The sequence below is a fragment of the Numenius arquata genome, chromosome 5 (assembly GCF_964106895.1).
Source record: "Numenius arquata chromosome 5, bNumArq3.hap1.1, whole genome shotgun sequence".
NCBI lineage: Eukaryota > Metazoa > Chordata > Aves > Charadriiformes > Scolopacidae > Numenius > Numenius arquata.
Genome location: NC_133580.1, coordinates 15,889,875 through 15,961,963, shown reverse-complemented (window position 1 = coordinate 15,961,963; position 72,089 = coordinate 15,889,875). Strand labels below are relative to the sequence as shown.

At 35.9% G+C, this 72,089-nt stretch overlaps 1 protein-coding gene across 1 annotated transcript; it reads right to left on the bottom strand.

Moving 5' to 3' along the window:
* Positions 1-17,546: 17,546 nt before the first annotated feature.
* KLHL4 (kelch like family member 4) lies at positions 17,547-62,835 on the bottom strand. Its single transcript, XM_074147317.1, has 11 exons — positions 62,414-62,835; positions 38,179-38,352; positions 37,591-37,727; positions 34,450-34,646; positions 31,119-31,331; positions 29,849-30,035; positions 25,781-26,005; positions 23,768-23,930; positions 20,149-20,361; positions 18,348-18,519; positions 17,547-17,606 (listed from the first exon to the last, which is right to left on the bottom strand). Exons 1-11 carry the CDS (start codon positions 62,833-62,835, stop codon positions 17,547-17,549), a joined length of 2,163 nt encoding a protein of 720 aa, XP_074003418.1.
* Between the last annotated feature and the right edge of the window lie 9,254 nt (positions 62,836-72,089).

The window sequence follows — 72,089 nt, the reverse complement described above, 5'->3', positions numbered from 1 at the left end:
AGCGTTGAATTACCTTTCCATTTGCTTACAATCTTTATTCTTTAAAATGTTTAATTTACCTTTTTTAAAAAAGTAACCTTAGTCTACAATAAAATTTATACATTATATAAATTATACTATTCATAAAAAGTAAATTAAACCTCAATTATATTTCTGTGTAATTGGCATAGAGTAAGAGAAAGAACTGATACTGATCTACCAATAGCACGTGTAACGCTTCAGTAACCTCCCTTTAAGGCTACGTGTGCTAATACCTCTTCTGTTCCATGGGATGTCGAAAAAATATTAGCCCTTCCTTGTGAAGACAAGCTTGAAAACCTAACAGTAGTGGAGAATAAATTATAGTTTATTTAATTATTGTTGTTGTGTACAAAAGGAGCAATCCTTTTGAGTCCACTACTAAACTTGTTCCAATCTTTCTGTCCAGTTATGTATGGCTACTTAGAAGGTTAGTACATCAGAGGTCAGATCCTACTGATTTTACTAAAACTAATGTTACAGTTTATTGATACTTTCTGGCGCTTGTATTAAAACCTGTAGCATCACATCCTGACATCGTGATATGACATCACTGAACTGTGAGAGTTCCTTTCCTTGTAGGCTCTAATGTTTTTAATGCTGACCAAAACCAAAGAAACATACAGTGGAATTTGAAAATTCTTTAAAATAGGTTTACTTTTTTTTTAATGTCTTGATGTAGTTCCATCTGAAACTTAGATCCTCCGCTGCTTTTCAGAAGTAGAGACTCTGAAAGAGTAAGATTAGAGCACTTTGCTTTTACCTTTCAGCCAGGAGCTATAGCTCCTTGCCAGCAGTATAGAATTTCCAGGTCAATATGTTGGTCTTTAAAGTCCAGAACTTCGCTTATGCTTTCCAAGCGTGTGCAGAGACAGCAAGTTTTGTACAAAAAAAACACCCACAAAACAACCCAAACCAAAACCAACCAAACAAAAAAATCCCACCTCAAAACAAACAAAAAAAACCCCCAAAACCCCACTTTCCTGTCCAATGCAAGAGTTGTTCTGCATTGGACAAAACACAATAATGCAATAATGGAACACTTCAGGTCATAGACTCAAATAGACCTAACTTTGAAACTAGATAAGGTTGCTCAGGGACATGGCCACACAACACGGAAGTTTTTTTTTTAATGTATTTCAGAGAATGTGATCAAGCATTGGAAACAGCTTGCCCACAGTGGCTGTGTCATCTCCACCCTTACAGATATTCAAAACCCAGCTGGTCACAGCAACCTGCTCTAGTTGACCCCATTTTGAGCAGGGCAGCAAACTCCAGAGGTCTCTTCCAACCTCATTGGTTCTGTGACTCCCCCCCCCTCTCTATTCCTGGACACATAAAACACAATATCACCTTTCTTAATGTTTGATTCTTGGATTATACAAACCTGTATTTGCCACTAGTTGGTGCTAGCTAACAAAGTAAGGTTTCAGTATGCCTTGGGCCAGCTGTTTCTGATGTCTTTCATAGAGAGCACAGGCTTGGCTCCTTTTCTCCTGCATTCCCACTTATGTCGTTAGATTGCAATCTTAATGTAGTCCCAAGCACCTTTGTTATGGGCCTGTTGGAGCTGCAGACATTGTAAAACAATGTAAATGTAAAGACCGTGTGGCTGTTCTTGAACTTCCTCAATTTTTCCCAAGAGCCTCTAAGAACTGATCATCCACATCCAGCTCTCCATCCTGATCTGCGCTATCGGTAATTAAAGGCTGTGGATTGTAGACTCCCCAAATTATTCAGATAATTTAAAAAGACAAGCAGTTTTTAAGTACTACTTATGCCTGTGTATTGAAGCACAGTTAACTCAGAGCAGCATTACTTGTCTCACACATGTTATGTAGTTTTAGTTCTACAGAGGCTCATTGCACCAGGACTTCAGCAGTTGTGAGCTGATATAGCTACACTCAGCCTAAAATAACCAGCACTGCTGAGAAACTCCTTAATTGTGACTGTAAAGATAATCTTTAGCAGTGTCTGACCTTTTCAAATTCTTACCTCGCAGAAGCATTTTAGAATGAAACCGTTGATTTATTTGCTTTTCCAGATGATTGGTATGTTGAATTATAAAGTCATTTGATGGAAGATTTTTTTCTAGGGATGTTTAAAACACAGGGTTGTGCTAGAAACAGGTTATTGTTTTGAGCTTTAAAAATTACATGCATTTTTAACAGTTTAAAGCGGGTAGCCATCTTATAATAGAGTTTTCAGCTTTCCTTAGTAGTTCTCTATCTTATCATGCAGTCTGTTGAAGATGAATGGTGCAGAACCCTTACCTCAATTGTTGGTAAATAGTGCAGAACACCAACCACCATGGCTCATCTCCCGCTTGATTCATTGTGTTGGTTTCCCCCCCTTATTTAGAAGTCATGAAAACATCTCCTTTTGTCCCTTTCCTCTGTTTAGGACCATAAAGACTGTATGCTTGTACTATACAATGTAAGACCATAGTGGTGGTGAAGACAATTAAAGAATTTCCTCTAAAAATTTGAGGGTTTTGCAGTCCTGAAGTTCCTAGTGTCTTGTGGCACTAATCATTATCCTTTTTCTCTTTTCAAAACAAAAGGCTACTGAAGTCCATTGGCCATTCCAGCTCTTAAAAGGAATAAAAATATATAAATAAGTAGCATGCTTAGAATCATAGCCTGGTGTCATAGTAATACTTTTCCTATTAACAGATAACTAAAAAGTAATTTCATTTAATAAATACGAGAAAGATTTCATGGAAGTTTGAATTTAATCAGTCATATCATCATTATCAAGTTACTGGAAGTCAGTCCCAAAAAATAAATATGCAGTAGAAAGAACCACTTTTTCTTAAAATTGTTTTGTATTTCAGTACCCCACACAGGAAATCAAGGTTTTATGAGTTCTCTTTCCAGCCAAATCCCTTTCCGTGTTAGCATTTTGAGTCAATGGTTACCCCTTCCCTCCCCCAAAGAAATAGAAGTCCACTGCAAAATTACCATACACAGACAGTAGTTCCCTTTTGTAAGAGCTGTATGTGTCTTTTTTTTCCCAGTAACATAATTTCCTAATGTTAAATCTGTTACTATTGAGACACATAACAAGCTTTTAAACTTTTAAAAAACCCAGAAAAGTAATGGATATGCAGCCAGAGATATAGTGTATCTTTGTTTCTTTCATTTAAAATACCGGTTCAGACTTATTTTGAATTTTCTATATAATCCAAACCTCAGTTTCTCTTGTGTTCAAATGCAGGTTTTTCCTCTCTCTTCTTTTATTCTATCAGCCAAACAGTCTGCTGTTTGTGGTGGTTTTTTTCAAGTTGAAATTAAGGTATTGAATTACAATATCAGTAATTTATTTAAAAATTGACTTGCTTTGTAAAAATAGGTTGGAGTGCCATTACAGATATACTGGCTAGACTGCGTGACTTTCTGAGATATCACCTGCGGGAGACTAAAAATAAAATTGTACTGAATTACAAGACTATTATGCATGCCACTAGGCAGAGATGAAATGCCAGGAGTTTCAAGTTGTAGGGAGTTTTAAAGATACAATATTTAATGCAATTCAGACTTTTCCTAAGATTGAAATGGAAGCAAATCCCCAAGGTCATTAATGCAGTGGGGTTAGGGCATATGAGTGTTTTCTTGCTTTTTTTGAATGGCTTCAGTCATAGAGTTCATCATCTCAGGTTGAATGATCGATTATTCTAGTATTGTTTAATAAAAGAACAGAAGTCAAAAGGCATATAATATTTTTGTGTTTGTTGATCTCTTCCAAATAATTTGTTTGCTTGTTTATTCTTGTTTGATCTTTGTTAGTTCTCCACAGTGAGAGACTAAGTTTCACATTTCTGTTCCTTTGGCAGTCAAAGTTTCAGAGGCCTATAATCCTAATTTAGGAGTTTAAACGGTTTTTTAAAACAGGTTTTATTCTTCCCACTGTTTTTTGGCTCTTGATATTGTTTACAAAAGCTGAAGAATGACTGTGAGAAGTAAAAAACTTCTTTTAAAGTCTAGTAATGTCCGCTCACTTCCTATGAAAACTGCAGAAGGGGAAAAATTCCTGAAACAAAAAAAAATAATTCTTAATCAGAATACAAAGAAATTGACTTTAAAAAAATCAGGGAGCTGAGCTATAGCATCTAATTATCGGTTTCTCAAGATTCAAAAATATATTTATATTTCTCTTCCATATCCGTATGGAAACTATGACCCTATATGTTTAGCTCAAAAGAGTGTTTAAAATTCAATAGAGGAGAAGGAAATTGCAGTAGAGAAATGCTGGAGTAGTAAATAGAACAAAGAACAAACATTCATGATAGAGTGTAAAATGTGCCATGTAGTCACTGATATATATACTGTAATATGTATAGGTATCTATATACACACTATACAGGTAATTTATCACCTGGAGTGCATTTATTTCGGTTCATTAATTTTATTGGTTCCTCCCTTTTTCTTCTATTCAGCATCATCTCACATACACATCATTATTGTCAACAATATCATCACTGGTATGGGCTCTAATAAAAATAGTAGGTCTTTAAAGTGTTTTTGTTGACTTAGTTTCTCATGTTTGGCAAGAGAGGCTGGCTAGGGGCAGAAAAGCTCATTGTGTTAACATAAGCTCTATTACTATGAAGCTAACTCTAGGAGGTGCCAGCAAATATATACCATTTGGGTACGTACTTGATACATCACCATTTTAAAGAAAGATGCTTTTCTTTAGTGTTTCGTTTCATTTCAGTTAGAAACTTCCATGTTGATTGAGCTCTGCTTGTTTCAGTTTATGATTCAAACGCACCAATATGAAACTAGTAAGTATCTCAAGTATTCCTAAGTTAATGTGAAATTTCAGTAAGATACTAAAATTGTGTATTTTCATTGTGTAATAACAGCAATTCCAGCTCTTTAACTAAACAATTAACCTGCGTCCCACAGAAGGGCAGCATTAAGTCCCCCTGACCTAGGTTCGCAAGCCCAGAAACCAAGCAACCCTCTGCTATTCTTATCTATTCTTATCTATTCTTATCTATTCTGCAGGTAATCCCTACAGAAATAGGTAGATAACTTTTTTACAGAAATAAAGATGACACATGTTAGCATTGGTTATAATTAACACCTGCAGTCTACCCATATCTCAAACCTGGAAAAACGAGCCACCTCTCTACTTAGATATGGGAGCAGAGTTTCGGTCCATAATCAATTCCAGTTGTAGTAATAAACAAGTTTATCTCCTTAGTGGCTTAGATTTTGAAAAACTAAGAAATAACATAAATAAGTAAACAAATTCCTTATTTTGCTACTGCAATGTCTAGTGATGTGACTGGCAGTAGACTGCAAAAAAATATCACCACATTAGAATACGTCTGTAAGGTACTTTATTTTAAAAGTAAGTTCTTGTTTTATGATGTGCATCTGTACTGTTCATAGGTCATGAAACTTAGAAAATAAAATCTGTGTACCAAAAGGGTAAGGCACAATATGATGCCTATAATAGAGATTTATTCCTCCATGAACCGTAGAGCTTGAATTTATTTTACTTAAGAGCAGTTTATAATAGAAGAGCAAAGAAACTTTTAATAGGGGAAAAAAGAAACTTTCAGTACAGTGCACAGAAAGTATGTTTTAATTTGCAAATCACTTTTAGATTGTTGTAATGTCCCTTTAAGTCCTGATCCTAGCGGTACTGAAGGTATAAAAAAGTGCTTTTAACTGTTGCTTTTAAGAAGTTACCTTCTTTTTTCCCTTTGGAGGCATTACATCTATCACGTTGTACTATTCCTCATTCATTGTGCTCAAGTGCAGGATTTGATGTAGCTGATGTTGCATCTCCAGAATGTGCACCTGGGAAATAGTAGGGAAAGATTTTGAATGCAGTATTTTATTACAGCCTTTAGGGAGTGGGGTGTTGTTGGTGTTTGGTTGTTTGGGTTTTTTTAATTCTGATGTAGTCAACAGTTTCCACTGGAAGCCTACAACTCTAGCATCTGAAAAACAAGAATTTAGTTGCACACTCAAATCAATATATTATTACTTGTAATTATCAATCAATACCCAAGCACATTTCTACAAACTCCAGTGTTTATACCCTTAAATTTGAGAACAAAATGTGTAACTCTGCAGTACATTTAGAAACAAATAGAAAATAGTTTGATTCCTAGTTAACTTTTTATCTTTCTTTAAAACATGCTCCATTGGTCAAGACTGGATGTAAGATATTGTGGGGCTCATAAAAAATATTTCTCTTGTGTGTCTGTTTCCTTTAATGCCATTTTGCCAACCATTTTGAGATTACATGAACATGTACTACATGAAAAAAAGTGGATGCCTCAGTAGTTACTGTGAGGAAAAATAAGTGATCAGACTACATAAAGACATTTCAAGATTTTCCCTGGGAAGATTTTGTTTTAAATGATAATATAAAAAAAAAAATTACATAAATTATGGGACTATAAACCTTTCAAGATAGTGACAATTATTGAATCAGTTTCCAAACAATATTCCTGAAATAACTGCAGCAAAGTTTACTTTCATCTCTAGCTACAGTATGTTTATGACAAGATGCCAGCAAATGTAGTGGAACTTGCATTATATCTGTCTCTTGAGGGCTGAACAAACTTGACAGGCCTGAGAGAATTACAAGGGCTTCATGATGACAAGCTAGAGAAGGGGGCGGGGGGGAAGGGCTTGACTGTGAACAAAAGAGAACAAATAGAAGGAGCTAGCAGACAAATAAAGAATATGTAAAGTGAAATTCACAGAGGCTGAGGTTTAAAATTAAAGAAAATTCTATCACACTTTGGATTTTGTTGGTTTTTAATGAAGAATCAGTTAAGGCGCTTAAATCTTCTGTTGCTATTTGAAATAATAACCTGTTGCCATTTATTTAATCCCTATGTATTTTGACTCCGTTGCTATGTCTGCATGCCAGATAATTGAAATATGTATATATACAGAATTTTCATCTCTAAGACACTAAGTATAGACTGAAGGAGATTCCAAACACCCCATTTCTTCCTGCCAACTAAATAATTTGGTCAGATCAGAAAGCAAACAGGAAAAGTCTATAACGAATACTCTTACAGCTTCATTGCTTCTGCTTTGCTTTATGGTTCTTTTACTTCAGTGTAGTAAATCATCAAATGAAATTTTATATTGTATTTTATTGTTTTTAAAAGATGTAATGGAGTTTGAGAGGTTCCTCAGAGTATCTATTTCCTCTAATTTTCTTTTTGGTTTTGTTTTTTTTTTCCTACTCTTTAGTGTCTGTTTTGGCTCCTGACCTATTCTTTCCAATCTTTCTCATTTTTATAGAATATTGTTAATGAAGTGTGTACAATGTTGCTTGGGATAAACATGCACAGTGATTTTTCTTTATTTTTAAAGTGTGTTTGATTCCATCTAGCAGCTGCATGCCCCTTTTTTTCACAAAAGAATGTGATTACTAAGTGTAATTAAAATGATTTTTTTTCTTTATATGGCGAACTGTTTTTCCCAACTGTGAATCTGGCAAGCACGTGTTTTTCCGAGTATCAGTGTAACACTTCAAGTTGTGAAGACATAATCATCACAAGACTTTTTATTTACTATTGTTCAATACAAACAGTGTAGAGTGAAAGAAACTAATGAGGTATTTGGTAATCAATTCTTATCAGAAATGTCTTGGGCAGAACATGGGTTTTCAATTACCATCAGTTGTTCACTGGCTGTACACATAGGCTGGTTTTTTCATCTGGAAGTGCTGATTTTATCTTTATTTTCAGAAAGCTTAACTTACATTTGAATGCTTGAAATTAAAACTGTTCCTACTTGGACTGCTTTCTTGACTACTGCCATTATTTCATCTTGCCTGATTTTACATGTAGCACTGTCACATAACTATTGAGCTAAATCTTTAGAAGTAGTAAAACTCAAAGGTAGGAAAGGCAGGCAATTGGCCTGTAGAGGTTTGGGGAATTTGAGGGAAGGGTATTTGTTTTTAAGGGGTCCATGAGAACAGAAAAGCAGGTAATGGGTAGAATAGTCTACCCCTTCTCTTGGGAAATGATGCTTCCAAATTTTGGAAGAAAGCTCCTGGTTGGTGATGAGAAGGAGGGAGGGAAAGGCAGTGACAGAGACTGTTAATGTAAACAGTTACATACAGATATTAGCGCTAGTTTTCTGAAGGAACCAGGTGGAGACTGAGCAGTTTGGGAAGCTGACGCATTGAATCCATTTGGATTTTTGGATCTCTTTCCATCTCTAGATGGAAATTGTAGCCCAGAAATAAAGCTGTGGGGTTTCTTTTGCCCCACAGTTGTAATTATTGAAGCATTGTTTTGGTGTGTGGTGGTAGTGTCCTAAAAAAGCAAAGGTAAACTTTGCCATATAACACTGGTGGTTCGTGATGGAAGATAAACACATTTATGGTGTTTTAACTTACTTAGGGTATAGTCCAAAATCTCTGAGCTCAGACTTATCTTGGGTTGACAGGGCAAGTCAATCTGCAAGGAATAGTTATCCCTTTGATTAAAGTATGCCAGAGTAAAGGGTAGTTTTCAAGTGGTGTTATACTTCACTTTCCCCAACGGAATTTTTATATTATTATTTTTGTTTATAACTGTCTTATAAACCATATAAAGCTGATTGTAAACTGATCTCTATTTTCTGAAAGAAATAATTCATAAGCTATATAATTTTTTTAATGTACTTTAGAAACTCTTTCTGAATTCCAGAAGTAATATCTTTTAATTGTGGATTACTTCTAGGTGATAGAAAGAAATAATCTGTATGTATAAAAGCAAGTTGCAGCTCAGTAGTTTTCCAGTGGTGAGATGAGACAAGACCGTTGTAGAATCCTGGAAAAGTTGCATCCAGTATCTGGGAGCAGTCTCTCTGATCGCTGCTACAGAGGAGGGATGATGGCCCTGCTTTATTCTCCATAAAAAGAAATATTAGGATTATGTGAAATATGGAAATACGTCTAATGTGGAAAATGGGGAAACAGAAGAAAAAATATTTTAGATTATGATTATGCTCTTAACGTCTATACACTTGGTTAGAAAACATGTCGCTTTTCTAAAAGGCAGAGATGTATACATTAAACCACATGTCAGGGACTGCATCTTTAATGTATCTGGGTTAAATCGGGAAAGGGTGGTGTGGGCTAGCTGTTAGTTGATGTGGGCTAATGGGCAATTTGGAAGATGCAGACTTGTCTTGGTCAGTCTGTCCATATGTCATTGGCTTTTCATGTTGAGCTTTTGCAACTAAAGGTATGGTTTTCATGATTTGTGTTCAGCAAAATTAAAAACAAGCAACTTTTTCAACGGGCCAAAACCACAGGGTGGGTGCAGTGCCAGCAATACCAACTCTTGCATTGGAAATATTTACAAAAGGTGCTTTGCTGTAACTTTGTAACTTTGCTTCCAAAATTGCCCTTAAGAGGTCAGCAGCGTGGTGTTTGTGCATGTGGTGAAAGTGTAGAAATGGAAGATAGTTTCACTAAAAAAATGTAGTATGGTCTGGAGGTTATGAAATAGGGAAGAGTTTGTTTATATTTAAAGGATAAATATTTGCCACAAGGTAGCTTCGTATGGTCTTAGTAGGAGCCGCAATTCTCTAAAAATTGTCACATACCACCATCTTCTGATCAAACCCTGTATTGCAAACTGCTAAGCCTAAACTGAATTCATGAGATGCGATGGTTTCACTGTACATTTGAGCAATATGAGAAAACCTCAGTTTTCAATACCTGACTTTTCAAGCACTAAATTATGAGCAAAATTGTATCCTATTTGCTGAGGAAGGCAACTCAGATTATTAAGAAGTGGGTCTGTGTTTAATGGGTTCATGTCTTCCCTGCTGAAAAAATCACTGACAAGTATTGAGTAACTCTAAGGAAATTCACAATACAAAATTCCTATTTAGAAAATGAAGTATGTGTGACCCTGCTTATAAAAAGATCTCATGTTGCTGCACAGATTGAAGAAATGCTGACAAAGTTCCTATAAGTTTTTAATGTAGGCTATTGCGTCCTTGGTTTCTGCAATTCTAGGACATCTAGCACTGATCAGTTGAGATTGTGGTTTAGTGAAATTGTTGTATGCAAGAATGAAAAATTATAATCTATTTTTCCCTATGTTATTTTGGCTATTGAGCTATATGTTTGTCAATACGTTACAGGGATATTGCAATGTTTTTGTAATAATCTAGTTTGCAATAGAATGGATAGATGCTTATGATGCTTTGAAGGCTGAAAATGATGTGGCCAAAGGGTAGCAGTATGAATGCACACAGATTGAAGAGCTTATAGAAAACAAAGAGGGAAAAAAAAACAACAGAAAATGCATACAGGGAAATTACTTCAGGTGGCCTCATGTACATAAAAACTGATAACAACATGCATATGAAATTGTAAAGTTCAGAAAAAAGGTTATTTCCAGAAGAAAGGAGAAAACCTAGTTAGAGATGAAAGCCTTACAAGTGTGTTATTTTGGTAATATATGTATATATCAATCATACAACTGTCCTGAAGGATGCTTCACTCTCAAATGAAGGAGGACAAAGGAAATTCCAGTTTTAGATAACTGCAGTAAAGTTAGATAGCGTTCTGTTGATTGTTGAGACTTTTACTAGTTGTTGTAATTTGCTGGAATTTAGTCAATTTCTGTTGTGAAATTTATTCACGGAAAGGGACAGTCTCCTTTTACCAAGTTATCTATGGAACAGAAGATAACGCAATAATCTGTTAACAGACCATCAATCTGCTATCTGACAATTCAAAGGCACTCTGATTTATTATTTCATGTATGTACTGAAGTTATTTGTTTGGGGTTGGTTGGATTTTTTCTTTTCTATGTATTTTTCTGTATACATCTAATGAAGAAAAGAATGAGAGTCTCCTTCTCCAATGGATCAGGAAATGCCACCTAAATTACAGACACAAGAAGGGATAAGAAAGAGTAAATATAAGATGCAGAAATCCTGCTTTGAAAAGACAAAATTCTTACAGTCACCTAGATGGTATTTTGGTTTTATATCCTATCTCACACAGTCTTGCCCAAAATTATCCTAGTCTTCATATCCACTCCCCATTTCTCAATACTTTTTGTAACTTTCAAAATGCAGAAATAATTTGGGCTAAACCTTAGAGTATTTTCTTAACAATTCCTGTAAATTGAGACTTTTTTGGACATTGAGTTTGATTAACAGATTCATTGTCTCACCAACAAAGACAAGTAAACTGAAAGTTTTTTGTATTAAACGTCCTTCTGGAGTAACAGGTAAACATGCTTTCAGATATATTATTTCTATTATTAAGTATTCAACTATACTTACCGTATTTAAAAGATCATTCCTGGACAGTCTTTCCCAAATGAGTTGTCCAAGCAAAAGTGGTGGATATATTTTCTTCTTAGTCATTTATGGTTGGATTGTGACAAACTTGATAATGTGAAGTCAGTGCCATCCTCTTCTGTACGCTCCATAAACATGATTATTCATGTACAAGAGAACAGAGTTTTTAATTCTTTTTGCATATGTAGAATTGTGATGGAGGGAAAAAAAAGTCCTCAGGGTTGGGGGCATGAGGAAGAAAAGGTGTGTAACCTTTAATGACTTTATGTGCAAACGATGTATCAGAACTTTATTGAAAAGTAGGAATGGTTGAATGTAGCAATTTGTTGTCTGGTTTCTTTGGGAAGAGATGAGGCCAGCAGAGATCTTAAACATAAAAAGAATATAGTTTTACTGTGAAAAAAGCAGACCTTCATCTTTCTGCAGGGAAGTGGCTGTAAAAGGATTTCTGTTCTGGTAAGATTCCACACTTTCCTTGAAAAAGGAGATAGAGAGTAAGAGGTGAGGCTTGAATATCAGCTGTAGGTAGCATACAGCCTCTTAGGAATACTACATCAGTGGTGACTGTTAAGAAGTTGAGTTTAATCTCTTCAGGAATTAATTCTAATCAATAAAATTAATTTTCACCATGGGAAGGACCCACACTGAAATGTACAAATAAAGTTATTGGAGTTTATTCAGCATGCAGTATTTGTGATGTCCGGGATCAGAGAAAATGAGCTGATTTCAGTGCAGGAGTTTGCTTTTGAGGAGTCAGGTAGTGAAACACAAGTATTTAGCATGTATTTAGCATCATGCACCCCATCTCTGAATGAGTCTAGGGTCAGGTTGTAAGCAAAAATATTACATCATGTGATAACCATACGCAGAAATATACATGTAGAAAGGGATAGAATTAGCCTCACACAACATTTCAGTGATTCCCTTCGAGGAAATTACCTTGGACGTTCCTTCCAGGCATGCGCAACCCATTGTCTCCTTTCATGTTAACAGATTTATTTTTACTCTTCAACCAATTTATCATGTAGTGCAGAAAAACTGGTTTTGTAAGTTCGTCAACCAAGAAGGCAGAAAAAAGAGAAGGCAGCATGAGCCTTCCTCACCCTGGACTAGGTAGCACAATTAAGCTTCGAAGTTCTGTGAACCTTGTTGGCTTAGTGGAGATACTGTCTGAAACAGCCTAGCCCATTAACTAATCGGGGTGTTGAAATTCTCAGGCCTTAGTCCTTCCCTTAATGTTTTTTTTTCTACTATGGTATCAGGTTAATAATATATTTTTTCTGTGACGGTTGTAAATAGCTACAGTACTGCTTTCCTGCCCTGTAGATGTGTTATGAAGCTGAATGCTCCAGTAATGCAGGTACATTACTGAAAGTAACATTGCGTAAGTAATGGAAGGGATAATTCTGGGCTAGCTCATTCTTTTGCTCTTTGCCTAAATGTCTCCTACTGGTAGATAGAGACATGAGGGTGGATAAGCTGAACTTTCAGTCTTTTGCAGAACTGATTTCATGGGGTAAGTTATATCCCTGCTTCCCATACATTACATTATATAAAATACCTTCGCCGGTCCTGTTCATGTAGACATTATCACCCAGTTCAAAGAGGAAAAAGGTGGTTTATAGGCCAGGGATTAAAAAGAAAGAGAACACAATGATTTTGAAAAAGAAAAAAAGAAATAGCACAAATAATAACCATTCTGCCAATGAGAGTCATGATATAAAGCAGAGAGCAGTACGAGGTCAGAGAGAAGTGAGGATGGCTCCCTCCTGCACTTTGCAAGTAGCCAGCTGTGCATGCAGCTGCCAGGGGACCTAATAAGCAAAGATGCTACATAACTATTACACCTACTGATGTTTGGAGAAACAGAGGAAATGTGAAGGGATGACACCTCATTGGAGAACATCTCTAACATTTCCTCTCACCTAATAATGTCTAAACATCTCCAAATTCTCTCCAGTTTGCTTTTCTTCTATCTTCCTGTTATGTGTCCAGTTTCCTTCTGCAAAATGCTAGTTTCCTTTCACATGATTTTTCACTGCTGTACAAATAATACAGAAGAAAAAAAACCTAAATCAAACTTTAGTACTAAAAACACTGAAGAACTGCTTTCTCTAGAAAACTCAGTTGTGCCATTTTATTTCTTAAATTCAAGTATCTGCTCGAATTTTATTTTGATGTTTCCTAGCACTTAATATTTTAATTTCATGATAATATATTCATAATTTCATTCTAAAATAGATTATTTTGAAATTAATTCAGGATGTGAGTGTATAATATTCCTCTTATTCTTTCAAAGTTGAAATGAACTGCCATATCAATAGCTGCCAACAGGGTTGCCAGCCTGTGCACAACCTGCTTCCCAGCTGTACAGTTGCACATAAAAGTACTCAGTGTAAAGAAAGATACTTGAGTACTTCTGCTTTCCATGGCATCTTAATAGCAGATTTTTCAGTACATCCGTTTCAGACAGAGGTTGAAGTTTGGTTTTTCACTCAAGAAGAGGGACATGAAGAATTAGTTCTCCAAATGTGGTTTTTAAATCTATTCTTCCCCAGGCTGACAGCTTTAATTTATAAGGTTTAATTCAGGTTCTTCTCTGACTTTTCTCTGCTTCATACCCTTCCCATCTTTTCCCATTTCCCCTGATCTGTATTTATCTTTGTTGTTTCTATAACAAGATACAGCCTTTTACTTTAAATTTAGAAAGAGTACTAGTTATCACAGCCTTGCCATAGAAATTAGTAGACCATCTCATTGCATAATACAGGCAGTCACATACGCTGCCTCAGTGCTTGTGGTTCATGGTAGGAAGAGCTACTGAATTTATCACCTGATAAATACAGCTGCAAGCTACAAGCTAAAATAGTGCTACAATTTTTCTTTCTTATGCTATTTTTTATATAAGCAAACCTCATGACACGATTTCTTTAGAGAACGGTAAAGAAATGCAGAAAGTATAATTTTCTTCTAATAGTCTTTTTGAGACTATTGAACTATGGAAATGGTAGTCTATTTAAAGATATGTTTAAGGGGTTGTTTACATTTAGGTGTTTTTCACAATTATGCCTTGTTTACTGATAAAGCATTTAATAAAATTAGCAAGCTGAAGGAGGGTTACAAAGGCAGGGGAATCCTGTGTCATCTCTGCAGTTGTAACATCTGCAAGCCATGCGGCTCTCACGGGCTGGTCCTGTGCATTTCTGTGAAGGTACTCACCCACAGTTTCCTCTTCTGTGCTCAAGTCTTCATTTTCTTTCCCTTCTGTAGACTTGGTTAGGTTTTTAGATATGGCTTTATATTTTGCAAACCGCCCTACTAGCTAAGGACCCATGCCTGCTTCCTCTTGCTTGAGCCTGTGCCTTCTTTTACCCCAAGCAAACTTCAAATTCCATGCAAAGGCTCTATGAGAAAGACCTGTTGGTACAGGCAGTTTATCAGTGTCTGTTTGGATGTGCTGCTTGCACATATCTTGGCATTAGTTGCACATTTTTTGTGTAATTTGTATTTTAGAGTTTTAAAAATGGGCATTCAATATCAGTGCTTTGAAAGCAAGAGTAGAATAAATGAGGTTTTACTGGTTACTGGAAACAGCCAACACGAGAAAAGCATGATTTAGAGCCTGAATGATAAGCAATAGTGACCCTCTCCCTGTGATCCACACAAGTCTTAATTTATGTGAAAGTGTGTGAATGGCTGTTGCATTACCAAAGCAGGGATGAAAATGAATCGTGAAGAGGTGTTAGTATTTTTATTATTAATATTTTAAAGTTAATATTTGCTGCAACAAGATGTCCTAGGTATATGGTCAGACCAAGTTCCCTATAGGACAGGGGGGGGAGAGAGAGAGAGAGAGAAAATGAACATTTACCTCACTTTCACAAATGTCTTACTATGCAGATTGATTGTCAAGCTTGGTGGTTAGCCCCCTTGCATTTGCTTCAGATTATTCATTTGTTGGGAAATAAAAATACCTTTCTTCTCTGACATGAATTCTCTAATCTGTGACCCACTAACTGGTTTAGGGTTTGTTCCCCATTTGCTTGGCTATTTGTGGTGTTTTGGGCTGGTAGGGGCTTTTTGTGGGGTTATTTTTTCCCCCATCAATAGGTACAAAATGAAAATAGTCATGAAATAAAGTTTGTTTCCTGGCCCACCAAGCTAGCAAGAGATTTGTGCGTTGATCTAGAAATGCAGAGCTAAATGAAGGAAGTTCTAAGCTGATGCACTGAGAAGTATCTCTTGTAGGGAAGCTTTATGTAGTGTCCCCAAAAGAAATAATCTTAAAATGTACCGTACTTTCAGCCCTCTGCTGACATTCTACCCAGGTTGCTATTGGCTGGGTTGTGAGAGACCCTTTCATAGAAAGGGCATCCTGACATGACAGTATTGGTAACTATTTCAGACTCAAAGAAACAAAAAAGATTAAGTTTATCTAAAAAGAAGTGCTAGAAGGAAGATAAATTTTAGTTTATGTGGACCAGATGCAGTAAGGACACTATGACAGGATCTTTTGTAATTTAAGAGTACAAAAATGAGATTGATAATTCTGTGTTTTCGATTCTTGAAAAGATGTGAAATAAACCCCACAAAGTTGTTAAAATATAGTCTAAATTTTCTTAGCAGAGCAAGTAAACTTTATTTCATTGTAGCATGCTATATATAAACATAATTGATTTTTAAAGTTAAAAATTTTTTCCTTTTATAAATACGCTTATGAGATTTCATTAGAAGCATTCAATAGTATTGATACTATAAATTTTTTAAAATAGCATATTGCTGAATTCTGAAAACACAGTATTCTGTCAGGAAAGTTAGTCTACATGTTCAGAGAATTTTCATCTCTGTCTTGAATTTTCTGATACTGACAAAACAGTAACATAGCAAACACTAAGGTAGATACTGTCCAAATATTGTGCTTTACAGCATAGAGTATCTTACATACATTCTTTTTCTAAAATAGACTTCCAGCATTTGAAATTATAAAAGAAGATGAAATTAATGTGAAACAACCCAAAACCTTCATTAGAAATTGGCACACAAAAATAATCATGCAAAGGGACTATCATGTGTTGTTTTCAGATGATTCTTTTCCTGTTTATTCTTGATTCTAAGCATTCCCTTAATTTCAAATAAAACATAAACATGCTTATATAAATGGTATATAACACTACACAGTGGATGTGGTTTTTTTCTTACCATATTTCTACTGTACATGAGAGAAAGCTGGTAATCTTCAGCTGAGGTCAAAGATTGTCATATCAATATGATATAAAAAGTTCATTTTGTAAGTTATATGCAAGGAATGTAATTATATGATTGTTTTAAAATTTAATGCATGGTGATTATCCCAAGAATAGTCAAATTAGTTTAACACGTTCTGACAGATGGTTAGTGGGCAAAGACAAATCCATGAATAACCTGACACACTGATCAGCATTAAAATATCACATATCTATGCACTGTGAAAATGATTGCAAATTATATTAGCATTGTGTTTTGACAAAGAGATTTCTTTTTGTTGGCACATACTTAATAACACAAAGATACCTTATCCCTACTATTTCTTAACTTGCATTATTCCATTGAATATACTGCTAAAAATGGATACTCTGTCATGGTACTAGCAATGCTGGAGGATGAATAGCAACCAGATTCTATGCTTCTCTGATTTGATTTTAAAGTTAATTTAGTAATTTATGACTATAGAAATGAAGTTACTTCTTCAGAGAATATTCTGTTGCCAGTGATATTTATGGGCAAATATTTTCTTCTGTGCAGTTATCTCTTGAAGGTGTTTCTCTCTTACTCGTTTTCATTTACTTAAAATATAAAGGCTCTCTTTATAAACAGTAGCATTACTGCCAACATAAAAAAGAAAAAAGTTTATGTAATCTCATACACCCATTTATCACTTTAATACAGCATTTTATAAATAACAGATACACTTTTGTAACAAACCTGAATCATTTAAACATGTTGTAGAACTTTTATGTATTAGGCATAATAAAATAATTCACTTATGCAAAATTCTCCGATTGTTGTAATTCAGGAAGACACTTCTGTGCTCTAATAGCATAATGGCTCAGAGATAAGTATTCTCTATAATGGAGGGCTGCTAAGATGTGTGTAGTCTGTACTGCTTTCTGGAGATGTTTATCTTCCTGATTGAGTCTTCATGAAACTCCACTCAGTTTAGTTTCACAATATTTATAGTCCTCAGGGCAACTTCACAACCACAACACATGCTCCAGCCCTTCCAATATTGACAGGAACTTCCTGAAAAAGGAAAAAAAGAAAAAAAAAAAAAGAAAAAAAAAAAAAGAAAAAAAAAAAAAAGAAAAGAAAAAGGAGGAAACATTTTTTGGTAGACTCCTATGAATAGGACTAGAAGAAATTACTTGCCGATTAAAAGGAAAGCAATTTGTTTATTCAAACTAACGTACTGGAAAAAAATAATTACATTTAACTAGGGCTCTGAAAACACAGTTTTGGCTCTTTGGGAAAAAGGCTTTAGCAGCGGTTGAGAGTTACAGGAGTGTAGACTGCTGTTGTTGATCTTAACTTTTGTAAAAGACCTTCATATCCCATGTCCAAAAAGCTGCAAAATAACATTGACAGTTTTAAATATTTCACATTGTTCTCAATTATGGTGGTCATAAATAAGACAACTTGAAAGTGCCTCCAGTAGAGGGCATTGCTGGCAAAGGCATGCCAGCGCTAACAACGGCAAATTCAAGCACTTCAAGCACAAAATGTTTTGTGCAGCCTGGTTCCCTTGCCCATGCGCTGCTTCAGCCCTTTAGTCTGAAAAATGTTATACAGTTATTTCACAGGAGAGGCAACCAATATTTTATACAAGACCAACTACAGTATTAATGCATCCTAATTTATCATTTTTTCACAAAACCCATGATGATTTTGCAACATAATAATTTTTGTTTTGTCCATTATTCAGATAGAAGTCTTCCTATCTGCAGGAAGAATTCCTATTATTTGTTAGGTAATTTTTCCTGTTACCTCTGTCCACTCATTATTTTGAGCATCGTAGGACTCCACAGTATCCAGGTACGTATGGCCATCATAGCCCCCAACAGCATATAATCTATCCCCCAGAGGACAAATTCCAACAGCATCCCGAGGTACGCTCAAGGGGGCCACTGTTGTCCAAGCATCTGTTTTAGGATCATACCTAGGATGTTTCATGATCAAAATTAGAAAAATACATTGTAGAAACATTTCAAATTTAAATTACTAATATTTGCTTATTTTCTCCTGTATTGTGGTTCAGTTTACACTGTGAACTAGTATAGAGAATTATGAGTGATATGGTTAAATATTTAATTTAGCCACTAGAGGGGTCTTCAAGCACATCAAAAATGCCCCTATTTTTGCTTTTTGATTACAGACTCTCCGTTTCTGTCACATCAAACGATCAATATATTTTGAACATAAATGAGGTCTGAGGGAATGGTAGTATGGCCATTAGTGGGCTCGGTGAAGTTAATGTCAATATATCCTTTTTTCTTTCTCCATAAAGATTTTTGTTTTCTCTTTTGTGTCAGAACTAATGTATTCACAAAATTTTGCTTTAAAAGAAGTTAAATACTTCATACAGTCGATAAAAATTTGTAACACAAAATGCATGGCAGTATCTTACATCAGTGTTGATTTTATTTCTGGTATGTACTCAGTCAATTTCAAAGATAAATTCAAGTGAATTCCAGGGTAGTTCCAGCTTTATACCATCTAACTGAGAACAGAACTTAGCCACTGTTATTCACAACAGGGAGCTGAATACTTGCTCGGTTTTCCTTTCTTGTCCCCAAATGACACAAGACTGCCAAGGGCTACCCATGGCCCATTAAACAGCCAGAGGAGGTGTCCCCACTCATTATGTTCCCTTCTCACCCAGGGCTCAAGCGTTCTCTTGTCCTCCTACATTGTGCCACATGCCACCACAGTGGCAAAGCAACATTTGACACACAATACTTCTGTTTCTGAAAAGAAATGTCCAGTATTTGTATTTTCTTAAGAACTATGCTCATCAGTGGAGAAGGTAACAATGGGATTAAATAAGGATCAGATAAAGAGTATTTTCATTTTGAAAAGTAACTACTTTGAGAAATGTATAGAAAGCCAATATTTCACTTGTTACAGTTGAGCACTACAAAAATCATTAGGCCAATGTATTTTAGTTTTCAAGTGTGAATTCAAGCTAAAGTAGTTTGCGTTGGTGCATGTTTACTTTTTTTTTTGCTTGTCAAATTAGACCCTTACAGTATGTTTTAGCCCGATTTCCTGTAGCAACATAGGTTCTTACAGAAACAAGGCTGTTTCTGTCAGTCTTCTGCATCAGAAAATACCTGTGTAGTGACTACTGCCTGTTTGAGTATGTGATATTTGTTGTATTTTTAACCTTTTGGTCAATATCAGCCAAATTATTGGAGGAAGATACAATTGAAAATTACGTAGTTCCAACAATATATGACACAAGTAGCCCAAACCTGGGTTTTGGCACTTGAGAAATAGAAGGGTCACATATTGAATGTCTTACATGTTAAGCTGTCTTTACCTGGTTCCTGGTCAGCAAAAATAGAAGGAGAAGCTGGGAGGAATTTGCTTCTGACCGTTAATTGTTACGTTATCACAAGAGCACTGGAAATCAGTTATTCTGCTCAAAAAAATATTTTTAAAAGCATAGTATGTTTTACAAACATAACATTCCCAATTGTGAAGAGATTTCCCTTGCTTCTATAAATTATTTTGTATTTTCTTCCTGGAATGTAAAACAAATTTAAAAAAAAAAAAAAATCCTTACCTTTCTACACAGTCGGAAAGTCGAGAACAGTGGTTGGAAGCAGGTGCATCGTGACCTCCCACAGCATATAAAAACCCATTGTACGTTGCAACGCCAACACCACCTCTTCTCTTTGACATGGAAGCACATATACTCCACTTGTTTGTGTGTGGGTCAAAACATTCCATTGATTTTAAGCAGGAGCTCCCATCTCGTCCACCAACAGCATACAGTCTGGGATAATTATCCACAAGAAGGCAAGCAATTTCAATCTTTAATCTTTCATATTAATAGGAGTTTTATTTGGTTAACTTCATTAAGACCACTTTAAAATTATTACGCCCGTTATTTGCCATGTGACAGCTACGCTCTGAAACAATGTTTGCACAAAGGGGTTTGCATGCTACATGAAGGAAGTTATATTCTTCATTTGCAGTGTAATTTTTCAAGCAGTCACATAAGAAAATTAAGTTTAGAAATAGATATCAGCTTCTTTAAATGTGAGGTGTAGATGGAATTTAATTGAAAAATGCTACATACGTTTGAAACATTCCCTCTGACAGGTTTATGGAATATTTGACATCCTAGTATTGCATTAAGCATTTTTCCTATACTGTTAATATGTAAAAGAACTTTAAGAAAATCATTAAACATAGAAAACATATGTCAAAAGTATATTAAATAGTTTTTCCCTAATGTTTGTATTTAAGAAAGTCTGCTGGACAGAAGTTACTCTACAGGTATGTCATCTTGTCTGTTCAACCTGAAGGCACTTAGCAAACAACTGGAGATATAAACCAGTTGATGTTGGGACAACATGTAAGAAAAAATGGTGGAAATCGACATTAAGCAGCATGGGGGGGAGGGGGGGTGTGTGGCTTTTTGTCAGTGAATTTTACAGAGGCTGAATTTCTTTTGTATTTCAAGCTAACTTGGATGCTGCTAGACTATGATAGTATGCATAAAGGATGTAATAGCAGACATGTTTAGGTGCTGAGTGTCTGTTTCAAATCCCAGCTATTACTTACTGCATGAAACTGAATTTACTTAATGCAACTAATTAGAGACCTAGGGAACACGTTGACTTGTCCAGAGTAAGTCACCTAAAAAAAGTTAAGTTGAATTTTGCTTGAGAAGTGTTTGGTTTTCTCTAGTGATTGAAAAAAATTGTAAACCCCTTTGATATACAATTTAACTAGAAAATTCTTGACCACTGTTAGAAGAATACAAAATTTCTAGTTCACTCTTCTAATGTTTGTGAATGGAAGACAGACTTGAGTTCTTTTGTGCAGTTTATTGCTTGACCCGTAAAAATCTTGAGGATTTGATTTTTCTTTTCACATCATGCAATTAGATAGTCTCCTTGTTTACACAGATTTCACAGAGAGAGGAAATCACTGTATATATAAACAGGTTGGTTGGGGTTTTTTGTTTTCCGTAACATGTCTAGAAATATGGTAGTGTTTCCCATTCTCTAAGGAAAAGAACAAATATACCATTATTGACTGATGTTTTCAATAGACCATTTATTGGTCAAAAAGTGTTGCTCCACAGAAACTCAAAAGTCTTTTTTGATGGAGCTCAATAGAAAGAAATATGGTGTGGCTTAGGGAAACGGAAAAGGAGAAGCATTCTGCTTGGTTAGACCACAGCAGTAGCGGTCCAGCGAATGATAGACATTTGATCTTGGCTTCCGCTGGTACGCCAGAAATTACATCACTAGACTCACAGACGTGATTTAAGCCAGGCTGGAGACAGCTTGTATCAGGAGGGATTGAGAACAGAGTCAGAATCAGGCTGGATTTCCTCTTTGTCAAAGTGGTTTCCTGCACGTTGCTGTGGAAGGTACCAGGAGGAGTTTCTGGTGAAGTTTATGCTGAGAACATTTCCTCTGAGATAAAACAGGGAACTTTAATAGGCAGTTCTGCCTCTCTTGGACTTTTCAGTTAATGATTAATATCATGTCATGTTTGAATGCAAAATCCTGGCTTGTATATGAAGAAGGTTTGCATTTGCAGATACCTGTTTGCTGACATTTTTGTTTCTGCTCTTTATCCTTCTCTTTCTCTGGAATTTAAGGGGACAGGGAAGCCACTGATAAAGTTTTGGGATAAATGTGGTTGTCTGCCTGCAACTGTAATATTCCTGGCCCCTCCAAACTGTCATTGCTAAGAGCTTTCCAGAGATTTAAATAAGACGGAAGGTTGGCTCAAGCCATGCTCTCCAATATAACCTGGGGCCATTTACAAAGCTTCTGTATTTCCAGCACTAGACTGTGTTATTGAAGAAGGAAGACAGAATCCTGTTAGGCATTAACACCTCTACTCTGCCCTGGTGAGGCTGCATCTGGAGTACTGTGTGCAGTTCTGGGCTCCCCAATTCAAGAAGGACAGGGAACTGCTGGAGAGGGTACAGTGAAGGGCTGTGAAGATGATTAGGGGACTAGAACACCTCTCTTATGAGGAAAGGCTGAGGGACTAGGGTCTTTTTAGTCTTGGAGAAGACTGAGGGGGGACCTTATCAATGCTTATAAATACTTAAAATGTCAGGAGGATGGGGCCAGTCTTTTTTCAGTGGTGCCCAGTGACAGGACAAGGTAATGGACACAAACTTGAACACAGGAAGTTCCATCTAAACATGAGGAGGAGCTTTTTTACATTGAGGGTGGCAGAGCCCTGGAACAGGCTGCCCAGAGAGGTGGTGGAGTCTCCATCTCTGGAGACATTCAAAACCTGCCTGCACACATTCCTGTGAAACTTGCTCTGACGGGGGGGTTGGACTAGGTAATCTCCAGAGGTCCCTTCCGACCCCTGTCATTCTGTGATTCTGTGATTAATTTATGAATTGTTCTTTCTCATGCGGAAACACAACTACTTTCAAATAGGAACGTACAACAAGGTGTAAGACACTGTTCAATACAGGTTACACACAAGGTTCATGTGTCTGTTCCTTTGTAAAAGTGCTTGAGTGGCTTTACTGTCTTAGTGTCTTAAAACGGTGTTTAAATAAGCTTTGAAAATCTTGTAGGGAAAACCATTGTACAGTCAACACATGACCTCAGTGTATTTAAGCAATAGATGAAGGGCAGAATCAATCTGAGTAGGATAAGACTGACAGAAGGCTGTTTAGTACACTTGTCTTCGTTTCACTGCATGCACCACGTACCTTTAGCCTTTTAAAAAATATTCTTGACTGTGAACTTGGGTGTTAAAGTTGTAGATGCATGCAGGAGGTGTAAAATATCAGAGGAATGACTTTGTTTCTGTACAGGTTCTTCTTTCAAATGGTCCTTCCTTAGACACATTGATTTTAAAATGTAAATATAAACTTGGAATTCTTTTTTTAAGTAGCCATCTTATATCCCCACAAGTTATATTCTAGGTAAAATTCTGATATGCATGTAACAAAATTGCTGTAACATAAAAGGGCCGAAATATTTTCTAAAACATGACTGCAAGTTTGAAAACAGCTTACCACACACGCAAAGAGGAAAACCTTTCCTTTCTTATTTTTGTGGATTACATTTTCTCTTTGTTTTCTTGAGGTGATTAATATAAGATTGAAAAGAAAATTTAAGAAACACTATTTCCAAGGAAGGAAGCGAATGAAAAGCGAAAGAGAGATTTTCCTGTTGACATACTTGCTATTTAATGCTGCAACCCCTACAGTGCTTCTAGGGGTTGACATGCTAGCAACATAATTCCATTGCCGTGCTTGTGGGTCCCATCTTTCTACGGTATTAAGGTAACTCCATCCATCATGGCCACCAACAGCATACATTGGTCCTTCAAGCATTGCTACTCCTTAAAAGATAGAATTAGGGACAAATTACAGTATCTAATAATTTCAGTGACCAATAATGAATTAACTTCATACTTTAATTCCCTGTATGCAGATAAGCAATTTCAGCGGGTATTAAGCTATCTAAAAGCTGCCTTGTCATTTGGTAGAATAAACAAATATAAACAAAATACTTCATATACAGTGTTTTTCTGAATAAGCATTATCTTTTGCCAAAAGATTAGAGGAAAGCTGCTTTAGTTCTGATGTTCTCTTCTTGGAGTTTTATCTCTGCCACTTCTGTTGACCTTGTTCTGATTCAAATTTAGCCCCTAAATGAGAAACAACGCTGTTCTTTTGAAGAAAGGCAAAGATTGAGCCAGGCAATGAAAAATATGGCCAAACCAACCACCTGTCCCTTACTCTGAGCGAGCTGAAGCTCTGTAGTCCTGCCAGCATGAAGCCTGAGTGGGTGGGTAGCTGGCTGTCCTTACTAGCATAACATGTTAATGCCTGTAAGGGGAACACACTTAGGGATAAGAGCTGGCTTGTGTCTGTTGTCCCTGAGGCACAGGAGAGTGAACTTGGCTGTCTCTGCGAGGCTCTGTATGGACATATCCTGTGTCATTGTCCTTCTCCAGAGAGAAGGGCTTTGGTGCCTCTCCTTTGGGGAGCTGCTGCTGCCGCTGCTGTTTGCTTCCTTTGTTAGGTAAGGCAAATTGTTTGAATCTGGCTGCTTAAAAGTTTTCTAAATCTGTCTTTTCAGGCCTAAATATACATGGCCTGATTTTTTCAAAAGTGCTAACTCTCCACAAAATCACACTGAAGCTAATAGGAGCTGTAAGTGTAAGGCAGCTTTGCAAACCGCTGATGCACAGATAGAAGCCTAACTTTGGGCACTCAAATTTAGCGCTGTGACCTACTTGTTGGGTAGAATTATGCCCCTGAAGTTGTTAGTTATTAAGACTTCAATGAGAAGTATTTAATCTGTTTTGTCTTCTTTCTATTTCCTACTTAGTAGTATTTCCTTTTATAAATTTGACAGACTGGCTGGTAAAAATCCTACTCTATACTTTCTCCACCAGGAGGTGGAAAAAGTGATAAAGGTCACAAAGGTTTACTGAATAATTCTGGATGTCATTTGATGTCAGTTGAACTTACCAATGATTTCAAGCAATACCTGTTTCTGTGAACTAAAGAGAAGCCAGCTTTTTCATAAGAACTGTGGTAAATAATTAAGAAATCATATTCCCTACCTTACAGTCTCCTCAACTGTAAACTTATCATTATTTTTTTATAGCTCCAGAATAAATTCTAGATTTCATATCCTTATTATTCATTCAGTGTGAATAATATCGAGGATTACTGTTCAGTAAAGACCCATAGATACTAAGTCATGGCAGAGCTCCGTAAAACTTCTGGTAATTCAAACATTAAAATTTCTTAAGTTGTACTTACTCCTTACCACAATGTTTTCTTCAGTGTGGGTAATTCTCTGATCTAATTTTCAGAGGCTTTTGGTATCTACGGGCTTAAGTCATAATTTTAAAAAAAAAAAAACGAAAATCAGATTGTTATTGTATTGCAAGCATATCTCTTGACCACTGAATTGGATGAAGAGTTGATCATTTTCACTGTTACTTATATTTTGGAATTTTATAAAAGCAAAATTAACTCTGCAAGACCAGTGCGAGTTAGGTGAACACTAATAAACATCACTGGCATAAAATTATGGTAATAGGCAACTCTGTCTTTGAAAAATACCTTCTACAAATATTGCTGTGTGTTATTTAATGGTTTAAAAACTTACGTCAGCAGTGTTTGTGTCAATCAAAATTAATTTGTATGTGATGCAAAGTATTTACAAACTTACCTAGGCCGTGTCTGTGTGTTGACATAGGAGGCATTATAGTCCAAACTTTGGTGATAGGGTTGAAACATTCAACAATGTTAGAAGTTTTCAGACCATCTCTTCCTCCCACAATATAGAGCTTGTTGTCAATCACTGCAACTCCAAACTGTAATCGTCTACCGTTCATTGTACCAATTTGTACCCAACTGTTAGTCCTAAGGTCATACTTTTCAATTGTAGTGGTACCTGTTAAGAGTGTAAGCATTATGAGATAGCCATGGACTGATCAGTACCCAGCAGGCAGTAGTTGGTACAACTTAAAACATTATGAAATTGTAAAACATTGAAATTCGGTGGGTGGACCTTTATTGTGGCTCCCTGAAAACGTCAGTTACAAAATGTGATCCTAATGAGAAAGCTGCATTAATTGCATGCCTATATGATTGTCAAATTTATGAGAATAAACTGGGAGCAAGAGGATGCAGAATTAAATGCCAGCAATTTTTTTAATACTGAAAATTTTGGAAATAAGTTAAATCTGTTTGTCCCGGTTTGAAGTAAAACCGAACCAATTTTCTGTTCTGTAACTTTACATCCTAGCTAGGCCTCCTCTAACTCTCTGAAATTAACAGCATATTGTGGAGAAAACTGCTCGTTCTCAGAGTGATAAGACCAATGTTTGTGCTCCATGCCAAGGAATGGTATGCAGGGAGGCCCTTGCTTATACTTATTGCTATAACAACCAAGGGCAGCCAATTTCGTTATTTGCCCCCTTAGAGGGTCGGAAACAGAAAAAACGTAGAGGGGTCACATCGGTGGGGAGGAGTGGACAGGACAGGTGACCCAAACCTGACCAACCGGGGTATTCCATCCCATCTGCCCCATGCTCAGTATAAAAGCTGAGGGATCAAAGGGTCAGCCCCCTTCCTGCGATGGCCGACGTCCAGAGAGGACTCTGTCTGTTCATCTGCCTTTGATCCCAATCCGTGTGTTCCTGACTCCAGAGCTGGAATCCAGTTCCCATTCGTCACTGAGTCCAGTCTGGGACTTCCCCAGTGCCTGCCGGTGATGTGACTCTCATCCTGGGAGCTTGATACGGTTTTGTATATATTGTATCTATTTCATTATTTTTCTCCTTTATTTTTATTTTAATATTAATTTTTCATTAAAGTAGTTTAGTTCATTCTAAACTTCTGAATCTCCTTATCTCTTTCTCCTCCTCTCTCCTCTTTTAGGGGGGGGAAGGGGGGGGGAGGGCCATCTGCCAGTCCGGTTTTGGTAAATTCAGCCAAAACCACGACACTGTTACATACCATGAGAGTAAGTTTTTTGTGGTTTGTTTGTTGGCTTATTTTTTTAATTCCTTATGAGTATGGTACTTCACAACTACGTACATGTTAACCATGTTTGTGCTTAAACCATTAGCGATATCAAAAACTGAAAATGTATCCATGCTTCTGCCTGCCTTGGCGGGACTTGGGCGTGCGTCTTCATCAATAGATTGGATATTTTCCTTTTCATGATGGAGACAGGCAGAAGGCTGAGTTAGCGTGAGTACACACTTGCTTCCCACAGGTAGCTTTCTTGACATTCACCTTCACAGCTGCCTCGCAATAACTGCTTGACTGATGTAATATATAAGCTTTATTTTCCATTTTTTCAGGTCACTGAACTTCTGGTAATGTTTTTACTGCAACTATTCATGAGGCCCTTGCTCTCTGCCATTCAAAACTTCCACTTTTCCATGCACTGGCTCCTGTCAGTCACTCAGCAGCCGTAATTGCTCCTTTGAGAGCTGATTTAGCATAGCGGGGAGATGGCTGAGTAACAACCAAGGTAGAAGAGGCAACTGCCAGTTTCATGTGCAGTGCACCCTGGAGTCAGCTTCAGCTCAACTGAAGGCAACCAGATGAGAAAAACAGGGCTGATTTCCTCTCTGCTCCTTGACTGGGATTTGAGATTAGAGAAGTAATATTCCAAGAATTACAATAGGCAGTTAGTGGCTGAGGAATGATTTACAACAACAGAACAACCATGCAATAAAGCGGAAAAGAAAGGTAGCATTTGGTTTAGAGATGTTTTCACAAATAGAATCAAAGGGATCATCTGCTATACTGAATAAATTGAGTGAAATAAGAGTTTATCTCATGCTATAGTTTTTCTCCTTTACATGCTATTCCAGTTGCATAGACTAGGAAAGAAACTACCAGATCCATCTGCAATAAAAGAAAGTAGTTCTACTTTTTCCTCTTTCCTATCGTCTTTTATTCTGAGCAACTGGATTTCTTTGACTGTTCTATTTTGTTACTCTGTTTGCTCTTCTTCACTTTGATTCCTTCTCATTTATTCTGTGCTAATATGTCAGTGCCCCAAAGTTCTCAGCTTCAAAAGAAGTAACTTGCAGCCTGACTAAAAAATAGGAAAAATACATTAAGGTGTACGGTGTGTTCATACACACGCCGTAGGCTGTAATTTTGACAGAAGCTGGAAGGTAGGTTTTGAAAGTTAATGTGGTTTAGCCACATTCACATTTTTCAAAATACCAGCCCCAAAGTGTCTCTTTGATCTTCTTTTGATCATTTGAAGTTGAGATTTGACTTCATATACCACCTGAGATAAGCACAAAGCCAAACCTGGCATTCCCTGAGAGTTTTCTTTATCACAGAAAGAGCATTATTGCCAGAGGTGGTAGTTACTCCCTCCTCAGAGCTGTTCTTCCCATGCATCATAGTCTCTTTCGTGCCGTTTCCTTTATCTTACAATCCAGCACAGGCTCAGAGTATGAGTCAGAGCTGTACAGGACAGCAGGGAGGAGAGGAAGTGCTGTTCTTCTTAACCATCAAAAGGCAAAAGTTCAAACAGTTGGCTTTATTCCAAGGTAATAAGTAAAAGAGGCACCAACAGGAAGTGCAGATGTTGACTGAAATAGCCCTTTCTGTGCATAACCTTTACTAAGAAAAAACTATTAAAAATTTTTATTCTTATTTTGGTAGAAGTTAGTTGAAAGATAACCTTGACTTCTTGGTTGTTTTATATAATTCATTAATAATCAGTATCGCTAATGACACTGTACTAATTGCTACAGTTTAATTTCATTTTGCTAAATTGTCCTAGGAATGAGTGTTTTCATGTTGTGATGGCGATGAATGTGTATCTTGCACTTGATTTGATTGCACAGAGATAGTAAGGTAGCACTGCAAGATCTCTCATAGAGGAAAAGTGAGTCATCAGCAACTTTTTGCAAACCATGAAATGGATTAGCTTCTTTGTGATTCTATTAAAAGTGAACTCACACAGCTAAAAGTAATACTGTTCAGCAAGTAGCTAGACTTTAAACTAATTATAGTTCTTTGGCTCCAAGCTGTGGGTTTGAAGTTAAGGTTCCTGTAGAAAATGATTTAATATACTGCCTACTAAATAGAATACTGTAATGTGTAAAGCTGTAAGCTGATTGCAGATATGAAAATCAAATAATAACAACTGCAATACATTTACAACGTTTAACTTCCAACTACAAACCTAAAAAAAACCACTATATATGAAGTCCAGAAAAAAAGATGCACATACTGTTGCACCCATAAGAAAGTGTAAATCTTTCCATCTGAAATTTTATAATAAGGATTGATAAGCGTTAGCTAAGAGTACTCAGTAGTTCAGTAATGCTTTTTGGTTTTGTTTTCCTCCTCTTTAAATGTTTTTCCAGCGTTCTAACTTTTGTCAAAAAATGGAGCACAGGGCTCTAAAACAACATTAAACAAATCTTGAAATATTTTGAATATTATTTTTTCTTCTGATTTGTAAATTCAAACTATATGCACAAATTCTTACAAAACTTAATTTTTAAATCACAATCTGAATCAAACTTCTTTAGTCTGCACTTCAAGATGTATGTATATCATTTACAAATATATGATTCTTGCAAGAAGAAAGAACATCTAACACATAGGATTGAGTTCTGTGATTTTTTTTTTCTTATTTTCATCCCTAAATTTCTGTTTTCCTAAAAGAAATCTTTAAATAATTGTCATATATTCTCTGGGTGTCTGTAATAAAATTCATTAATACAATTGAATTAATTACTGAACTTACCTTTAGTGGCATCCATACCTCCTACAGCGTAAAGTGCACCCACTGTAGATTTTCTAGGCTTAGTTCGAGGACTCTGCATCATGGACCGTCTTTCTGGTAGAAGATGGTACTTCATAGCCTCCATAAGAAGTTTCTGACACTCTAGGTCGTCTGCAAACATTGGACTATTTTCTAGATCAGCTAGTAACTAAGAAATGAAAAGTGAGGATCTTATGTATATCTAAATCATTAAAATTATATATTAATATATAAGTAATTGAAGTATTTGTAGCTACAAACACACATTTTTACTTCACCTCTGACTTGAGCTTTGCTGGAAACTGCTTTAATGCAAGCAAAACAATATACAGGTAGGAAAAAAAGTATTTAAGTATTATGTCTTTATTTTATCTGAAAAGTTTCTTTTAACCTTTAGAGAAGTTTAAAATTGCAGATGTGGTACTGCATCCTCTGAATGCAAAACTCCTTTTGATGTGAGTATAAGCAAATCTAATATATAGCATTGGACATGTCTGTGAATATTATAATATATTAAATGAGACATATTTAAAATTAAATATATATAGTGTTTTGATATTTTATCCAGAGTTGAATATTTGTAGCTTCAGTCATGGAGATTCATAAAGCACCTGTGTAGTGTCCTGACAGTCTTGCTCTTCCACGAATCTTTTCTGATGAGAAATATAGATTCTTGTATAACACAGATACAACAGCGTCAGCTTGCTATAAAACTGTATGTCCATCTCTGGAACTTATTCGATGAAGTGTCTCTTTCAGTCTTAAAGGACCAATAATGTCAGTCCTCAGAATAGTCATCAATAGTCTAGACCCTTTTATTTTTGTCTACTTGTTATGGCAATAAAGAAATAAGTATTGTGCATTATCTGTCCTGCAGTTTAGTAAATCTGAGTAAATATCTTTGCATGGTATCTAAGTTGCTGTGTTATTCGAGGGAAACTACTACCATTACTACCCCAAAGAGAAGCATTGTACTTCTTTAATACCCTTAGACTGACTTTTTTATAGAGGTAATTCTGAGCCCAGTAATTATGCTCGCATTGTGAGATTTTTTTTCATCTGTCTTTGCAAATAATAATATATGTACTATATAGTTTAAAAAGAAAGAAAAAAAAAAAAAGACGACAACAAAACCACCAAAAAAATCCCAGCCAAAACCAGAACCTTTCCACAGAATTCTTTTCTCTAAATGATGCTTGAGACAAGCATTTCATTTGGTAGCTAAATTCCCTGCTAGCCCTCACTTTCATACCTGGGGTGGAAGTAGAGGCAGTCTAATATAAGAAAGAAGCATTCCTAGGTCTTGTTGTCGGTTTTGCAAATCATGCCTCACCCACATCATTAACGCCTGGAATATGGCTTCTTCATCTGGAACATTGATGTCATCGCTAGACAAGAGCTTTGCAATTTCATTAGCAGGGAGTAAAAGAAATTCCTGGTTTTTTATTACTTCTGTGAAATGTTCCTGAAAAGAAAAAAAGATTTCAATTCACTTATGGTTTTCACACCTTGAAATAACATTTTCTTAGATAATGTAGGCTTCGCATGTATTTCACTACTGTTCTCTTCTACAGTATAGGGAAATACAATATATATCCTAAAGATCACTGAATCTTCTTCTGCCATTTAAAGGAGATTTTGGTTGCTCTTTGCTGCCTTACTCTTGGAGGACTGACGAATAAGGATCATCTTCACATTCCCATGCTTACAGATATGTTTGTCAGGCTTCTTGTCAGTATTTCCTGTCTTAGGGCTTTGCCACTGGCGGTTTTGTCCATCAGTGTGATCTTAACACAGCAGCTTGATAGACAACCAATTTGAAGATACAATGTGTATCTTAAGAATGCCAAGTGGGCATTCGAATAAACTGTCTAACTTCTGTTACAATCAGATTCAAAAGTTTTAAGCAAATTACATTGCAACCTTCCAATCCTTTTGTGACAAGCTGTGCCAGGTGCTGGCTCTATGTCTCCACTCTTAGTAGCAGAAAATACAGTAAGAGAAATTAAACTCAGTATCCTAACAGTACTTTTTGGGCAGTAGAAAATTGGACAAGTCTAAGCAAAGGGGTCTCAGTATTTAAGCTAGTGCTGTGATAAAACTCACCAGCTCCAGAAATGACCATGGATATTAAATCCCTAGAATTTTTCAAAGAATTAGTTTTCATAAAAATAATACATTGTGCAGTCGAGTTACAACAGTATTAGAAGTGATATTAAAATATACTAAGTATGCTTGCTTATGCTAGTTCCAAAGGAGAAAAAAAATTTATTAACAGAGATGGGTTTTTTATGCTACTTGCAAAGAAATATATGCAGGAATTCATGTCTGTCTTTAAAATATTAATTGTACTTGGGAGTAATATATCTTGTTTGGGAACCAGATTGAAATAGGGCAGATGAAGACATGTTAGTAACTGATAGTTGTATTATTTTTTTACAGTAGTTTCTTAGCTTTCTCAAACTCTTTTCAAGAGAACTAAGGATGTAAATATAGAAGTATCAGTGATTAAAGGAGATGTTAAATTTGCTCTGTTATGCATATCCTGCTTTAATATTTTGTGACATTCAGAGAATAGGAACAGGAAGGCCAGTCCACATTTAGTTACAAACATAGCACAAGATGTTTATCAGAACAAGCTCTATCTGCACCAAAAGATACCAAGCAGGAAACTGTTAATACTTTGCATAAACGGCTAAAGTAATTGAAGGGGAAGGTCTCCATTGTGTCTGCTTTTATTGAATGGATGTGGTGTTTATAGTTGATTATCTTCTGAAAATGTTTAAATACTACTAGTTCATTTGAATCTCTATTGACAGTATGACTTTATTGTTCCCCTAAGGTACACATTTTCAAGTGCTTGAGGTTGGCATGAAATAAACCAGAACATTTTATTTATCCTCTTGCACACAGTTCTGTGTGTATGCATTGTTATATTGTCTTATTCTCCAAATTTTTTTTTTTAATCAGTTCAAGAGTTTAAAAGAAAATTTTCTGTAAGCTTATTGCAAAGAGGTGCAGATTTCCTCTTCTGTCTCTAAATTGTCAGTAGCTGCAAACTTAGTAGGTAGTATTATGACATGCAAGGTCCTCTTTAATGGTAATATTCTCAGTCTGTGTTGTACACAAGATACAGGAGGTGGATCTAGTGGTGGAAATGCTCCTGGTTGTTTTCAGGGAGACAGTGTAAAGCCTATATGCAAAGGACTGCTGAGTCTCATAGATTCACCATGATCCTTCACATTAGACAATATTCTTAAAAACCCAACTGTCATTTCTATGACACACAGTTTTAAAAAAATAGTAAAAGTTTAACTCCTAGGGAGGACTGGAGGATTCAAATGGTTAAAAAAAATCTAACCAAAAAAGGCTCTCTTATTGTCTGACATCATAAAATCGTATGTCTAACCATATGATTTTATTTCAATTTTGCAGAAATCTAGACCGTGAATTTTAAATTCTTAGAGCTGATGCCTGAGTGCTAGGGCTGGTGGGAGGAAAAAGGCTACATCTGAGTTCTTGATTTTGGCTGAGTATAAAATGGTGTGGAGCAGCAAGGACAACAGTGTTACACAAAGGCTGAGTGAACCTCTATCTTAAATGCCCTTTTTCAAACTTAAAAATATAAAATGGCTCTAGATTGCTGCTAAACAAACCATTCGTTAGTCTGACAGGAAAGAGCACAACCAGTGCCCTCAATCTGCACATGCCACTCTCATTTATTTCAGCATGTGGAAGTGTACAATCTCTTGCTGGAATGCTCTCAGGATTATGAAGCCTCTAAACTGATTTTGACATGCTAGGCTAATATTTCAAGCATAAAGCTGCCATGTGTCTCCTAACAAGTAATTCTTTTTATATCTATTTAGCTGTAGCAGTTGCTATTCTTTTTGTGTTTAAAGTTGCTATAGCACATCTTGTTGCCCTGAATATTTATCCCTTGGTTTGGTTTCACAGCAAGCTATCTCGCTTCTCTTTTTTCCACGCTCTGAATATTCATTCCTTGCTTTGAGCCAGAGGAGGATTATGCTCTCGTCAGGGATGTGCTTCTTTTTAGCATCCCTAATCTTTCCCATACATACTATATTTTGGCTACTTTTATGTGTGTCTCACCTTAAAATCAGCTTTAGAATTTTCTTTGTGTTGAATCAAAGGCACAAGAATGAGCCATTGCTGCTTGCCACTTGACATTAGCCATGTTAAGGCCCTATTACATTTTTTGGAAGAAACGCGTACTAATCATACTGCAAATTTAAGTTCAGTAAATACATCCTTCTGCAAGGCAGAACTCTGAAATGGTAAACATCAGAACTGAATATTTGTTTTTCTAAGCATGCTTTTCTCTGCTTCCGATACTTCTGTAACAGTCACAGTTCTTTCCCTTTGGAGACAGAGCTGTGTCAGGGACTTTGCAGAACTGACCCTGTCAGCATAGGAAGAGCAGAGCCGCTGCGTCGGTCTTGGAGAGAGCAGCACCCCTGAGCCCTCAGCTGGCTCCCTTTCACTAAAGCCCGTATGTTTTCCAGGAGGGTATTCACACTTGCTGTTAACATTATAATTGCAAAGCAGATTGTTTGTCTTACCATAGTGTATGTGTGTGCCACCTTCAGGAGCTCTGTGCAGCCCTGAGCATCTCCAAAAGAGCGAATCCCCAGGCAGTTGGAAGGATGGAGCTGCTTCATGAGGAAGTTGCAGCATACCTCAATAACCTGGGAGAGCTGGAGAAGACAAGCTGCAGCTAGCAAACTTTCTATAGTGTCTTCCTTTAACTCTAGAATACCTGTGCAGTTTGCATATAGGGGGAAAAAAAGGTTTTCAGTCATTTTCTTTGTATTTTTATTCCTTGAAAGCTTCCCACTCCCCGATTTTTCTCCTCCTCTGAAAAATTTTGAAAAGAAGTGTCCTGTGATTCACAAATTCATTTTACTTTCTTGCTGAAGGTGAAGGATTCTTAAATATATGTTTTAACAGACTTAAAGGATTTGGTGGATTCTGAATACAATGATTGGAATATTTTTATTGGAGCTTTAACAGTATTAAATCTGATTTTGCCTGTAAAAAGTAAAAGAAAAAGAAAGGTATGGAGAAAAATCTTTCCTAAAATTCATATATTATTAATTCATTAAAATATATAACATAATTTTATATTACACAGAAGAACTTCAGTATCAATAGCTAGGAAATTACAGCAGTGTGTGCAGGAAACGTAATTTCTTCCATCATCTTCTAGTAGATTTGAAGTTTTAATAAAATCATTACATGATGTGAGGACTTTGGTAACTTCCTAGATGGACTGAAAGGTGTTATTTTAATAAGATCTTCCATTCTTGTTGCTCAGTGGATGGATCCATTCTGTAGTTGATTCGTAGCACTAAAATCCTATTCTGAAAGAAGAACTGGGGGGTTTTTTATGACTGCATTTTCCATTTATCATTACAACATCCAGTTGCCTCAGAAACATTAATTTCTTTTCCAGCTTCTTCAGTGAAAGGATGATACACGCTATCTCCACTTAACACGTGGATAATGGTGGTATTGAGAGATTACAGTCAAAATTATCATCAGATTAGAACTGTAAGAGGTTTCTTGTCTAAAGTTCACTCCTGATTTATTTCAGTAGAATATATAAATAATTCTGAAAGTTATAGCTCTCATCCCTAAAGTCACATTTATATTTCATTACCTAGGAAAAAAGTAGCACTCAGTTTAGAGGCTTGGTTATTATCACATGAAAACCTATGACAGAGGCAGTAGGAAAAGTCAGTTTTCCATAGCAGTCTTCAGCAGTCTTAACTGACCACAATCCTATCTCTTCCTGATGTCCTTTGCTTTGTAACTTAAATAATACCTTCCAAGTTCTGCAAGAAATGAGGAAGGGCTGGCAGGATGCAGAACGGGGCAATGTCTGGGCTTGATTTTTACTGTACAACTCAAAATAGTTACTGAATATATATAGCAAAATTGGTACATGTTTGTGTAAATAAAGAATCCAATATAATGCCTCAAAGCAGAGGGAATCCTGATTTCACAAGCCAACTTAACACTGTTTCATAGTCTGGTGTTTGCTTTTGTAGTCTTGTATATGATCTTTCATATGGTTTTGCATTAAGTAAACTAAAAGAGATTAAATTTAATCGTGGGATGATTTCGAGATACACGTGGATAATAAGCAGCCCACCACCCAGCTTCTTTGCGCTTCTACTAATCTATTTCCTTGGGTAATGTATGCTAATTCAGTGCCACAGTATCACTGCATTATACGTGTTATGCAGCATTCCCTCTGGCCCTCTCTATTTATCCCCTTGTTTGCACCCACAAACGGGGTCTATTTTGTGTATAGAAACTTACGTTTCTGAACTGGGTTGCAGAGTGCTTAACCTTCTCGAGATTTCTCTATGCAACAGTCCAGATTTATGAAGTGCCTGATGTAGCAAGTGAAGAATCTCCTACTTCTAACATTTATGCTAATGCCAATATGGTGAATATAATGAGGTCTGTTTTACTTTGATTTTTTTTTTTTTAGTTTCTCTAAACCCTTTTAAAGTACAATAAAAATATCGACAGGTAATTCTGATGTATCTTCCAGCCTTTTGGAAGGAATCTCAGTATCAAAATTGTGTTATTTCATTCAAAAGCAAACAAACAATGTCCTGTGTGGGACGTCAGACAACAAGGATTTCGTGAATGTTATTGATAACAGCGGTTAGCTGAGGGGATGGATCAGTTTATGAGCAAGCGTTCATAAAATCAGAAAGTTGTTACTCTCGTCAGTTAAGTGTTGTTACTTCCGGGGGGAGTAATTTTCTCCTTTTGAGATTTGGGCATTTTTTGTCACAGAACTGCACAACTTGGTAGGGGGAAAAGAGTTTCCCTTTTCCCTTTCTGGCTGGAGTAGCTGCTGTCTGCACTGAGAAGCTTGTCAAGTACCAGAATGTGCAGACTTCAGTATCTGCATAGGTTTGAATGATCTGGATGTTTCTGTTTGTAATATATACTAACATAGCCGTCATGTTCTACAGCATTTTTACCTCAATATAGAGCAGATGAAAAGGATTTCACAGTTCTCTGCTTGGTCTTTTGGGGTATTTGGTTCAACCATTTCAGATTCAGCAATACAGGGGTAAATGTGGAAAATCGGAGAAAATAACATAGGGAAAAAAATATATATAGCATTCTGGTATTAAAATAAAATATTTAATTTCAGTACAATAAAATATCTATTTTTCAAGAGAACATACACCTTTTTCAGAATGTGGTGGCACTTTCTTGTGGTAAAAGTTGCTCTACTTACGGGTGTGATCGTATTTGTATTTTCCTCAGATTATTCCTACACAAGAGCCTTGAGTGAGCCAAATGACTGCCACCCAGGCAGACCATTTCTATAGCTGCCCGTGACAGGAAGGTTCATAGAATACTGTTCTGTGTCACTACATGAAGTGGGCAACAGGCAAAATATGTTCTTCTCTCATTAAAATTTCTAAAATAACTTGTATCTAGAGACAGATGTCCAATATGAATTTATATGTTAACTTTTCTGAATATCTTTTAGTATAAGTTATTATATAAAACAGTAATATTTATTCATCCTCGCTAGAGAAACATGCATATGTGATAGAAACCTATTTATGTACTAGTATGAAATGGAAGAAGTGACAATTATGTATGCATTGAATGGATTTTAGCTTCCTTTACAAGAATGATGTGGGTGATGGAGGAGAAATTACCTGTGTAGGCGTAGCGCACCAAAGCTTTCAGCGCATCAGGGTCTACTCCCTCCATCTTGATCTCCTCTTGTTTTGCTTCACGTACATCATTAGTAAACATTGCAGCAAAATAATCAGACGCTGCACTGAGAACCAACCTTGAAATAAAAGCATTTTAGGGGGACTGCAAATTACTTTATGATCTCAATAGCAAGCGTGAAAGTTAGTATTTATATAATAAATTGTGTGTGTGCAATTGAAACATTAGCATAGTTTTCAAATCTTATAGCAGTGAACAATAAAGTTAAAAGGGTAATTGTAATCTAATTTTCTCCCATATGCTTGTTCAGGCAGATTTTTTTCACTGATCTTGCTGTAGTTTGACAGCAGCAAGAAGGGAAGATGGACAATATCAATGGTTCATATTAAAATGTCATTCTATTTGAAATAATGAATATGAAACATTGATCGTATCATTTTATTTCATTGTTAGTTGATGTCCTAGTTATAATAACCATTCGTTCATAACTAAACAAGGTAGCCATAAATTGACCCAGCATTTGGAAATTTCAGGCTTTGAAGACATGTAAACAACACTGGGAAATGTACCTGTGAGCTGGAATCTTTTGGTCACCAACTATGAGAAGAACATCGCACAGCTGCTTCTGCTGCAGATAATTTTCCATTTTGCGGAAAGTTTGCTCTGCGTGGTTTGTAGACTGGAAATACTCATCTGAGCCACTGGTGTTCATCCCAAGGAGGGAGCTGCTGGTCCTTGACAGCCTGCAAGGGAAAGAGGCGGTGTGAGAGTGCAGCATTGTAAATGCTGATAATGTTCGAATGGCCTCACAGAAATGTTTAAAATTATAAAGCTCTTATGATCCTGGTCTTACTATGCTACTATGCTTTCTTCCTTTTTTTTTTTTTTTCTGTTTGATATCTGCAAGTTTCCTACAGTTCAGTGTAGTAGGTGGTGCTGCTGAGTTTTCTACTTTATATCAGTTTTGTGTCAATCGTGCACTGTTTGCACAGCATTGACGTGCAAAATGCAGCCTCCTGATCATTCACTAACAGAATACATAAAAAGCAAAACTATTTTCCTGTGATAGTAATACCTAAAATATCTTTTGGTATGAATTTTTGGTTTTTAAATGTCTTTAGATCTTCTTTCTGTTTCTCTTCATACTTTGTACATTAGATTACATTACTAAATGGGAATGAATCAGAAGAAAATTTGGCAAGGACCATATAATTCTAGGCAAATTACCAAATTAAAAGTTGATGAAATCAGTACATTATATAGCCTTTAGAATTTGAATGCAAATAATAAAGTTGAACTAATTTCTCTGCCTTTTCATGGAAACATACATTATAAATATATTCCTCTCACTCCAGAATTCTGTTAGCTCTTCCACTTATAAATATCCTTGAAAACTCTATACATAATTTCTCTTAGCTCACTGTTTTTTTAAGACATCATTCCTTACTGACTTTTGTTATGGATTATGTTGCAGACTGAAATGCCTTTTTGACATTTTCTTAGAAAAATACTTATTTTTATATTCATCTGTTTTTAGTAAAATAGTAATGGATTTGTTGATATACATATATGTGACATCTTTAAAATGCTGCAATCTTCAACGCTATTTTAGTTTAAGATTTTTTTTAGAAAAATGTTTCCTCAGTTTAATGTCATATATTATTAAAATGGAAAGCACTTGTTTTTTAAATTTTCAAGCCCAACTAGGAAATAATGGCAGCTGGTTGACTAAATTTACTGGTTGTCCTTGATACTGTTAGTGCATATTCATAAATGATTAGGAGAGATAAAATCTATCATGAATTAAATGTATTAAATTTAGCAGAATATTGGATTACATTCACAATTAGACATCTAGCTCAGAAAGTATAGAAATAAAAATGAGTAAATCAGGTTGAATCAGTAATATTATCAGAAAATAGAGATAAGTTAGATCATACATTTTCAAAGATCATACCTCATTAAATAGCTAATCAGAATTCAAGGGGAATAATTAGAAATCAAATTATAATGTAATATTGAACTGAGACACAATAGAGTTTTCCATCCCCTCTGCAATACAAGACAGCTACTGTACATCAGCGCTTTTCAGAGTGGCACAGAACAAAATGACAGTTGGTATAGATATTCTGTGTCTGGGTTTTTCCACATGTATCTCTTTCTTCTATCTGAAAATCTATCAATACGAAGTTTTCTGGATCTATATATTGCATTTATAGACATCCCACCACCCATTTCAGATACGGCATCTTTTGTGCACTGATATGTCAAAAGCCTTCAGATCCCCAGTGCCCAGTGTACTTGATGCCTTTCAGATGCACCAGAGTTCAACGTATTCATTCAGGCCTGGCCCTGGCAAACTCATTGGATTTGGAAGATCATTTACAGTCTGCAGAGACACGTTATTTCTGGTGTAACTGAGGTATGTCAGCCCTGAGGTGGATGTGACCGTCACCTGACAAACAGCAGACCTAATGCATCCGAAATTCTCAGATGCACTGCGCGTGTGCACCGTTTGTTCACGTGGGTTTCTGTCTGGGCAACCTCAGATTGTGCTACTAATTGCAAACACATTAGGATATACTAAAACTGCAATAAACTCTCTGGCTTTCTTTTGAAGCTCTTTATTACAATTTAAAATGCATTTTCTTTTCTTTTTTTTTTATAAAGAAAAAGGGGGAAATCAAGAGTTCACCTATAATGTATATCCTTTGTAGTTTATAGCTTACAAAAATTAATTTGTCTCAGTGAGTTTAATGATTATACTTTTTTATTTGTTTTCTTTCAATGCTTCATTGAAAATGAAGAAGCTGCAAAATTGGATTATATGCTCATTAGTTTTGCTCAGCTAGTTGATGCCAAATTCACACTCTGTAACTATCATGGTTTGCTATTTACCTCTAATGCTTTCTTTAACATTTTTCAGAAAGTTATTTTTTCAAAAATATCTTCTTTTAATATTCATTCTATCCACTTTAAGTATGTAGTACATTGCGCTTATCCTTGATATTTGCAGAAATCAACTAAAATAATACTCAACCATCTCTATTGCAATTGCACAGTACCACTTTCTTGAAATGAATGAATAATCACCTATAGCATGTATATATTTATGGGTAGAGCAATCATTTTTAAATTTTAAACTGCAAATACTTACAAAGGGACTTAAAGTCTAATAATTTCCTTCAGTCCTGGGTACTTTTCTCACATGTTTTGCAGAGTGACCTTTAACTACAGCAGGAGTATTGCTAACATAATTAATTATTTCAAAGACAAATGTCTTCAGAGACTGAAAAACACTGGAAGCAAAAAAAGCACTCCATTAACTTTGTTAATATTAATATTATAATTGCTGGTTTATCTTCAGCAGCTGATTCAAAATGGCAGCTTAGTGTATTACGGAAGGGAAAAATTAAATTCAAAGATAAAAAATTATATATTTTACTTAATGTATAACTATCACTGCAGAGAACTCAAATATTGACCTTCAGAATATGGTGCTGGGGATCAGTGAACTAAAGAAGACGGAGATTAAAGTACCTTGAAGAAAAAGTCAGCAAAAATATCCTTCAGTCTGATGCCTTTATGTTGAATTGTAATAGGGGATGCTGTGGAGTGTAGTACAAAGACAGGCAAGGTAGGTGCAAACGTATGAATGTGTCTGCCTGTCACACCTTGTTCTGTGTGATATGGATTAGTGTGCTGAGAACAATACATTTAGAGAACTTGAGGTTCATGTGAACTTACTCAGAAAAGAAGGCTGTAGAAGATGGAGAAATATTTGTTTTCTATAAAATGTGTACAAGTTTGGACAAACAAAATCTGAATATTGAGTAATAAAAGTTTCCAAAAATGTATTAGCCCTGTGATGACCAAGGAATTAGTTTTCTACTCAGTCAAGAGGGAAAATTATCAAGGAACTGTTCTGAAGAATCAGCAACCCAGATTGCTTAATGTCTTTGTTGTGTTTGTGTTCACTAGGATGCTGAGTTGTGTTAACAACATTAGCATTAGTTATAAGGGCTTAAGAACATGGATTAGCCTAGAGAAAGCAGAGATAAATTGATATTTAAATGATTCCAAAGTAGCTGAGCTCTATGAATTTCATCTTCAGAGTTTTCCTATAAGGACTTCTGGAGGATAGTGAAAATATGACACCATTTTTAAACAGAAGCAAAATGAAATTTTGAAACAGAAAATATAAACTGAAAACTTGAACAAATAATCAAAAAGCATTAAGTGTCTACATGATAACAAGGAGAGAAATACCAGCCAGCATGGCTGCTCAGAACGAATCATGTCCTAACAACTTTTTCTTTTTTGACAAGATAACAAAGCTTACTGGGAGAAAAACAGTAGTTGTCAGAAGTCATCTTGACTTTTGGATGACTTCTGACAGTATTTCACATGACACTTTCAAAATTGAGCTAGGATGGCATGTTTTCAGTGTAATAAATGTAAGAGATATAAACAATATGTATATCTACTATTGAAAATCTATCAGCAATTCACTTTCAAAGGCAGACGATGTTCTGAATGCATTCCAGGTAAATTCTGCTTCTGATGCTGCTCCATATTTTTATTACAGACAAGCATAAGAGAGAAATAAGTTTTAAGTCTTGCATTGATATATGATAGCAAGTCAAACTTTTTCAGAGCAGAATTTCAATTCAGGGAGCCATCTTTGCCTTTGTCCTTTTTGAAATTTAGCCAAATTTTTACTTATCAAAGTTGTGCTGACACCTGCACGTGAGTAATTACCTGAATGAAACACAAGCTAAGAAATGGCAGCTGAGGTAACAGCTAGATTATACTGGACACCAAACAAGCTGTGACTCAAAAACAGTGCTGTGGACGTAAAACTTCATCATTTCTTTGGTCAGGAGAAATGATGTGATGAGCTTTGTGGTTCATTCCAGGCCAACAGTTCCTTAAATTTCTGAATTATGTTAAAATTATTTTGTCTTCATAAAGTACTCTTCATTAATCAGACCAGCACTCTTCATTAATCAGTATATAAAGGATAAATTCAATTTTCCTCATTATTTAATTAGAACATGATAAAACATAAATGCCAGTTATTTGCCATGTCCTTTTTAAAATTCAGTATGTTCTTAAAGTGCCTCATTAAGTGGCCAAAATCCATATGGCCAAAATCCAGAAAACAAACCTGATGATAAGGAAGCTTAGAAGCATAATATTGCATGAAAACCAGGTGATGAAATGCAGTGTTTAATTTTGTTGTTCTTAATAAGGCTATTATTTATATTTTTATGATGACCAGTTCTCTCTTGGATATTTGTTGAATGTACTTAATTAATCTGCTATAATATTTGTGAAATTTAATCAAATTTAATTAATTGTGAAGTTTAATCAAGTAACAATTCAGTTATTGGTGTTACTTACAGATTTTGATTTTGGATCAGCTTATCTCTGCACTGTAAGTCATATCAGCTATCAGCAGCAAACTGGATACCAGTTAGAGGCATTAGACATCCTGAGGACTTTATCATAGCCGAAAACATCAGTGTGACTTCAGCTTTGTGGTGCACTGTATTTGCTTTAGTGGTGACAAGGCTTGAGAAAAAAACTGCAACTTCATCAATTCAGTTTGTTTGTGCAGCAATATTTACAATGCAACTCATCATTTTTTTTTCTCTCATTTGTTTCTGCTTATTCAAGAAAATTGGAGTCAGCCCCCATGTAGGCAGGCTCTCTCCTGTGCTGCTCTTTGAGCTCTGCCCCTCTGTCTGTTGGGCAGTGTCGTGGGGCTGGAGATTGAGAGGTGCCTTTTTCCTAGGGCAAGTCATAGGACTGTAGCATCTGTTAGAGATAAACCACATCAGTTGGCTGAGAAATAAGAAAAATATTTCAGTTAGGAAGCCATTTCTGAACACAGACAAAATAATGATTAACTCGACGCACCTGTACTAATTGCTTGCTGATATATTTATGTCACATCAGTAACTGTCCCAACCTCCGCCTTAAAACGTCTACTGCAATTTTCTCCTTTATTATTTATTCTTTGGAAATATAACAGCTAAATATTGTGTAGAAGTTTTTAGAGAATGGGTAAAAAACTTTGATCCAAAGGAGTATAGAAAATTGTACTATATATTGATGACTGCTGAGGTAGTAACATGAGGTGGTAACAATGACAGAAAATGATGTAGCAAACTAAGAAATAAGCTATTGAAATGTATAATTATTTAAGTTATTGGAGAGACTGCTGACTTCTGTCTGAATTGAAAGTTCATACTGACAATTCCTTTAGAATGTGGAGCTCTTGAAACTGCCTGTTTTTAAAATTTTTGTATTGCTTGTATTAATATAAACCTGCCACTTTTCTCAGCTGGCATTAGTTAAAATAACTTTTCCCATTTGGGATTACAAGTACAACTGTTCATATCATTAAGCACAGGAGCTTCAGCGTACCACTGAAAGTACTGGAGCTGGTTTGAGTTTTGTTCTTCCCCCCAGATGTGATAATATACAGATGAATGCCATTATAATTCATATCAGGTTGGGTTTGGGTTAGGATATTTTGAATTCTCCTACAAATAGAAAGCACATATTTGGTGGGGTGATTCCAGTGGAAAACAGAGGCTCCAACCAAACTGCTGAGCCCCTCCAGCCCTTTATGCTGGTATCAGCTGTGGCCACATCGTGATTTCATGTTACAAAGAGGGGTAGATCCAAACACTCTCCCCAGTAAGCTGTTTTCTTTTGGAAATTGTATATTTATTTTTTTAACAGAGGAGATTAATTATAAAACTTTTCCAGGCTCACTGCAGAACAGATTGTTCTTATTAGCATGTGTACTCCCTCAGTTGTTGATTTTTTGCTACTAGGAAGATGGCATGCATTCCTTTATTGGCATCTTCTTTCTACAGTAGACTACAGATAATTATCTGTACAGATAATTAAGAAATGGGTTATTCCTGTGTACATAGTAAATAGTTTCTGTAGTTTATTACTGTGAAAAAGCACAGTAAGATCTGATCCAGATCTTCTTTAGTTGCGCTATAGTACTATGTGAATCGTTTTTGTTCAACTGCTCAAGACATACAATTTAAAATCTCACTATTGTATAAATGCCTATTCAAGAGTCAATGCCTACGGGATTTTGTTACTGAGCTTTGGGGCTCAATTTTGAAAGTTGCTAAGCAGTTTATTGCAGACCCATTCACAAACTTCAAGAGACATTAAAATAAGGAGTCAGCCGGCCTCCACTTCTCTCTAGTCAGAATGATAGGTTGGGAAGGGCCATGGAGTGAGTCCCATTGGCCTCTGTGGCTTTGCATGCAGTGCCCCACACTGCCTTCCCAAAAGGACTCAGGGTGGTAGTGCAGCTCCACTGGCAGTAAAATCCACAGCCCTGAGATAGATGCCCAAAGTGCAAGGTTTCTAGTGAGCTGGTGTAAATTGTTGAATTTACTACAAGGACTGTAGGAGGAAAAATCAGAAAATCTTTCTTTTGATATTTGGTGGCCACTGGATTATACAGTATAAGTAGGGACTTTATCACAGTGAACTGCCAGTGTTAAAATTTGTAATATAGTAGGAGTTTTCAATTTAAATAATGATTCTCTTCCTGATTCAGACTAATCTGAACATGAAACTTTACTATAAACATTATGATGGCATTACTTAAGAACACTTATTTCCATAGCATGAGATACTTTCTTAAAAATTAGAGCTCTAGCAATATCCAATCAGTCTGGAGAGCACCCTGCCTGTACATCCATGAGTGTTTTATTATAATAGATATATGTCTGTATTCAATGATGAAGCAAGTATCTCACACAAGTAATTTAAATTAATGCTATCTTAAATCACCATTCAAGAACATTATCCTCCAGGAGAATATAACACTGTATTCATTTACATTATGTAATACAGAATCATAACTAAATTAAATGTTTCAGGTTAAAAGATAGGAGTATGTATATTACTGTCTTAAAATTAACCTTTGCTCTGATACTGCCAAAGGTAGTGGGAGCTACTTATTTCAAATACCGATGTGCCTTTTTTCTCAGATCATAAACAGTGCTTGAGTTCACTTTTTGCTCTTGGTTTGCATGTTTGTAAAAACTATCATCTTACCATTCATAGATAGAATGTTTTAAAGTATATATTTTTGAGATTACAAGTAAGTGCTGACTGAAAATTAGTTTAGAATTAATCAGATGAAAAATCTGCATGCCATTCCTTTATAACTGTCTTGGTAACTACTCAAAGTTGAGCAGATGCCATATAAGGATAAGGAAATTACAAGAATTGAATTTAAAAAATTGAATCTTGCTCTGTAACTGTGGTTCATCAGTAATAAAGTCAATTTCCATACACTGATATCAATAGTTGTTTATGAACTAACTTAAAAGTTTGATTAGAAAATACTAGGTTAAATACTGATGTTGGAAGGAGCAAGATCATAGAAACTGAAGACATTAGCCATGGTGTTGTTTATACAAGTGATGATTATGACCTGTAGTAATTATTTATTATAGCAACCAGAAGCCTATCCTTTTCTCTGAACCAGCATGCTGAACCACTAATGTGCTGATTCAACTATTTTCTGCAGAAGAAGGAAGTATTTCCCTGCATGGGAATATTGTATGTCTGCTATGGTGAATATTGTTGTATCATTTTTAAACAAAGTTATATTAATTTTTCCTAAGACAAATAATGTAATCACGAAGTTGTTGTACCTGGAAATTTACCACACAAGGTGTATATATAATGTAAACTATGAGGAATACTTCATTGTCTTGCTTAACACAGACTCCCAACAGTACAGGAAGCATTCTGCAGTTGTCACTGCAATGCATGATTTCTAATCCAACATTTATATTATGTGATTATGTTGGAGGGAAATTAAAAGTCATAAAGGAGAAATTCAGTGAGGTTGACTACTTCTCGCTCAGCTTTCTTGTACATAGTGATAACATTGTTAGATAATATAATAGCATCTTTCTAAAGAACAAAAAATGATGTGACCTGAAGGCATGATATAGCACTATCTCAAACTGTCAAAATGTACAAAATGAAAAGTAGTGACTAAATGCTGGACATGAGCTTGCTTATTATTATTTACCCTTTATTTAGAGGACACAAAAATTAATACAAGCCAATGGCAAAAAATTCTGGTTTAAATTCCAAGCATGACTATTGCCAGATGAAACTAAGTAAGTCCATGTTTCCTACTTCATCAAGCACCTTTCAGAAAGACTCCTGATGGGAGAGATTGTGGGGAAGAAAACCTGCTTTATGCTATTCTCTTTCACTGTTTTTGGGAAAAGTGGAACAAAGAGGAGCTTGGGAGACACAAGTATAAGAAAAAAATGAATATGAAGTGGTTCCATCTCCAGTGAACAGAATTTTGGAAAGCCAGAGAGTAACAGTCTTGATAGCAACAATCCTTGCCCCTGTCGTTTTGAGACTTGCAGATAATCAGGTATGAATGCTGCTGTGAGATTTATTAAGACCCCTTGATTTATGAAAACTCATACCGCTACCATAATACCTTAATACATGCTTGTCACCTCTTTTTTTTTTTTTTACTTCACCAAAGGCAAAGGGACTCTATTCTTGTGCTTGCCATGACCATTTAATTTTTTGCATCTTTTTCTTTTCTATTTTATCTGTTTACATTCTACCTAAGTAATAACAAGACTTAAATGGGAAAATGCGGTAATCTCCACTTCAGGTGAAGGCACCACTTTAAATTTCACTTCACTTTATATAATATTTCCCTAGTAACGTAAAATTCTATGGGCTTGTTCCAAAATATCTCCTCACCTGACTCATGTGATGTGCTGGATTCCTCATTCAAGGCTAAACACTACTGCAATGCAAAACAATGTGTGATTCTTAACCTATTCAGCCAGCGTGCCCTGTTCAACAGGTGTGCTGTAAGAGTATTTAACAGGTCAGTCTCAAAGCTACTGTTCTTTCTCTCCAAATTAAGGGGAAAGGGAATGTTTGCAACTCTCTTATCTACAGCTGAGGATTAACAGAGGATACAAAGAAGTGATTAAAACCAAAATCACCTACTTATTTGTAAGACTCTTCTTACTACTGACCTGAGCTGGTTTCATGTTGGTATCTTCAGACTTTTTGGTTTTGTACTATTCCTTTTAGCCTGTCATAATTACAGATTATTTTAGAAAAGAGTGAGAGAATGTGTATAAAGGTATGGTCAGCCTCATACAGAAAGCACACTTGAGAGGTAGACTTAAGTTTTCTATTCTGTAAGGTTTTGTTAGAAATATAATTTTATCTATAGTCAATTCCTCCTTCTTCTTAATTGTGTAATTATACCCTGAGAGTGTTTCCCTCTGTTACAGCCAAATATTTCTATGTGTTCATAGGTAGAGATATCCTGATACCAAAGTATTCTCCAACTAGTTGTTATCTTCTAGTTTTCTGTGTCAGAAAACGTAACTCAAACCTAGGTTTAGAAAGGTATTAAAATAACTTAGCCTGCTTTATTCATATCTGGCTCAATTGAGTGGATTTGCTTTGAAGTCAGTACAAGAAACACAGCATACACTGAATACCCTCCCATATATACCAGAAGGAATTGTTAGTTATAAATTATACAGACTGTTGTGCTTTATCTCCTGCTCTTATTGTTGGTCACTGACTTCAATTTTTATAAAATTTGAGAAATTTCTCACTATTCATTAATATATGCAATTTTGCTCATGTCAGAAATTAATGTCCACTGAACATAGAATATGCTTCCTCATAACAATAAAACCTCTATTCATTAGAGTCCATAGCATCTTGGTAAGATAGAGAGTTGTCTTTACAACCTTTACAGATAGGCTATTAGGACTACTTTTATTTGGCAGTATCAAGTGTATTTAACACTATTTCTGATTATTTATCTTAAGAAAACCTGTACTCTTGATACAGTTGGTGACTTGGTATTTATCTTGGCAGATAATAGTGATAACTACTCCAACAAGCCAGGGTCTATGTCAATGTGAGCTTACTGTAATTGAATTGGAATAAAAATAACTGATCTAAATAACGTAGTATATGAAGTCAGAAGAAAAATAAAGAAAAGCTGAAAAGCACAAGTGGAACTGATATGAACTGTGGAAAAAAATGCTAATAGTATTATTATGACAATTTTTTTCCTGGAGTGCCTATACTATTCACTATTCTAGGCTGGAGGAAGGCAAACTCACATTATAATGTGATCTTACAAAAAAAATAACATAGCAATTTTATCATGTTTATTCAATAAAATATGTATTGCAACTTTTCCTGGGGTCGTAATATAACAATAATTAAATGAAGCATGTGTTAATATACTATCATAGATAGTCTTGATAGAAAAAAACCAAATTTTTGCTTAGCTTTGTTTTCTGCCTCCTGAAGAAGGAATTAATTATTAAGGTTACTTGCACTCTGTATTGTTTCAGTGAAAATATGCTTGAAGATATGCCTTAAATCTATCCATCAGGTTGTGTAGTCTCCATCTTTAGAGGTTTTAAAGACCCAACTGGATAAAGCCCAGAGCAATCTGGGCTGATCTCACAGCTGACCCTCCTTTGAGCAGGGATTGGGCTAGAGACCTCCTGAGATCCCTTCCAATGCAAATTTTTCTGTGATTTTATGATCCTATGATTCCTGGTAATTTGAAAAACTGAAAAGACATAATGATGTACTTAATGAGGATTTCAATTGGAGAGTAAAAAGGCTGTAAGTACATTAATGTAAACACTTTATCTGTTACCATCTAAATGTTTTAACATTTTCCTGAAAGTATTGATGCTCCCCTCTCTGGCAATTATTATGGTCTAGCTTCTCTTTTGGGAAGCTGCTCCGGTTCTCACATAGTTATCTCTTATGACTGTAGAAAACTGCTATTAGTTGTTTAATCTTTGTGCAGTACTGTAACATATATTCTATAGTGTTCCTACAGACCATGTTTCAACCAGCGAGAAGATCAAATGAGAGCTAATCAAATGTTTTAAGGGTAGGTCAGCCTTTCCTGCTCACCTTTTGCTAGACATGTCTGCTGAACATGTCTTTATTGAATAAAATGATGTTCCCTCCAAATTCAATGTGAAATTTGGTATATTAAATTGAACAGGCAAAGCTGAAACTATATTTACGTTGCTTCTGGGTCAGGACCCTTTTTTGCTGGGGACTTATCTGTACACTCGTGGCAAGATAGAAAGGTAACATTAATATTGTAGGTCTTCCTTCCAAATAATCTACATTAGAAATTGGTCTTACATTTGAGAGAGAGTATTTGGGATACAGAGAAACTGAAAAGACCTCAGCAACAGTTTGTAGAATAAAAAAGTAACAGATGAGAAAGTTAGAAGTCTAGAAATTAGAAATTTCACATTGCAGTTATGTTATTCTCCAAAATTATTTTAAAATATATATATGTATAAAGTTATGATTGAAAGCTACTTATTAGACAAGGTAAAAATTTGTGGGTTTTACCATGAATTAATTAATGAAGTGTCACAGCAGTAGCCAGTAAAAGTGAAATAACAGCCTTTTCACTTAATGGCTTGACATACGGGGAACAACAAAGGATGATTTAGGAACTGTAGAGACTTAAAAGAAAACAACTTGCAAAAATTCAAAGATGAGGTATCAACCTGATATCTTGTTTAAAATATATAAGGAAATAATTCCAGATTCCAGATGAAGCATAAAAGCTCAAGAGCTTGCTAGTAAACATATCAGAGCTTTGTTGCTCCACAACAGGCCAAACTGTCTTTCCAGTCTGAACAACTGACTTTGTTCTTTTACTCGTTGTATTAAGTTCAGGTTCAAATTCACTGTAACACTTAAGTGAAAAAGTATAAGGAAACTTTAAACAGCTACTAATAATTGATCTACATATTGAACGAGGAGGTAAGAGGCACACATGAGCTCTTGCTTTGTGGCATGCCATGGGAGCTTCGTGCTGAGCAACTTTATTGGCATATTGTAACACCAAGCCACTCTAAATTTCTTTTATAGATTAATTTGGGATCCTTTAAGTGAATGAAAAAAACAAATTAAGACAAAAAATTAGTCCTGACTTACAGCCTTTTTCCCTTCTGTGCTTTTCTTACTGCTTCATTGTGCTCTGATTGAACAGCCTGGCTCCCGCATGATCACAACGCTTCCCAGGAAGCTGTCTTACAGGGCTTGGAAATCCACTGTGACAAGAGACTGAGTTGGCCGTACTGGTGGATGATTTTACTAGGTCAAGCATCTTCAAAAGTCCATCCTAAACCACTGTACTAGCACACAGAAGGGGTGGGGATCGGTGGGGCAATATAAGTAATGGCATAGGAGGGAACTGGCTTTATGTGTAGTTTTCTGTAAACTGAATGACCAGCTGGACAGACTGGAGGCAATCTTCTGTGAACGTCCTCTGTGAGACAGTCATGAAAATCGTAACTTAAAACAAGCATTTAAATCTCAATGCTTTTTACAAAGTATTTTGCTAAAAGATATTTATGTATGTTGGGTTTAAAACTCTTGATACAAGCATAATTCAGTGTTTACATATGTTTTGAATTACACTGCATTACCCAGAAAAGCACAAATTCTCCAGTGTATTGGACATATCAAACTTTCTGCAGGAAGCTATACTTGTGATGTCCAAAATAACTAATGTTTTTTCATTACTCCAATTAAATTACTTTGTAGAAAGAATCAATTTCTGCCTCTTTCCTACCTAGCCTAAAACTATTTTGGTGGTGCTAAGACCCCATTGATCTCTGACTTGCTATCTCTTTCTTTTTCTTACTTTGCCCTCTGAAATGTAAATAACAGTGTGGTTCACAAATAGGCAATACTGGCAAGTTTGGGTTCTACAGTTATTAATGTTTGGTTAGATCAATGTGTCTCTATTATAAACATAATTTTGAACTGTAGAACGCTGTATTTTTTGTTCGGAGTATATCTTTATTCTCTTCCTTATCAGCAAGTATCTTTTTGATTTATTCTTTATATTTTGGATTGAATAAACAAAAGTCAAGTGCCTTTAATAGCACCTTATGGGGTGTCTTCAATGGCACATCCACAGGTGGGCTTAATTTTTAGATTTCTAAAAAAGTTTTCTTAAACCATTTTCTGTTGGTTGGTTGGTTTGTTTGTTTGTTTTTTCCTGAGGGGTGTTCAAACTACAAATCACTGTTAAATTGTAAGTTAAACTTTCAAGGCCTTAGAAGTTTAGTTCTCAAAATACTGGTTCCTGGCATACCATATGGTCCAATGAAAAACCTCTCAAAAGCTGCTTCCTGAGCTTGCAGCATACTCATATGACCAGTTACATACCTACTACATGACTGCATGTACCCATGTCCCCAAAATGTGATTCTGCATTTATTTGCAGGTCCATCCTGCACGAGGGTTACAGTTCATATATCTGAATTCATGAGTTGTTTTAATGCTATTTTGAAGTACCTTGCTTGGATAGACAGTGAGAATGCATCCTCTTTGTAGTGGCACCCAAGAGTGGGTAATTGTATACAATAACAGTATGCCATTCCCCAAATTATAAACAAGGTCTTCTAGAACTGAGAGACTGAAATATTGCAAAACTTGAACAAATAATTATTTTTTAATCATGGAAATCTTATGTTTTCTGAATTTCTGGAGCTGTTGCTCTCTGGAAAATAAAAGAAAAGGCAGCATATATTTTCATGCTTAGGGTCTGAGCCCTCCTTCCCGCTCAACAGAACATGGCAGACTGCAGCTGCCTTCCAGCCTGTCACCCGCCTGGGCACTGAAGAGGTAAAGGGAGAATGCAGAACACTGTCGCAGTAAAGCCTGCACGGAGCAGGTCATATGATATATTTTGGCAAGTCACAGCTACCCTAGGGACAGAAGGGTGGGCAAGAAATGGTGTCTCCAGGGCTGATTATCCTCCTTGCATTTTCACTACATACATGGCAAAGGCAAATCTTTTGCTCTAAATAGATGACTCTCTAAACTACGGACTCAGGTGGATCAAAACTGAAGGTAATGTTTGAACAAATATCCTCAGTCTGGAAACAGAGGTTTTAAATCTCTAATCTTTTGATTTATCACCGTGGTCATGGTAGAAATGAAAGAACTAACTTCTACCAAAGACATAGAACATGACTAAGATAAAATTACAGAGGTATTTTTGTCTGCATGTGTGTATGTGTGCATCTCTATTTCTTCACATTCTGAAATGCTATGACATGGAGACACAGAGCTTTCCTGAGCATCTGTGCTAAATGAACACTGTAAAAGGTTTCCCTAGCAACGCAAACCATATGTAATAGCTTAAAATAGCTTTTCTCCAACTCCTAGGATTTCTTAGTGGTTTGCTCACAATTTCCATTTAAATCAAGGTATATTTGCCCAGTTCAAAAAGGTTCTTCATTTTCTCAGCCTCTATTAAAATGAACAAGCTTTGAAAATGCTTATTTCTTGCAAGAATGCCTCCCTTCCTCTTGGCTTCTAATTTATCAGGTAAACTGAAGCATAGCATATGGTGACAGTAGCTGTCCACTTTATCAAATGTATTTACTATATGTGTGCTGTTCAAAACATTTTATTGCAAGTATATTGGTGGTCTCTACTGGTTATTGTAACAGGAAACTTCTAGTTATAGTAGGAGACGTTCTTTTTTGTGATACTATTATCATGAGAAGATAAGCTGTGCAACAGTGTAGTATAAGGCATTGATCATAATGTGCATGCATTCCACTTTGCATTTTAGTAGCAGTTTGTAGTCAAATTAAGGAGCTTGAAAACACTCATCAGTTCTTTTTGTGTCCCTGGGAAAATAGGTATCAAATGCTATCTTTAAAATAAGCAGCCTGTGATGCCAAGAGGCTAAGTGATGTCTCTGAGTTTATATAAGAAGCAAGCAACAAATCTGAGACAGAACCCATGGATATTGGTTTTCAGCTCCTCATGCAACTAGTCATTGTCGTACATTAAAAAAGTTAGAAGCTGGCTGAGAGAGCTTGATTTGATTAATTCAAATGTTAATGTACAGGTAAGATATCTAGATTCTTCTCCAAAGATTCTCAAAATATACATAGCAAAACCAAAGAAAGAACCAAGTATCAGACATTGCTTTATTTTCCAATGAGTATGTTTAAATGGGCGATATCTGAGAAAACACTGAAGAAAACATTTAATCGTGCTGTTTCATTTCTAAATAAGGCAGCCTTGTGCAATGGTAGAACATAGCATAAGAATGAAGAACGTATTTCCTGACAAAACATTTTAAAACTGTAGTTTTTAGATACCGTATCGTATATTTAAAGCTCAAATGAAGTAATGGCTACTAGGTAGGTTGTTCCTTTAAATACTTTTAGTTACCCTTCTTGTTACCTGGCAGCAGCAGACAGACTTTTAATGAAACACCCTGACTTATATAGAATGGAAACAGTGTCTAGAATGAAGTGAAAGATGGTTTGTGCCGATAATTATTGCAAGGGCAGAATTGTTTGGAAGAGCCAGGCTCTAAGGTCTCGTTCTGTCTATTTCAATTAGCTTTGAATTGAGTTTCCACTATTGAGCATTTGCTTGGAAAAGGAGGGAAGGGAGTGGACTGGGAGAAGACAGCAGAGCTGTGTGGGAAGTTCTCTTGCCAGTATATCTGATGATAAGAGTCACTGAGGTGGAGTCTGATTTCACAGAGGAGGAAATTTTATTACAGCTTTGCTTTAGAGATAATTTTTAAAGTTTATTTCCTATATTTACCTTATACTTTACCTCTTTCTGTGAATCCTGACAATATTTCAGCTTCATTTTTGTATTAATTTAGCCTGAATACCTACAGGTATGCTGTACACAAGACATACTCTTTATCTATCACCTGATATTGTCATTCTCTAAATATAGTGTCATTATTTTACAGAATGAAAGGAGCTAAACCCAATTGGTATACAATGGGCTAACTTAGCTGTTTGACTGTAACAAACAAATACCTTTATTTCTTTAAATGTGGAAGACTTTAGTAATGTTCCTCATTACATTATTTGAAATAGTTTAAAGTAAAAAATTCAGCCACAAAAAAAACATTGAAAATAAATTGTTCATTTCTTTCAGAATGCTGTCTAGATATAACTTTTAAATCAAGCAAACTCTCTCACCCTCTTCCAAGAATGCTTCAACAACCAGATGATTTCCTGTTGATTTTACAATTACATATGCTCAGTATGTCTTTAAAAACTGCTCTGCATTGGTCACATGTGTTTAGTCATCTCCTTAACTTTTTCTGGAGATGTTAAGAAGTGATTTTAAGAACAGTAATAACTCTTTAAAACGTAATTGAACAGCTGTCTTTGCTGGGAGAAAGCTGTATAGAGTGGAAATTAGAAGATAATTGAATCATAAAGAAATTGGTTTGTAATGAATAGAATTGTCTTAGTTTCTTAAATTACTATTAAGTGGTATTTTTTCCCTTGCCTGTAATAATTCATCTTTGAAAGTATGCGTGTTAAATGTAAGCCTGTAAATTCTTGTGTGTTTTTAGTAAGTCATACTACTTCTCATTATAGTCTCCTTGATTGGGGGTGGAGGGATGGGGTTAGACTTGATGACATCCAGAGGTCCTTTTCAGCTTAAATTATTCTATGATCCTATCTACTTAGCTATGAAAAAACCCCAATCTTTTGAATAAATATCTGCTGCTTCCACAGGCTAAATATAAAATTAATTTCAAAATGCAAACCTACTTCTTCCTTTATTCTTTAATAACTGTTTCAACCCACTTTAATTTCACACACTTTTTGCCTTTCAAGTTCCTTGTAAGATGTCATAATAGAAAGAGAAAGTAGGATTAAAATCTGCTGAGGATGTCTTTGAGATATCTTGATTACAATTTCCGTACAAAGAGCTCTTGTATAAGGCAACAGCATTTGTTTAGGCAGAATGACTTCACCAGTCACTGTTCATAACATTCGCACGTTGCCTAAAAAGTCCTATCCCTCCTTGTGAAATATCAGCTTCTGGGAAAAAGGTAATTGTTAGATTAGATTTTAATGCTGCATGAGATGCCACTTACTGTAACTTCACTAATTTTATACACTTAGCAAACAGTGGGTATCAAAGAAAAATTTGATACTCGGAAAACTTGAGTAATTTCGGTTACTCTCACCTATCTTTTTTCAACCAGTTGGGAGTGAATTTCAGTAAAATGCTGTTTAAATTCAGCTTAATGTCACTAGTTATTTCAACTGCTACATGTGCCTTTGTTCATAAATAAAAGTAAAGTAATCTCTGGCACCAGCAGATGCAGAATCTCGGTGATGCCAAGGAGGTGTTCGTCAACCATCATTGCGTAGAACATCCCTGCTGCAAACTGCTCTTCCACTGTGCTAAAGCATTGAAAGGCCACATGGGCTTTTCAAGCATCACTTCTGAGAGGAGATCAGCTACAATGTCTTAAATAACTCATTTCAAATGTCTCCAGTTTCAATTTCATATTTTGACCTTTAGATAAAGGTCATCTTTAGAAGACAATTAGTTTTTGCTTGTCCCTGAAGTGGTAATGAAGCAATTTGGCTATCCAGAGCAGACTGGCATAAAATAATCTTTTTTAAAAACACTGCTGAATACATATCACGATGTTATACTATTAAAGAAACAGCAAAATTCTCCACAAGACAGAAACATAATTTCTTTTCCTAGCTCTTATTTCTTGCCAAATTCTGCAGTGTCGAAGTAATATAATTATTATTTCTAAGCACTTAAAATAGAAGTCTAACAGTCAGCAAGAATTTGGGAAGTATAACATCAATATAAACTGAAATCCTTCACTAATAGGTTGTAGAAAGCATTATGGAAAATAGAAACAAAGTAGTTGTCATTTATATCTTGGACATGAGAATGTTCTTTGACACTGTCTCTTATGAGATAGTACTAAGTTCAGCCTGAAGTACTGTTTGGAGTAAACCATTATGGCATGGGTGTGAAACTGGTTTGAAATCATACTTTTAAAGTAGTTATCAATGGTTCACTGATAAATAGGAAGCTAAATCAAACTGGATTCCTAAGGAACTTTCCACTGAAGTTCCACTATGACTTTTCATAAATTTTCTAAATTATTTGGAGGGAGGAAGAAATAAAGAGAAAGCTTTGGTAGGAACTTTATTACAATTGAAGATCATGCCAAGCTGAGAAGAGCTGGAAGTATGTTGGAGCATAGGATCAGAACTGAATAGTAAATCAGTAAATCAGAGACATTAAATAGGCTCAGAACTGAATATTAACTTGGAAAATTGGAGACATCTGATAAATAGAAGATGGAATTTATTTGTGCGAAGTACTATATTTAGGAACAAATAACTGCAAAACTGTACAGATGGTTAGGGAATGGGTCTTTGGTTCAGGGTCAGGAGGCTCACATGAATCACAAGCCAGGCAATAGCCCCATATTGTTGACAACAAAAACCACTGAGCAGGATATTCAAACAGTTTTTTAGTCAGAATGACATGTAAGTAATGCTGCCGCCCTGCACTAGAATTGTCAGGCTTTAACCAGAACATATCCAGATCTGACCATAGTACTGCAAGTACAGACAGATGTGCTGGAGAAAGTCAGGAGAGCAATGCAAATTATCATAGTTGTGTAGCATAGGGCTTCTGAAAAAACATTGCAAGAATTGCAGCTCTTTAGACCTATAGCAGTTTTCTTATATATAAATGAATGATTTAAAAAAAAGTAATGTGGGAATAAGAAAAACAAGGGGAACAATATGCTAACTATATCCATGGGGGAAAGATCAAGGAAATAATGAGCTTAAATTGTACTACAGATAATCAAGGAAGCACCTAAATCTAGTTGATCCAATTTTGTCATACAAGGATTGACATGCCATCTGATGAGATATCCAGTATTCTTTATTATGTTTGAAAACCTTTTATTTGCTAAAGTTAAGATTTTTGAAAGCTTTTTTTTTTTCAAAATGTTGGAAGTTCAGTGAAAATAAATTGGAGCAGTTATGCTTTCATTTAAAAATATTCATATGTTCCATTTTCATCGGGAAAATTATCACCTGTTTTCTTTTTTTAAAATGATCTTTTTTATTGAAAATTTAAGCAGACATAATTTCGGCGAGTATCTGTTAAAAACTTTAAAGGACATGATGAAAGTGTAGTGTAATGGGTCTCCCCAGAAAAAGTGCTCAGCAGAAGGAAAGATGACAGCATGTGTCCTTGATCTGTGCCACATTAGCTAACCAAAAAAATGCCATCATATGTGCAAGAAATTGGGGTTTGGCACTGAACACTGATTTATTCATTTCCACCTGTTCAAAATATTCTGGGATACTACAACAATTAAAGGGGTATGTTTTCCTGGTGATGCCTTTATTTCTCACTGGAATCTTGAGCCAAGGCTATTATCTCCTACTGGAAATAAAAGTGGAACTCCAGGGAAAAACCTCATATAAGGGTTAATATCCAAAATAGTCATGTATCTGTACATGTATATATATATGTATATGTCAGAAATGGTAAGTGATTTCCATATGACTGACAAGAAAAAGGAAAAAAAAAAAATAAAGACAGATGAGTTTACATGTCTTAAGAGGAACTAGCAAAATAACTGAATATCATAAATAGTCACTACAGAAAATGCATTGCTTCAATGAAAAAGGATACTCCTCCTGAATATCTGTTCCCAAGTACATCAGTACCAACTGCTTGAGATTATGATATCAAAAGATTCTATTAAAATTAATTAGAAGTATATTTTGCTTCATATGGGAAATTAGAAAACATGTATCTTTTGCAAATCTGGGGTTTGTCAACCAAAATAGGGTTTGTCAGCAATTTTTCAACCAAATCATTAGGAAAGAAAATGCTTAAGAGAAAAATGATGAATGGATGCTACATTCATTATTGAACCCTAACTGCCTTTGGGCTACTAGGAAAAGAGGTACATGGATCCTTTACCAGCACACATGGTCTCCAACAGATTACATACAGAACCATAGTATATCTCCCAGCAAGCGTGCATAAATCGACATGGCAATGTAGCACGATGTTAATAAATACTAGGCATAGTGTTCATATTGAAAGGTCAGTACAGTCATGTCTGTGAGTCCAAACACTATCCAGGGAAGTAATCAAGGTAATTCAATATCACGGATTCTTCTTATTAGGAGGTACCAGTGCTTTTTCAGTTTGTGTGTGCACAAGTGAGCATTCATGTGTTGCAGACAAGAGCAAAGTTTTTCTTGACCATCAAACAAAACCTAGCAATTAAATCCTCTGAGGTTTTGCTGATTCCTCTGTACCACTGCCAGATCACTTCCTTTGAAAGAAATGCAGCTACTTCAAGGTGTCCCTGGTGGAGGAGCCTGAACCTTGACATATTCCAGACAGTTAGAGGAGATCAGAGGTGATCATCAAGTAGCCAAATTGCACAGAAATTCACAACCATGCCTTCTGAACCAGAAGCAATTCACAGTTTATTTACAATGCATTGTTTCAGAGCTCACTTAAGCTCCTACTTACTTGAAGCTAAACCTGAAATCTTGAAGGCTTTTACTCTTCATTTGCCTGGCCATATTCTGCGGGTTTAGCTTTATGACCAGCCCAGTAATACCACAACATTTTATAGCGGGAAATACAGTGTACAAATAAACAAAATAACACAGAATCTATTCAGGTTTTAGCTAGTTTCTTTCTTTCCACCTGTGAAAAGGTGCCAGTCCTCATTCAAGGAGTAGATTGGTGAGAATCAGACTAGGTCAATGAAACGTGTATCTTCCACTCTTAGACTTTTTTCAAAACTATAGACGAAACTTCCATAAGGATCTTATAACAGGCCCATCATTTTAGATGCTTCTAGGAGAGCGTTTGATATCTTTTGAGTATGTTCCCTTAGCAACAGTGTATTAGACAGTCCCCGGTCATGCTGGGAGGCTCTACTTAGCCTTGTGCCAATAAGCAATTTATTTATCTGTGATGCACCGAGCGTTTATTGGTTGGTCACATCTTAACTGACTGCTGTTGCTACAAAACTAATGAGTATTCGTCACTTAAGCTCTCATTTACTTTGCCTGTCTTTTGTCATGGGATATCATTCAGGAGCAAGCCTGTAGGTCAGAAGGGATTCTTTAGGCGCCATTTAAGTTGGGTACAGGAGTACCCAAAAAAGATTGAAGAAAGCAGAAATACGTGTATTGATGATAGTATATTCAAAATGGAATGATTGTTTGGAACCTCCTTATTTACCTTTTCTCCTCAATAAACAAGTCTTATTTCATCAATCCCCGGGGTGCTGTGTTTGTATCACTGAAAGCTGAAATCACTGAAATTAAGTCCTGAGGTTTCTAGAGAAAGGCATCTCAAGTTTTTCTGAAGAAACTGAGAATATTGTTTCCGTGTTTTTGGTAGGAAGCATTAAGCTGCTAGTAGAAATTGCTTCCTTAGTCTGCTCAAGATTCAGGTTTTGGCCTGATTTTCTATCTGTTTCCACTATTTTCAATGTCTATGTGACATGTAGCAGGGTCCTGCTTTAGTGTCCAGCTAAAAATGGGTAGAGGTAAAGTCGTTAGATTAGAGAAAATCACTTTGAAGATACGATTCCTTGTATGGAATCAAAGGCGAATTTGTATGAGATTATCTTTGGTGTCCTCAGGTATGAATACGAAAGAGCATATGGCGGCAATAATTGTATAGTTCATTACGAAGTGGCTTTATAGTGTAAGGAGATGGAGTCATGGTGTCCTGCAAATGTCTGATTTTTCAGATGTGTTAATTACTAGCAGATCCCATTGATTACACTCGATTATGACTATTTGGAACTTAAGAAAAAGGAGGCCCAAAATGATTTAAAAGGATGATTTCAGAGGTGTAAGATGAGGCATTGTTCAGAAGAGATGACAATATATCCAGCAACTAGATATAAATAGGTACAGATATAAGGCTGTTGCTCTTTATTTCTCCTTCTCAGTATTTCATTTCTACCCAATCAATTAGCATATTAATTTGTGTGTGGCCTGTGCTGGATGCTATAGGGGAAGAGAACAATGATTTACTTAATGATTTCTGTTGGTACATGTTTAAGAAATTGGAGCTATTTTAAGGCGTTTTTAATGCTGTTTTATTTCCTTGGAATAAGATTTTATTTATAGAGAAACTCATAGTCATGAATCACTTTCTAAACACTTTCTTACAAATTCAGCCTTTTAAGGTGTATGTTAAGGTAAGTTTTAACCTACAAGATGCATAAGAAGCGTTTACGGAGAACTTCACAGAAAATACACTTATTTGATTATAACAATACTTTATAAGATATATACATTCCCAAAACTTTTCTAAAAGCTGCAAATTTAAACGGCTCAAGAGAAGAACTTAAATTTAGATGACTGTGAGGGCAAAAAACTTCATGAGGTCTTAGGAGAAAGTTTATATATACTTGGATAAAGTATCATATCTTAATTTAGAAGACACTGCCTTATTACCTTCCAAACTGAATTCAGTATGCTTTTTTTACCTTCTTCTTCACCTGATATAGAATCTTATTTTGATTATCGAGTGTTTCTTTTTTTCTTCAAATTAAATTGACTTTCTCTGTAAGGTGTGCCTACGTTTTTTGGGGTTTGTTTCAGTAAATTTATACTGTCATTCAAAACAAGTTATACTAAGAATATGCTTCTTCGACATTACAAACTAGTACACTAGTAACCATAGAGAGCTACCACATTCCTACCTCACAGATTTTATTTGGTAATGATTTTATGTAATACATATTGACTACTTAGGACTGTTTTCAAAGTGACATTTTGGAATGCCTTTTTTTTTCTGTCCAGTCTGCAAATGTTCTCTATACCAGATGTACAACTTGAAAATTAATAACTGCTAAAAATACACAAACTGTCAGCTTTGTTTTTACCTAGAGAAACTATAACTTCAAGTAAGATAGATTTATATTTAAATGCAATGGAAGTAACCTAAATTATTCCCAAGGACTGATGGCAATTTCATCAAATGGTGCAAATAATGACATTATAAATGCATAATTTGAGTCCAAGGTGGGGTAAACATGGGGTAAAATTGTTGCTGTATAAGCTAATAATACTGACATCAATTTTGAAAAAAAAAAAAATCATAAACTAAAGGGCATGATTAATCAAGTAACTTGTATTAATATTTTCTTCTCTTTATTAACATCTTAAAAATAGCTCTCCCTTTGTGCTTACACCTTTAAGGTCTCATAGCCGTAATGTTTTTTCACCTGACCTTGCAGAAATTATTTGTCTTTTACTATACTAAACAAGCTGTGAAAGTAATGTCATTTCAAATAAACCTTTAAAAAAAGCAAGTAATGGTGCTTCCTTTCCACGTAGTGCAAGGTTAATTATGCTTGTCTAGAAGGCAGTAAAAAAAAGCAGTGAGATATTTGATGGCAATCACACAGACTGTGCACCTCCAGCAGTTCCCATTTGTCAAAGTTGTACCCATTGATAAAGTCAGAATGAGGACAATATTTCAGAAGGCTTTTTTTTATTGCACTTAAGCATAATAAATCAAGACAAAAAATTAATATGCTGTAAACTGTAAGAGAGAAAATTTGAAAAAATGGCAGATTTTATTTTTACGGAATAGTTACGAAATTATGTATCTTAAGCAAAGATCAAAATTTAATGACAATTTTCCTGTTCATTTTTTTTAACGTGAATGTGTTCCTATTCATTTGAGTGTGGGTGTGCACATATATAAAGTGAGACTAATGCACTAAGGAACTCTGGTTAAAAACAAAGACAGTTTCAGGGAATAACTTGTATAGAAGTATGGCTTTCTAAGTGCAGACTTTAAAACTCCTACCTCTCTGCAGATTCATCTGAATTTTCTTCTGTGATCATCTGGAACTCCTGTGTGGTTTTACTTGAATCTTCTTTGACACAGTTTTCTTCTGTGCTCGTTTTGGGAATATCCTCATTTGATCGAAGCTGTTCTATGAGATTTTGTTGATGCCAGGTTTGAATAGATCGGTGGTGCACTGGGGTTGGACCTGGCACGGGTGCCAGTATATTGTGGTGGACAGGACTGCTGTTTTTCTTCAGCCCATTTCTGTCCCGAGAGTGGTTCTTCAACCTGTTCTGAACCGGTGTCCCTCTGTGCTCATATCCTTCCTGCTGATGGCAGCCCCCCGTGCCTGTGGAGCCTTGCGAGGGGTGACTGAACCACCTCCAGCGGAGCCTTAGGATCTGCTTCACATCAAACTCTTTCTTTCCAGAGACTGACATTTTTTTCAGGGGAAAAAAAAAAAATACAAAAGCCTATTCTTTTAGAAAGGAAATGGATTCTTTGTTATCTCTTGTGTTTCAACTCCTCTTCTTAAGAAAAGACAACAAAAGAACAAATACCGGTAGCTCTCTCCCTCTCTCTTCTGATTAATATACTGCAAGCTCTTCAAGCCGATGCTAAGCTGCTGCTAACTGTATAGGTGGGAATCCATACTGACAGGATGATGAGGTCAGACCTTAAACAAGTAAATCGGCTTAGCACAGGAAAGCAGCAACCATAACACTACCCAGCTGCTAGGCTTACACACTCACAGCACTATAGCACAGCTCGCTAATATATAACCTTGCCTCACATGATCCTGAGGGATCCTAAGCTGCAACTTAAGATGCAGGAAAGCACATACAAATAAAGTGACCAGACTTTCTATCTCACGAGGTTTTCTATCAAGCCTGCTAATAAAGAATGCTGCATTTCACAGAAGATTTTTATACAGAGGGTTCTTTTATAGTCTCCTTATGCAGATTTTTGGTAACGATTCACTGTGAAACTATCCTGCAGTTCATGTGGTTCCTTAAGGGGGTTGTATTTGTTTATCTTGCTGTGTAAAATTCCTACAAATGGCCTCAGTGTGGTAGCACTTACCTAAAAGAAAGAGGCAGCATTTGAATACATTGTGCAGAACCGAATGTATTTTCTCACCTACAGATAGATTTCTCGATATAATTACAGGGATATGAGAACAGAGGGAGGGAGCTCGAAAAAATCAGAGATGTGCTCCCCGAATGACTGTATCTGTGAAAAACACACTGTTTCCTGGCTAAGTGCCTGTGTAAACACCCTTTGCCATCCTGCTCTTCATTTCTCACGGATGGTGAAATGAGTGTGATTTTTTGAAGAGAACAGCTTTCTTTTGATAGCCTGCACTACAACATGTTTTCAGCAAATTTAATAGATGATATATATTCATTCCCATCCATTCTTTAATAGGCGGGGCTGTGAGAACTGTTCCCTATGTGTTTTGAAATAATGTACACAGAATGTTTTCACATGGAGATTGAAAATAATTAAATGGACTGGATTTTTTTCTTATGGTATATTCTTCTCGGTTTGCTCCTGATGATCTATATAACTGTAAGCAGTGTGCAGAAATAAAAAAAGATGTAACACAGAGTCAGTAAAACAGGATTCAGAACTAAAAAGATGGTACCCCTCTCCAAAACATCATCTTATATCTTCAGCCATTCCCATGTTAAATTCCTTTTTCTCTGTCTTGTGGTTTTTTTTCTTTTTTTTCTAAACTCTGCTGATGAGAACCTTCAAACAGTAAAATCTGCTTTCTTTTCTTTTTTGGCTGCATATAATGCAAACGGAGAAATGCAAAGCAGAGATTTGAAAAGAAAACGCAAAATGAGAAGATAGGACTAAGGAATCATCAGCCTTTATGCTGGGCTGTCAAGATCCTATCCTATTCATGGTATTCAAGTAAGTGGTATGCGGTATCATGGACTGTTTGCATGTGAGATCAATTACAGGACAAGTCTAGAACAGTAAAACAGTTGAACAATATTATATTATTTAGATACATACAGGGAAAGAAAAGACTGTACAAAAGAAAACCTATGAGAAAGAGTTGGCTGTCAAAGGCAGGAAGGAAGAAGTTAAGGAAAGAGGGTATTTGACAGACCTAGCCAATGCATCTTTGTTGCTATATAGAATATTGAAGCTGAGCTATTGCAATAAAATGTACAATAACATGTGATTTTGATAGTAGGGTAAGTGTCCATGACAGACAGAACAAGAAAAATTTGGTTGCAGATAAGAATCTTTTCTTATGTGAAAAAATTAACTATTTGTGGGAGCTAAAGTACAAGCCCCAGCAAGCCTTACTGCAGTGCTTTGGCATAATTGCCCCCATCACTGACCCCAGTCCTCTGCTATGGGTTACTGTTCTCGCAGCAGTTGTCAGCACTCGCATTTGCTTTGGCTGCTTCAGTTAAAAGTCACGACTGAACATCCAACAAAGGCTGACTTAGGCTCAGACACCAGGCTCTGGGTCTCAGCAGCTCTGAGGCAAGAACCATTCTGCTCACCGCTATTCTTCCCAGCGCTGTGATTTGCACAACAGCAAAGACCGCCACGTTGTCACGTCCGGGCATCCCAAATTGGTGCAGCTCCCCTATAAAACTAATACTCTATTTAACAATGCTTCATTAAGACAAACTGTGTTCTGTAATATTTACTTGAGAATGAAATGAAAGAAGAATTTCTGTGTTAGAATACCAGGCTGTAAGTGTTCTTAAAGGAACATATTTTTAAAAGACTTCATTTTATGTGTTACAGGAATGGACAGAAACTAGAAAACTTGTTCAGCTTCTAAGAAGTTATATTAAGAAGAAGGTATATAAAGGCTTGTTTCTGAGTTTAATAGCGAGTTTCAATTAAAGCTTGTTGAGAATATAAACTAATAAAGAAACTGCTCCCAAACTTCAGGGATTTTTAAAGAATTTATAGGGAGTGAATGGATAAATGAAAATGCTGGCCATTGAGTAAGAGACACGATTATATGTCCAGAATTCAGTGTAAGATGTTTTCTCACTTCAATGATGACCTTTTATAACAATCTGAAATTTTCTGGAGACACAAATGTTTAAGGTATTTTTTCTTGCATTACAACTGTATAATATTTAATGTTTCTTAACTTTTCAGTTTCAGCCTACACACCTATGGATGTTATTCTATTAAATTTCATAATAGTAATGAGGCTTAGTGGTATCCATGTATATTCCTCAGCATTGCCTACATGGCAATGTGAGATGTATTTAGGGAGGGAGTCTCTATATACCAAGTTAATAAAATAATTTATGATAAAATCTTGTAGAGGTGGACAGAGAACATGGTTTCTCGCTACTGTCTTAATCAGGTCATTGAGCTATCTCAGCAGTTCTGTCAGTTCCACTTAGCAACAGCTCTGATACATTTAATCCATATTTTCCCACCATCTCATAAGCTTCTGTTGGTTTCCTTTCCTTAAATGCCTTTGCAGAAGTCATCCTTTAGTCCTAGATATCATCAAAAGCATATTCCTGCAATTTTACTTGTGAATGTAGAAACAGTACTTCTGTTTGTGAATTACGCTGTTTCCTACTAACTCAGCACGTTTTGGCAGATGTAAAGTCTATCTAGCTAAAATGAAATAGTAAAACTGGACTTTTGCTGAAGAGACTGTCTTGCTCAAAAAGTCAGCTTGTGACTTTTTGCACAGCACAGCACATTTCAGCACAGAATATGTTTCAGGTAGGGCGTAAGTAGATTATTTTTCACACAGCTTGTTACCGTTCTGGCTAAAATATCAATGTGCTATAGTAGGACAATATAAGTAATTTGATAATCCAAAACTTCAGGCCTGAAATTATTAGAAGCAGGTATGTGGCATAAAGCTGCACCATGTTTATACGTATATATGCCACATACCTGCTTTTCATCATTTAGATCTGTCTTCTGGTGAGAAAACTAAGTTCCCTGAAAACTGAATACAATGTGAGTGTTTACTTCTTGCTGATTTCTTTATAAATCTCTAGCATATTTTTACGTCTATCTCTTTCTGGGTTCAAACTTCTAAATGTGAAAAGATATAAAATTTTTCTGCTATTAGTATTCCTAATTTAATATGTTTGGTCTCATTAAGATAAATATTCACCATAACATGGTTATTTTCCTCATGAATGGAAATCCCCAAAGAACAGGATTTTCTATGGCTGCAGCAACTCTAGCCAGGGCCACCAAGAGGGTCAGGCAGCTGGAGCATATGATGGATGAGGGGAGGCTGCTGGAATATGATCTGTTCAACCTTATGAAGAAGAGGTTCAGGGACATCTTACTGCTGCCTTTAGGTACCTAATGGGAGAGTACGGAGAAGACAGAGCCAGACTATTTTAGAGGTGCCCTGTGATAGGACTAGAGGGAAATTTTGGAACACAATAAAATCTGGTTAGATGTAAGAAAAACTTTCTCCCCATGAGGGTGATCAAACAAGTGGGAAGAGGTTGCCAAGAGAAGCTGTGACATCTTCCTCAGCGAAAGTCAGATCCCAAATGGACTTGGTCCCGTGTAACTGCTCTAACTGGACTTGCTCTGAGCAGGTGGTAAGACTAGATGAGCTCCAGAGGTGCCTTCCAGTCTATTATTCTCTGACTGTGTGACATGGCAGGGAGTGTTTGAGATATTCATCTAATGACTACAGTAGAGCAAAGGAAAACTAATGTGGTTGTCGGTTATGACAAAGAGATACGTTTCTAGAAATCAGTTTGGTAGCTAAGTATCACTGCCTGCAATTGTGGGGGATTTCTAATTGTTCATCCCACAGGAGGCTTGCTAGTAGTTTGAGGAAAAAGAAGTCCCTATTCTCTGAAAAGCCTCCATTTGATTCAATGGCTGTAAGCTTTTGAGGAAGATCTTTGATCAGGTTAGGAAATCACACTAAATATGATGGTAGACTGGCATCTTGCAGGAAATTGAGCATAATTTTAAAAGGTTTGTATAAGAATGCTGAACATCCAGATAATTTGAAAGGTCTATATTAATAGCAAGAGTGTAAATAGGTGTTTATAATAATTTTAAGATTACAAGTCCAAATATCTAATGACATTCAAATTAGCAAATTATAAAATTACTTTTGTCATAAACTACTTATAAGAAGAAATTGAGAATTTTCTGTCACAAACTGCATTTTAAATAGGCTTCTAAAATGACTTTTAGCTACAGCTCCCTCCCATGTTCATCTGCTAGCAAAACACTTTATAAAAAAGAGTTTTCTAAGGCACTTCAAAATGTCTGGATTTTCTAGTTAATAACTTATTAATTTCTTTTTTTGAGAATTTAAGCAAGCGGAATATATTCGTGTAGTTATGTAATGTTTGTTCTGCTCTCAGAAGAGACATAGCAAAATGATTCCGTATTCTTTTTCTGTTTTTCCTGAGCTGGTAATACACTGCATGTATGAAAAGCCTATTAGAAAAATCTCTTTCTGTTCCCACAAGTCTACCAAAGAATAATAAAAAGGAATCATCTAACTTTCTTGTAGAATAATTCAAGGAAGATACCATCTATGGACTCTGAAGCCAGGGGTATTGCAAGGGCTAGGTCACTAGCAAAAGCTAATGAAGTAGATCTTTGCTGGATGTGGGGTAGACCAGAAGAAAATGACTTTTTTTTATTAGTTAAAAGTCAAGGATAGCTTTGGACCAGAGGTCTTCAATGACAAGCTCTCAGACCCAAATAGGAAAAATCTGCATCTGCTGAATGAAACAATCAAAAACGCAAGCTAAGCACAGAAAGTTAGGAATGTTTCTCATATTTTTCAAGATACTTGGTATCTGTTCTGACATTACTTTTTTTAGAAAGTCAAGTTAATAACAAGCTCATATCAACACTGTATAATCTACAGTGCTTGCATTTGGGGAAATTATTATAATAAGATCTACGTATATACAGATTGTTGCTAACTAAATAAAGTCCTATGTAAAAAAGCTGTTGCTGTCTCCCCAAACACTGTATTCTACAGGGTCTTCACAGTTGTATACTCAACCTGTGTGCTTATACTGCATATGAAGCCAGATAAAGAGAACAAGAAGTTGAATATTTTTATTGCACTGTTTTGAAAATAGTGCTTTGAGAGAACTCCCATTAGTCCATCCTTTGTAAAAGAGAGATTCCAGGAAACATCTGCATAGCACCGCACCAGCATTAACAGAAGTCAAAGTTAAATGGAAAGGAACATGACAAAAACAAAACCGTATAGCTATATTTAAAATCTGCAGGAAAGTTCAACTTTGTTTTAAAAGAAAACTTTGAATCCCAGCAATTGCAAATCAATTTAAGACAATCAGTTACTTTTGATAGTTCCTACTAAAGGAGGCAGTAGAGATGATCCACTTCAGGGAAAGTGTTGACACATTTAAACGCAATTGCTTCCTCAAATAACTGGAAACTGTACTACAGATTGCAACCCACCTACAAAGCTGTATGCCAAAATGGGAAAAAAATCACAGCATTTCTACAAGATCCAAGGAAAAAGAATGTGAGAAGTAAGGCTGGTATAAGTAAGCCTGATTAAGATCCTGCTAAACAGGAAGAACACTGTCACCCTCAAAATGAAGTCAGAATATTAGAATGGAATAAGAAATAGCAAATATCCACTTTACAGGCAACTCAAGTAAGCTCAAACACATGACTTGAAAAGAAACTCCTGTCACAGGTAAGATATAAAAAAATCAAAAAAATGTGGATAGATACAAAGAAGTACAAAAATGTTTCACACTGATTTTTATAATATTTTGTAAAATTTGAGATGTTTTTCTTGGTTTTTCAAACCATTGTCCTCAAGAAAAGCCAGTTGTTACATCAATTATTTATACTGGTAAAATCAAGAACCACGATACAACATTGTAAAATGGAAAAGGTAGAAAAACTTAATAATGAATTTAGCATAGAGCATGGAATTTAGCCTTTTCTCGTATTTGGTCTTTTGCTGTATACAAAAATATTAAGTCAGTTGCCCAAGTTAACAAGTATTTTTAACCCACCAAAATCTATCTATTATTTGCTGTCAGGGACCGAGAAAACAAGAGAGAAAAGACAATTACCAACAGACTCGAATAATGAAGAAAGGTGTCAAAGAGTTAGGGACAGGATTTTCCAAAATTATTACTCATTCTGGATGCCTTGTTTGAGAGATCTGAGAAACAGAAAGATAGCACTTTCCAAAGCACATTTGTTTAAGTGGTATTATGTTGAACAGTTAAATATACCATTCAGTTTAGTAAATTTTGTCTTTTGTCTTTTTCCCTTAAGGTTTACTATGGACCAGATGACCTCCGCAGGTCCCTTCCAACCTTACCTGTGATTCTTACCCTGTCTAACACTAACAAGAAAAATGGTACTGGAAACGTGCTGCCAGTTTGCAACATCCGTCTTCTCAGTCTGCTGGTATGTGGTACAGCTGCAACGCAGCCCTTCTGCAAACTCATTCCCCTTCTGCTGAATTTCTGTTCTACATCTCTGCCAGCTGGTATGAGAGTTTGGAACGCGGTATGCTGGGGGCAGTTTTAGCTCCTTCCCTGGCTGCTTATGAAGACTGCAGACTTTCTTGATATAGCACTTGTATAAACTCACGGAATTTTTATGAAGAGGAATTAGATACAACTACTACTCTTATAGAAAATCTGCCCTTTATGAAGAGTGACACTCCCAGCTATCAAGAAGGATTAGCAGAGCCAAAAAAAGGCAATCTATATTTTTGCTATGTAGAGTAGTGCATTTTGACTTTCTAAGAGCCCATTTCTAAGAAAACATTTTTCTAGTTGGGCTACACATGCATCTTTTTTTCTTAAAATAAGTTTAAAATAACCTTAAATGTACTGAAGATGTAAAAACTCCTTATGAAATTTCCAGGGTGAAACTTCAAACTTAATATTGATCTTATCTTGAGAGATAAAATTACATTTCTAGGAAATGTTTTGTTCTGCATGTCTCAGAAACAAGTGTTTTACTGTATGGCTTCATAAAAATTCCTATTGCTCTTTTTTCAATTTTTATTAATTAAGTATGAGCAAAACTTTATAGTCTGCCGAGATACTCGCCTGAATTTAATTATTTAGGGGTATTGTTTTTCTGGCTGGTTGGGTCTGGGTCTTTCTGGGCATGTTTAGTTTGGAGAAGAGGAGGCTGAGGGGAGACCTCACTGCCCTCTACAACTACCTGAAAGGAGGTTGTAGAGAGGTGGGTGTTGGCCTCTTCTCCCAAGGGAGTAACAACAGGACCAGAGGAAATGGTCTGAAGTTGTGGCAGGGGAGGTTTAGATTAGGTATTAGGAAGAATTACTTTACTGGGAGAGTGGTCAGGCACTGGAACAGCCTGCCCAGGGAGGTGGTGGAGTCACCATCCCTGGAGGTATTTAAGGAACGTGTAGATGTGGCACTTCAGGGCATGCTCTAGTGCCTGAGATTGTTGGTTTGCGTCTGTTTGTGGGTGGGGTGGGGTGTGGTTGTGGGTGTTTGTTTTGGTGTGGTTTTGGTGTTGTGTTGTTTTTTGGGTTTTTTTTTTTTGTTGGTTGGACTTGATGATCTCAAAGGTCCCTTCCAACCAAGAAGATTCTATGATTCTGTGATTCTGTCTTTGCTTTTCAGTTCTGCCAGGTATTTAAATAAATTATATTATTATATTGATCTTTGTTGAAGAGAGATAGGACTTAGAGCTATCTATGACCTAAAATTGGAAAAACTATTCAAAACATAAAAATTCTCTTCATTTCAAAAATCAGAACAATTGAATACAGAACTAAAAATTGTATTTGTACTAGAAAAATCTTAAACTGGATTTCAATAAAGAAAGAGAAGAAGTGAGGGGGAAAAGATTTTTTACTATCAGTTTCCTACTGTCAGTAAGTATGATCATTTACCAACTGAGAACACAGCGTATCAAGACATTATGGCATATGTGCTGTTACTAATCAGTGGGAAACTTGGATATAAATATGACATGCACAATTTATGGCTTTAAAATCAACAACATACTAATCAGTCACTTCATAGACAGTCAATGTAAACTATATAGATTAAAACTAATGTTCCCAATGGTACTGTATCCTAATCAAGCTCTTAAATGAAAAAACTAATGGGATCTTGACCATCAAGCTTTGTTATTATTAGCATAAAGCTATTAGTAGTCAGTGTCATACACTGTGATGTAACCATATAGCTACTGCAAATAATGTAAGGATAATCCCTTAAGTAAGTGAGGAGGTAATAAAAGTAATCCAAGTTCAGTTCAGGAGTGATACAGTCTGTCTTCATTTTGGTCAGAGGGTTCAATAAAATTATTCTATATTATTCCAATATATTCAATTTTATATGTGCAGAAGATCATAAATATATCACATGCAGAATTCTAAATCCTTCTTCCCAAAAGATTTTGAGCAAGTAGCTTAATTCATTTGAATCTCTCACTACCTGTTTCAGCATAACTTTAGTCTGCTAGTAATAGGCTGCCTTCTGTAAGAACTCGGTGTCTTGAAAGTTCATCTGTTAAAGCTATAGCAGACTTAATATTTCTGATTACAAATATTACCACAAGTTTGACCTGCTTAGTGTAGTTTGTATAAGATGTCTTGTTGCCCCTACTGACCTATAAAATAAACCAAATAAAACCAACCCTTCCTGCTACTTAGTAGTTAATAAGAACCCATCGAAGAAATGTG

What these genes read in the sequence shown, in the direction of transcription:
- KLHL4 (XM_074147317.1), bottom strand. Translation starts at nt 62,835, where the DNA reads ATGTCAGTCTCTGGAAAGAAAGAGTTTGATGTGAAGCAGATCCTAAGG. An exon ending in CAAAAGATTCCAGCTCACAG is followed by an intron (nt 37,728 to 38,178) that starts GTACATTTCCCA and finishes TTTTATTTCAAG; the next exon opens with GTTGGTTCTCAGTGCAGCGT. An exon ending in CTTTCCGACTGTGTAGAAAG is followed by an intron (nt 18,520 to 20,148) that starts GTAAGGATTTTT and finishes GAAACATCCTAG; the next exon opens with GTATGATCCTAAAACAGATG.